At 39.6% G+C, this 65,431-nt stretch overlaps 2 protein-coding genes across 7 annotated transcripts; one reads left to right on the forward strand and one right to left on the reverse strand.

Moving 5' to 3' along the window:
* Positions 1 to 4,287: 4,287 nt before the first annotated feature.
* LOC110626734 (SNF1-related protein kinase regulatory subunit beta-3) lies at positions 4,288 to 8,011 on the reverse strand. 6 transcript variants are annotated; one of them, XM_043961972.1, is made up of 4 exons: positions 7,601 to 8,011; positions 6,118 to 6,185; positions 4,902 to 4,989; positions 4,288 to 4,827 (listed from the first exon to the last, which is right to left on the reverse strand). In XM_043961972.1, exons 3-4 carry the CDS (start codon positions 4,926 to 4,928, stop codon positions 4,501 to 4,503), a joined length of 354 nt encoding a protein of 117 aa, XP_043817907.1. In that variant the 5' UTR covers positions 4,929 to 4,989; positions 6,118 to 6,185; positions 7,601 to 8,011; the 3' UTR covers positions 4,288 to 4,500. The 6 variants fall into 6 exon arrangements, with proteins under 6 accessions (XP_043817907.1, XP_043817906.1, XP_043817908.1 ...); XM_043961971.1 differs by having other exon boundaries at positions 7,575 to 8,011; XM_043961973.1 differs by having other exon boundaries at positions 6,118 to 6,318; positions 7,575 to 8,011.
* A 48,463-nt stretch (positions 8,012 to 56,474) lies between these two features.
* LOC110625657 (protein ACCELERATED CELL DEATH 6-like) lies at positions 56,475 to 59,723 on the forward strand. Its single transcript, XM_043961449.1, has 4 exons — positions 56,475 to 56,934; positions 57,061 to 57,240; positions 57,325 to 57,902; positions 58,552 to 59,723. The coding sequence occupies exons 1-4, from the start codon at positions 56,484 to 56,486 to the stop codon at positions 59,275 to 59,277; spliced, it is 1,935 nt and encodes a 644-aa protein (XP_043817384.1). The 5' UTR covers positions 56,475 to 56,483; the 3' UTR covers positions 59,278 to 59,723.
* The last annotated feature ends 5,708 nt before the right edge of the window (positions 59,724 to 65,431 follow it).

Genomic DNA, 65,431 nt, shown 5'->3' on the forward strand with positions numbered 1-65,431 from the left:
TAATAATATGAAATTATATATATATATATATATATATATATATACTTACAAAAACACAAAATTGAACTTATAAAAAATTTTCACCTCATTATTTATAATTCTGACACCAAAATTTAAAATTCAATGAAAAATAATAAATATATTTAGAAAATTATGAAATTTCATAGAAATCGCTTAAAAATATAGAATGCATGAGAGAACAAAAAAGATACAAAAAGATTTGTATTCTTTGATGTATTTTCATCATAATAGTTCTATTACAATATACGTTAAAAATCTGCACACCAAATTTATAATAAGGCATTGATCTAGAGGGTGAAAATCTGCCACTAATTAAAAATTTCAAACTACTTTTTAAAATTTAAAAATTCATAATTAATTCATTAAAAATTAGAAAAATAAAAATAATATACGCAAATTGAATAAAATTTCATGAAGAATGCATGAAAAATATTTAGAGAGATATAATATTTTATGATCGGTATGGGTAATCCAAACAATTTGATTGTTTACCTAATTCATACATAGAATTTGTGTGGCCCATAAATTTCACATCAAAATTGATGTAGAAGTGTCCAAAACATCTAAATCAATTCAAAAATATAAAAAGAAAATATTTGGATAATTTACATGCAAGTCTTTATGATACAATAAAACTCATAATTTAGTCCTTTTTTTATAACAAATTAGTCCTTAAATTTAAGTTTTGTCTAATAAATTAGTCCTTCTATTAAGAAAATGAACAAATTGTCGTTAATCTTTGTTTTATAGGAGGTTTAAATTGTTTGAATGACAATAGTGCCCCTTAAAGGTGAGAATTTGTTGGTGGTTTCTCTTTGAAGAAATTGAAAAGCTTCTTTTCTCCCATCAATGGTGGATGTTCAAACTGTATGTTGCACGTGTGGCGATGTCAGTTTCCTTGACAAGCTCTTTTAATGCAGCAAATGCCACTATAATTTCAGCACTTGTACACTTTTCTCCCCCATCATCTTGCAGAGGAAGACTTTAGTAAAGAAAAGCTCATATTGGGCTGGAGATCTACCATAGTGAAAGAAGAAGAAACTTTGGCAATTATGAGTTAAGAGATAAAAAGAGAGTAAAATAAATTAAACACCTATATGTAAAGACCACTAAACATCATGTTGCAATTCTTATCAAAATTTTAATCAGGGACTAAACTGTAAGTTTTATTATATCTTAGGGACTTGCATGTAAATTATGTAAAATATTTTTATGTAATAGAATAATTTATTTTAATAGATTGCCTTTAGAAAAATCAAAGAAAAGAAAAGAAGAAGAGATATTAAGGGAGAGATAGCAAGCTCTTGGTGAATGAGAGACTTTCTTGAATTTTTCATGAATAATAAGAGAATTTTGGAGCAAAAGGAGTGTTTGGCCAGCTGCTATATGAGAATTGAGAGAAAAATATACTAGTAAGGGTTTTAAGTGAAAATAATGATTAAATAGGTAAGTCGAAAGAGGAAATAAATCTATCCCTATTTTTATTTTAACTACATTTATTATTTTTAAATTTTTAAATCTTTAAATCTTCATTTAATTTTTAATTATGTAATTTAATATTATTTTATTATTTATTATTTTATTATTTTCTATGGCATTAAAACTACCGTCTTTGAAATTTTAAAAATTAATTTTAAGCGTGCTCAAACTGAAATGTAATTCTCATCATTGAACCCTTTATTACTTTAGCTGTATATGTATATACAGTACAAAATTAGAAGTATGTAATTTGCCTCTTTGATGAAGGTTGGATAACGTTCAAGATTTGTTAAAGTGTCCTAACATAATATGAGGTTTAAGCTCGTCACTTTTTATGACTCACTTAATTTGCCTGAAATAAATCAAGACTTGTGCAACTCGACTCAATTTATGATTGTGATTGTATTTTCGAGGTTTGCACCTAAGTTTTCCTAGGCTTTCTATGTATCTTTTATTATGGAAGATTCAAACCCTTGTGTAATTTGAAAAAAAACTAAGTCACCTATCTTGAGTCTAATAGAGAGCTCTAAGGCAAAATCTGTGACTTAGAACTCTCTAGAAAATACAAAGTGATTTGTGATTTTGAGGATTCACACCTAGATGCTCCTAGGTTTCTTATGTATCTCCCATGAAGGAGAATCAGACTCTTACTTAGTTTGTTAAAATTTAGACAAGCTATCATGAGTCTATTGGAAAAACTCTAAGGCGTCCTTTGTATGTTATCAACCTCAAGAAAATGCAATATAATTGTGTAATTTGTAATCTTAAGGATTCACACTTTGGTTCTCATAGGTTTCCTATATATCTCTTGTGAAGGAGAATTAGACCTTCCTGTAGTTCGACAACAAACTAGACTATCTATTCTGAGCCTAATGCATGTCTTTATGTTGTATAGGAGTAGCTAAAGTCCTATAGTCATGCGTGCATTCTATGCCTTAGACATCTATATGCTATATGTTGATACATGTATGAGACACCTTACACAATATATCATGTGCCCTAGGACATATGTACTGAAACCGAGATGTGATTCTCATCATTGAGTCCTCATTGCTTCAACTATCTATGTCTATACGGTAGAAAATCAAGGGTCTGTAATCTGCTTCTTACTTTGGTGAAGGTTGAATAATGTTCTAGATTCATTAAAGTGCCCTAACACTATATTTTAGGTTTGAGCTCGCTAGAATTTATGACTTGCTTGACTTACTTGAAACAAGTTAAGACTTGTGCTACTCCACTCAATTCTAACTATGATTGTATTTTTGAGGTTTGCAGCTAGGTTTCCCTAAACTTCCTATGTATCTTTCATTATGGAATACTCAAATCCTCGCGTAATTTGAAAAAAAACTAAGTCACCTATCTTGAGTCTAATAGAGAGCTCAAAGGTAGACTCTGTAACTTAGAACACTTTAGAAAATGCAATGTGATTTGAGATTCTGAGGATTCACACTTAGATTCTCCTAAGTTTCTTATGTATCTCCGATGAAGGACAATTAGACTTACTTAGTTTGGCAAAATCTAAACAACCTATCATAATTCTATTGAAAAAACTTTAAGACGTGCTTTGTAACTTAAAACCCTCAAGAACATGCAATATAACTGTGTAATTTGTGATCTTAATGATTCGCACTTAGGTTCTCCTAGGTTTCCTATGTCTCTTAGGAAGAACTATTAGGCCTTCATGTGGTTTGACAACAAACTAGACTATCTATCCCGAGCCTAATGCATGTCATTTATGTTGTATAGGAGTAGCTAAAGTACTATAGTCATGTGTGCATTCTACGCCTTAGACATCTATAGGATGTATGTTGATATATGTATGTGACGCCTTATAGAACATATCGTGTACCCTAAGATGTATTGAAATTGAGATATGACTCTCATCCTTAAGTCCTCATTGCTTTAGCTATGTATGTACAGAGAAAATTAGGGGTCTATAATTGTCCACTTTGGTGAAGGACTAATAAATTTTAAGATTCATTAAAGTGTTCTAACACGATATATGAGATTTGAGCTCAACATTTTTTATGACTCGCTCGATTTATGTGAAACAAGTTAAGACTTGTGCAATTCGACTCGATTATAGAACTCGCCCCTTTTTATGACTCGCTCGACTTATGTGAAACAAGTTAAGACTTGTGCGACTCGATTATGACTGTGATCGTATTTTTTAGATTTTCACCTAGATTTTCTTGCTTGAAAATATAAGCACATATATTTCAATGAGAGTAGATATAATTAAAATTAAAAAAATTAAAAATCTAAAATCAAAAGGAGAAAAAAGTCTTCTTGTTTCATCAGACTAAATTAAATTAAATAATAGCAAAAAATTCTGAATTTATTTAGTCAATAAGTATAATAAAATTATCTATTACCATATCAGTACAACATCCTTATAAAATTTAATAGAGTGATTACAATATTTGTTGTACCACTAAAATTTAATAGTGAAAATAAAATTTACAATTTAAGATAATTTTTTTATAAACTTTTAAAAATTTCAATTAAATTATAAAATACTGAAAAGTTTTAGATTTTTTATAGCCTTTTACATAATCATCCTTTGTTTCCATTCACGTAACGAGACTTGCGGCTTGATAATTCTTAGTAGAACATAGCAGCAGGTACATGATGATTGATGATAACGCTACTTGCAAAAGAGCTACTCCCATCAAGGGCAGGCCATTCAAATTTCAATCCCACAAGGGTCTTCAACGCTTTGCATGCAAGTCAGAATAAGCAATCAAAGCTACACGCAAAACCATCCCAAAGTTTACCATACACCAGTTGAAAAGAATGTGGATTGAGAACTTTATGCGTATAGCGAATCTAACCTCATGACAGAATTGATCATTCAAGTGACGAGAACTTGAACAACATAAAACTTAATTCCACGAGCTACTGTGGGACTAATATTTTTCTCTGGGTAATTCCGTAGTAATTCCATCACAATCAGAGCAACGAGACCAACTCTAATTAGCATTTATACTATATGCATATTTAAGTGCTGGTACTCCCCCTCCTCTGAACAGGTTTGTATAGCACAACTGTGACATATTTTGAATGAAAGCGATGAGTAAAACCAAGAGCCACCACAGAACGTGGGGCCTCTCGATTCTCAATGTAAAGATGGTTGAGAATTACATTCTGCGGAGCAGGAATAGTTTCAGAAGTGTCCACACTAGCTGGGTAGCTAAGCAAGGTGTGTTGCAGATGTGGAGGGACTATAGGTGGATCTCGTGCCTCATCTTCATTTCCAGGGCAGGCATTGTTGTAACTTGAATCAGGAGATTTTGGCACTTCAAATCCCATCACTGTTGTGCCTTCCTGCATAAGAACTCAACCATCAAGCCACCATTTGATTTTAATTAAAAAAAAGAAAATGACACGGCTATACTTACATGATTATCAACATATTGATTGCTCATCTTCAAAAGATAAGAAACTGGCTAACAGCACAAAATCATCAATGTTTGCAACACCAAAAACCTAAAAAAGAACATTCTTGAATGAGCATTTTACAGTCTATGATAAAAGCATGAAAAAGAAGTACCCATATGTTGTTTAACAGATTGAAATTGGCTACACACAGCAGCCATGTCTACTCACAGCAATCATACTTATAAAAGGTTCATTCTGAGTTTTATGCTGGTTGAAACCACATAATATCTTCCTCTCTTAAATTGGAACTTCTCCAGCAAGAGAGGTTCCACATTCCACCCACAAAAAATAAATGGAGCCTATTTGCATCCATTAGCAGGGCCACCATGTGAAATGCCAAAGCAGTAGTTTAAGGTTCAATTGAAAAAGAGTAAGATTCATAATAATTGGACCTATCCCGGTAAATTCACTTGCTAAGGGAATTTTTTGTTGGTTTTAATCTCAGCCCGAGCTATAAAATATTAGACATCACATTTCCTCTTTTTCTTTTTGTCACTTCCTTTTATTAAGTGTAATATATCTTTCAAGTTTAAACGAAAACAAGGAGAGCAAGACCCAATAAAACAAATTGCAAGTCACACATAATACATTCAAATTTTCTCCTGGCTTCATAAAATAATCTAAACAACGTATTTCAACATGTCTACAGGGAAGGAAATTTTTTGGCTGACTGGATGTCGGGTAGGGTGGCTTACCTGAGGGATTGTGCTGCTTGAGTTTTTTTTTTATTTTTCCCTTAAAAAAATCGAAACAATGTAAAACATTCCATGCAAGTCTATAGATTCATCTACCGTTTAGGCCCCATTTGATCAAAGTTAGACAAAATGTTGAACTTCCTTAAAAAGGTGTTTGAAGGAAGCATAAAGTCAAACCAAAGTTGGGTTTATACGGGAAGAATAGCCTATTGTAAGAAAAAGAGGGGGCTACGGGGTCCGTCATGAATAGTTAGCATCTAGACTTGAACCAAAAACAAACTGATTAAACTGATCTTCAAGCAAACAAAGTATTCCTAAAAGTTTGTATGTGAGGCTGTGAGCTAAACATGAATACACGATTGCAATTTGCCTAAGAAATTAGTGCACTTCGCAGAAAAAAGGTACATAAGCCAAATACATGGTTGCGCAAGTTACTTCAAAGTACCTACAAGTGCAATAATAATTTGAGAAGAATGCATACGTGAATCAATTGAAGCCTTAGTATCAAAAACTTCGATCCTCAATAAATGATACAATGATCAGTTTATTCTGCAGAAAAACAGAACTTGGCTGGTTGAGAATTAGAAGACCTAAATAATGTATTTCAAGGTAAATGAAACACTGACACCTGATTTTACCGCATGGAGAAACCAAAAGGAATTCAATTTGAAGCAGCAACACCCTATAAAATTGAGGAGCAAAGACAAATGCTCCAAGTGACTTTCATGTTTACTTGAGATCAAATTTTTTGTTTTTGAAATAAACATGCAAAGTCAAGATGAAATCAAATCCTTAATATTTTATTTTACTTTTATTTAAAAAAAAAAAAAAAAAAACAAATTAGGTGTTCTAGATAATTCAGAGCCAGAGATGTGAGGCCTGCATCATATAACATATCTAAGCATTTGCACTGTCAAAAATTAACCTGACAACCGTATCTAACCCAGTATGAACAGTATTGACTTCATTGCTGGCAATGCATTGCTCCGTTGGTGTACTGAGGTTCCTTAATTCCAGAAACTTATGATATATGTAAACTGAGATTAAAAAGATGGACTTGCTTCTCCACTCATATCTATAGCTGAAAAAGAATTCTAACTTGCTGGAAGATACCCATTTTGACTTCTGACCTAATCTAAAGCTAATCACAGAAAGAGAAAACTTATGTTGCACAGCATTAATAAAGTGAAGAGCTCACTGCTTTGCCATTGACGCCATACTGCAGATACAACACCAATTAAAGACCGCCAGCAAAATAAAGAAGATATACAAAACTTTTGCAAGTAAAGCAGGAGTCATTGTGACATTTTCAAATAGCAACACTTATTTGAAGAAAGTAATAAATCTTATAGAATGATTTTGTAGTTTGAAGCAAATCAATCTGATTCAGCTTACTGGATAACCTAATTATGCTCCACCATTTTTCTCCACTAGCCGTTCAGTATCAAGTAGGGATGAGGATCGGTTTGGTTTTGACAAAGTGACAAACCGAGCCGAACCAATTTCGTAACGAGAAACAGTTCAACTGGTCGGTTTTGGGGCACTTGGAATTCCTAAATTCAATGGGTTTTGCTGCTGAAATTGGTAAAAGAACTAGAAACATCAAAGAAAATCAAAGAAAAGAATCAAGTAGGGCTTAGGATCTCTTTGGTTTCGACAAAGCCGAATTACTTGCATCTTAGAAAATCAGGAACGAACTGAACCGATTTGTAACGAGAACCGATCGGTTTGTCGGTTTTAGGCATTCCGAATTCCTAAATTCAATGGGTTTTGCTGCTGAAATTGCTACAGAAACCAGAAACATCAAACAAATCAAAGGGATCATTTTAAACAAAACTTTAAGAAATCATTTGCAGATTATTTAAGAAATCATTTGCAGATTATGTTACATAAAACAAAATAAATAGTGAAAATACAAACATCACAAAAAAAAATTACCCAAAAAATTAATTTTGGACTGGAACCTGCTTAGATCTTCAAGATTCCAAATCCGAACTGCCTTGCAACTGTAACTCAACAAGAGCTCAAGTTCTACAACCGCCAGCTTCGATTTTTACCAACCAAAATTAATAAGGAAATCAAACAAAGTAAGACCAGGGAGAAGTATTTAGCGACCAGTGAATGAACAGACAAGATCTACGAGATTGCCAGGAACGGTAAGACGTTGGCATGACCACGTGGAGCTCTAGAGGAAGGAAGAGAGCCGAGGAATGAAGGGAGAAAAGTTGAAAGAGCCGATGAGAGGCGAGAGGTCAGCAAGATGTGAGGCGAAAGGCTACTTTTCTAGGAGAATCCGTCCATCGAATCTGAAATGGAGCTTTGTCATAAGGTAAATTTAGTGTCCCGCTGAGAACTGCAATGTAAGCTGGTAAATTTAAAAATTAGGGTAAATAAGAAGAATGCCGACGCTCTTTTATATTAGTGTATTTATTAATGAATTTTACGTTAGTTATTTTTGCTTCTTAAATAATTATTATTATTATACCCTTCAATTAATAAAATAAAGAATATTGATCATTTAAAAAAGTGATTATTAACATTTCTTGATAAAAAAATATTTATTACTGAGTTTATTATTAGTAACTAATCATTACGACTCATTTTATATCTCCTCTCACTAAGGTGTGGAGGTTTCTTTCAACGCTCGTCAGTTACGTGTTCCTCTTCTTTTTGCAATTTGTCAAAGATCTTCCGCTTCCATAAAGTTTTGTGTAATTATTCTTATAGGAAGATATTCCTTTGTTCAAGGTAGATTCCTTTATATAGATCCACCTAGGTTTTGGCATAATCAAACTCTAAACCGTTTAGATCAATGTTGATCCTCCTCTGAAGGAAGGACTAAAGTCCACACTCTAGATTGTTGATTGTTGATAAGTGGTAATGTAACAACTCCAAATTCTATAAGCTTTGCATAGTTATAAAGAATACTTGGAGACCTAGAAATGGCTAATAGATAGAGCAAAAAATATATGAACATGATTTTTTTTTTTTTTTACAATTGATCCTAAGCTCTGAGTATGAAAAAAATAATTAAGCTCCCTAAACGAAGGACCAACTAATTAATAATAATATCTAGAATAGAAAAAAAAAATAAAAATAAATAATATATATATATATATATATATATATATATATATATATATATATATATATATATATATATATATATATATATATATACACATTGTAACTACCTTAATTGAAAAACCACTATCTATCATAGGTTTTATATAGATTTAAGGTTGTCAAAATCTATAGCAAATTTACTATACATCGTGTATATCTAATAAAATTTCATTGTAATTTCACACAAACATGAAAACATTATCACAAAATCAAAGTTAACAGTGCATAAATATATTTATAAAACATAAACATATACTAGGAACACACATCAAATGCTCGTGTACAATCATTTGTTATATGTCATAGAATTTGATTACAAACATAACGTAAGAATTTAAAATTTTACAAAGGGGATAACACACTAGAGGACTGGGCAAAACATATTTACAAAACTAAATATTAAGTTTACATGTCCAACAAATTAAATAGAAATATAATCGTACTATGAAGCCTTGAAGCTTTCAACTAATTCTGATTCTGCAAACTTAGAATTAAAGGAGGGGGATAAGTTATGATAGCCTAGTGAGTAGAATTATATATATAAATAACCAATATATTTAAACATATACCGTTATGTATATAACATATCATAAACATTTCATATCATGATAAACTTGTCACCAGTAGCCCTACAAGTATGTCAAATAGTGTCCGACCTACAACAGGTGTTCCTCAGGACTTTCTCTTAAATACAATATAATCCATATTGTAATACCTAGCTAAATTTCAGTGTTGAAAATTTAATTTCGAAGGAATCTTCATTTAAATCCAAAATCTTAGAACTGAAAATTTAGAAGGGTAAAATGAGATTTTATAAAAGAATTTTAAGTATTTTAAAAATGTGTTTAAAAGAGAAACAATTTTAATTTAAAATTGCACCTTCAACCGCCGAAAGTGGCTTTTCTAGAACACCTATAAATGCATTTCAATTTGAGATGGAGAGAAACTTTTCTCCATTTCGGCATAAGTGAGTTCCAACCTTTTTTCCTAAAACCTTCTCATTTTTTTTTCCAATTTCAAATGACCAAATTTTAAGACATTTAACTTGTCTTGCTTTGGAATTCATGATTTAACGATCCAAAAGTTTATCAAGAACTAAAAGTCCCTCTCTTGCTTTCGGTTTCTATTTCGAGGATCTTCCTTAATCTTGCTTTTCTATTATTCGTGTATGTTTAGGATGGAATGTGTAGATGGTTTCTAAGTTTTTAGTTTGCATGTTAAGGTTTGGAGGTTTTAGATTTACAATCTTACTTTTATAGATGAATTCTCCTTTTGGTGATGCATATTGTCATTAATGGGTCTTTTGGGTTGTTTAGGACTCTGTGGTGTCATTGTAATATGGTTTTTGAAGTTAAAGTTGTGCTTTGATCTTGTTTTGAGCCTACTGTTTAAGTGCAGAATCGGGTTTGGCATGATGCCAAAATCCAGGTTTGGCCACCGAATTTACATTTAAGGTAGCCATCTTTTGGCCACCACAAGTGCCTTCCAAAGTTGGACTTTCGGATTTGTAAGGGGACTTTAGGCTGCCGAACTTATCGCTGAAAGTCCTATGTCCAGTTGTTTCTAGTTTGTTATCTACGTGTTTTCTTGTATGCTTTTAGGGGTGCCTTGAGGTAATTTTAAGAGTTATAAATATTATATTTTATCTCTTATTTTAGTCCGTTGTATAGGACTGGACTTAGAAGAGTGCAGATGCTAATAGTGAGGTGTTTGCTAGAAAGCGAGGCTCACATCTGCAAGAGATGAGTATAACTAAATTAAACTCTTATTTTAATCAAATCAAATGTCATTAATGGGTCTTTTGGGTTGTTTAGGACTCTGTGGTGTCATTGTAATATGGTTTTTGAAGTTAAAGTTGTGCTTTGATCTTGTTTTGAGCCTACTGTTTAAGTGCAGAATCGGGTTTGGCATGATGCCAAAATTCAGGTTTGGCCACCGAACTTACATTTAAGGTAGCCATCTTTTGGCCACCACAAGTGCCTTTCAAAGTTGGACTTTCAGATTTGTAAGGGGACTTTAGACTACCGAACTTATCGCCGAAAGTCCTATGTCCAGTTGTTTCTAGTTTGTTATCTATGTGTTTTCTTGTATGCTTTTAGGGGTGCCTTGAGGTAATTTTAAGAGTTGTAAATATTATATTTTATCTCTTATTTTAGTCCGCTGTATAGGACTGGACTTAGAAGAGTGCAGATGCCAATAGTGAGGCGTTTGCTAGAAAGCGAGGCTCACATCTGCAAGAGATGAGTATAACTAAATTAAACTCTTATTTTAATCAAATCAAATGTCATGCATCACGAATGCCATGCATAGCTGAATAGGTTGTACTGTATTACATTTACGAATATAATGCATTACATATTTAATTATTGTTATTGATGGATATTGGATAACCTATTAATTCTCGAGTATGATATGATATGTTTATGTATGACAGATATGAAAGTCCAAGTCAAGGCCCATCCTATACCTCTGGCACTATGGGTATGCTATGTTTAATAGAAAGCGATGAGAAGCACCCATTATGGGTCAAGCACTATTAGATGTCCTATGGAGAGTTACTCGTGAAAAGTCCATCTTGTTGTGATTTGTCTATGTTATGATCCATAAATACGAGCATATATTTTATTAAATTGTTTTATGCCATATTTTTACTCACTAGATTATAGTAACTTATCCCTTTCTCCTAACTCCAAGTTTGCAGGATCAGAGTTAGCTTGGGAGTTCAGTAGATCCCTTGGTTATAGTTCTTCATGTAATAGTTTAGTTATTGACATGTAATATTACTATGGTTTAGTATTATACTTTGTTCGATTTTTCTTTTATGATCCTCTTGTCAATAATCTTAGTATATAAAAGTTTAAATTTCATGTTATGTTTGAATCGGATTGTGGTATGTAATGATGCCTATACTAAAGCATTTGACAAGAGCTCTAGTATAGGTTTATGTTTTCAGTTATGTATATATGTGCATACCTATTTTGTTTCATGTTATAGTAATACTTATATATGTTTTTAAGATCATTTTGGGATTATAATGTATAGTAGGTTTGCTACGAGCTCCGGTAACCTTAAGTTTATCTGAACCCTAGCATCGGTAGTGGTCTAATTACCAATCATTATATATTGGTATCAGAGCCCTAGGTTTTTATAGTTGGACCTAGAGTGTTGGGCTCATAGATGTTCAAGAGCAAACATAACTAGGAAAAATACATATCCACTAGGGATAGGATATAGAGTCTTATCTTGATATATGTGTGCTTATGTGTAATGCCAATAATATGTACATGTGCATTAATGATATGATATGTATGTTGTGGATTCATGTATATCTACATGAACTATATGATGATAACATTTATATATTTAATGTTGTTTTTTAGAAGACATGATACATGGCTCACATCGATTTGCATGATTGAGCGATGCTCCATCTAAAAATGAGAGTATGCATGTCCTTTCCCCCTTGTTGCTTGATCAAGCCAAAATTAGTCCTATTTTTCATGATGTTATTAATGTTAAATTACACATTTTCTACCTAATTTTGTGATCTTTATCTTATTTTGCAGAAAATAGTGTAAAAGGATGATTTGATGAAAAATAGCCTTAAAACTGTCCAAAGAGAGTAGAAGAGTTCAAGCCTGGTTTGCCCAAACCAAGCTGCAGCTGAAATAGGAGAAGGAAGAAGAACAACACAGACTTGCTGTTTGACCAGATTGTTTGCCCAAGCAAACTGGGCAAACAGACGACATAGAACAGAAGCAGAGTGACAGACAGCACCAACACAGACTGTTTGACCGGTTGTTTGCCCAAACAAGTCAGGCAAACAGAACTTGCGACAACAAACAACAGAAATGCGAGAAACTCAAAATTCAAACCTTCAAGAAGTTTATCATTCCCCAAACACGTGAAGACATCTCAGCAACTCTTCAAGACAGCTTAGCACCCTATCTGTAATACCCGGCTAGATTCCGGCATCGAAATCCCTACCTTCCGGCAAAATTTCCGTTGGAATCTAGAATTTTGAAGATGCCAGAGGCTTCTAGAGGGGTAAAATGTGTGTTCTAAAATGTTTTTACCGATTTTATGGTTTTAAATGGAAAAGAATTGAGTTTTGAAAAGAAAAGACCAAGGAGGCATTTGCCAGGTTCGGCCGCTGAAAGTGAAGTTCGGCCGCCGAACATGGGAAGTGTAATACCCGGCTAGACTCCGGTATCGGAATTCCTACCGTCCGGTGGAATCTCGGATGTCGGAAATCTCTAGAAGGGTAAAACCATGTTTTCATAAAATATTTTAATGTGTTTTATGGTTTTAAGCAAGATGGAAATGAGTTTTTGCATGAAAATAACATTGGAGGAAAACCCAGGTTCGGCCGCCGAACCTCAAGTTCGGCTGCCGAACATGCAGGCATTTCGGGTGTGCTTTAAGCCCCCGAAGGCATAAGTGAGGGAAGTCCAGGTTCGGCCGTCGAACCTCAAGTTCGGCCGCCGAACATGGCATGCATGCGGAGGCACGTTCGGCCCCCGAACGTGGCCTGGCCAGCCACTATAAAAGGGTCCCTTAGCCGAAAACGGGCGAGCTTTTCTCCCCATTTTCGGCCAAGGTGAGCTCTCCGCCGTCCCTCACCAATCTTTGAGTTCTTCCTTCAAATCTTTCACGATTTTCATAAGTTTTCATCTTGTTTTGAAGATTTTCAAGTTTTGAGCAAGTTTTGAGCTTGGAGACCCAAGGAAGTTGAAAATCTCCCATCTCCAAGATTAGGTCGTCTCTCTCTCGATCTTCAAGAGGTAAGAGCCGATCTTAAGCTCATTGCATGTTTTAAGTAAGTTTCATGAAGATCTATGGGGTAGAACGCATGTTTAGCTTATGGTTAGGTTTATGAGTTTATGTTGTGTTTTTGAACAATGTGGCTTGCAAATGCATGTTTGATGTGTTGTAGATGGGGTTTTAGATAGTTTGAAGCCCCTAGGAGCTTGTGTGCTTGTGTATGTGTGTTGTAGAATAGGTTTATGCATGTTTGGATGAAATGGGAGGCATATATGTATAGAAGAGCTGAGTTTCTGCCACTAAGGGAGAAACCAGGTTCGGCAGCCGAAGGAACTTCAGGTCGCCGAACATGCTTGTGGAAGCAGCCTTCGGCTGCCGAAGCTTGCCCCCGAAAGGAGACTTTCGTCTCTGTCTGGGAGTTTCGGCCGCCGAACATGCATGAGTTTCGCCTCTGTCTGGGAGTTTCGGCCGCCAAAGGTGCCGCCGAACCTGCCTGACTTTCGGCTCTGGAGGGACTTTCGACCGCCGAACCTGCCGCTGAAAGTGCCCTGTTCAGCCTTCCTTTACATGTTTTTGCATGATTGTTTTGAGGTGTTTTTGGGGGTTTTTGGGGGATGTTTTTAGAGTTATGTTCTAGTTGTTTGGTCCCTCATTTGAGTCCACCTGTGTAGGTTCGGACCCGAGGAACCGAGGACCCCAGCAGTGAGTTAGCTGCATCAGTCTTTGTCAGAGCTAGCCAAAAGGTGAGTAGAATAAATTTTTACGATTTAAAGCAAATAAATTATAAAGTTTTTTGCATGTTCATGCATCATGAATGCCATGTGATGAAATAGGTTATTTGCATTAGAATTCACGAATATGTTGCATTGCATTTATGATGTTGATGTGGATTGGTTATTGGATGACCCTTTAGTCCTCATATGATATGATGATGTTACGGCATGATATGGTATGGAAGTCCAGGTTGTACCCATTCTACGTCCCTGGCACTATGTAAGAGAAAGTCCAGGTTGTACCCATTCTACGTCCCTGGTGAAGGAAATAAGCTTGTTGCCAGCTGTTACGCCAGCTGTCATTTGGTTGATGAGCATGTACCCATTACACGTTGTTTCTGCATGTTGCACGTTGTTCCTGGATGTGTGGCTTGAACTGTTCAACGCCCATTTTTTCCTTTAACCCATTCAGCGTCTGTTTCTCTTTTAAATCCGAGATTTGCGACTTCAAGCTCGGATTGTTTTGTTTTTCAGTTGTAAATTCTACTATAAATAACAACACTATGCTGATCAAAGGTATTGGCAGGTGAGCTAAGTTCTAAAGGAATCCGTGTCAATTTCTTTTCCTCTGTTCCAAAAATCCTTTCCTCTGTTTTTCATAAATCTGCAGAAAATTTCCAGAAATTGCAGAGGCTCCTAAACAGTGCAGAATCTTCAAAGCCTAAGATCCACAGCTTCGCTTGCAACTTTGGGTGATCATATTCACAGTTTACACTTGGTATCAAAGCCCAGGACCTAGTTTATGCCCAAATACATGCCACGACACGAAGCTTCATCTTCCAGTGCTGTCCGTAGTGGTAACGGCGGCAATGGTGGTCAGACGACAAAAACTGGACAGACGTCAGAAACGATAGTGAGAGCACCCGTAAGAAAAGGGGTGTCTCTCTGTAGTATCCGCTCCTAACAAAGACAAATTATGCAGCTTGGGCAATCAAGATGCAAGTATATATGCAAGCTCAAGGTGTTTGGGATGTCGTTGAGTCAGAAGATCCAGTTGATCCTCGTGCAGACCGGATTGCATTGGCGGCAATCTTTCAAGGGATCACCGAAGATACCCTGTTACAGTTGGGGGTAAAGAAATCAGCTAAAAAGGCATGGGACACTCTCAAGGTTATGAACCTCGGTGCAGAGAGGGTCAAAGAAGTACAGGCACAAGCTCTCAGATGGGAGCTCGAAAGCATGAAAATGGAGGTTGGTGAATCCGTCGATGAATTCACCGGAAAGATTTCAACAGTTGTTAACAAGCTCCGAGCTCTTGGTGAAAGGGTCGATGAAACGTATGTAGTGAAGAAAATGCTACGTTCAGTATCCCCTAAGTACCTTCAAATTGCCTCAACCATAGAAGAATTTGGGAACTTGTCTGTTAAGACAATTGAAGATATAACTGGTTCTCTCAAAGCTCACGAAGAGAGGTTGCGGAGCTACGACTCCAGAGGAGACGAATATGTGCTACTCACTAAGGGAGAGTGGAAAGCACGTGCTGAGTCCTTAAGATCCAACGAGAAGCGTCCACAGGACGGGAGCAGAGGCCGGGGACGCGGACGTGGACGTGGTAGAGGACGTAGAGGAGGTGGACGCGGTAGAGGTCGTGGCCCTCCTGGAACAGACCGAGGTCAGGATGATGAAGGACAACACCGTCAGAAGTTCGACATTAAAAAGGTCAGGTGTTACAATTGCAACGAATATGGCCATTTTCAATTTGATTGCAAAGCTGAAAGAAAAGGAAAAAATGAAGCACATTTAGTGGAGCAATTCGAAGAGGAGTCAACGTTGTTGATGCTAGAAACCAGTGAGCTGATTCACATTGGTGAAGAGAAAGAAAAAGAGCTACTGCTGAATGAAGAACAATTGCATGACTTTGAAAGTGGAGAAACAAAAGGAACCATGTGGTACTATGATACGGGGGCAAGCAACCATATGACTGGTAACAAGCTAGCCTTAACCAATCTCGATGAATCAATCAAAGGGAATGTCAGGTTCGGTGATGGCTCAGTCGTCAAGGTAGAAGGCCGAGGCACCTCAGTGTTTCAGTGCAAGAATGGAGATCATTTTAAACTAACGAATGTATATTACATTCCTCGATTAAGATCCAATATTATAAGTCTTGGTCAACTCGACAAATCAGGAGCAAAAGTGGTGGTGAAAGCAGGGATTCTGAGCGTATATGATGCACAGGACAGGTTGATAGCCAAGGTGCAGAGAGCGGAAAATCGCCTTTACATGATGAGAATGACACAAGCAAAATCAGAGTGCCACCTGACAAAGCTGTCTGAAAAGTCTTGCTTATGGCATGCTCGCTACGGGCACCTCAACTATCAAGCATTACGCAAGCTTGCACAAGAAAGCATGGTGAAAGGTTTACCGGAGATAGAAACAGCGAAGTACGTTTGTGAACCCTGTGTGATCAGCAAGCAGCATCGCACAAGTTTCCCGAAAGCAGGTGAGTATCAAGCAACTAGACCTCTGGAGCTCATGCATGGTGATCTGTGTGGGCCGATATCACCTACCACATGCGATGGAAACAAGTATTTTCTCTTGCTCGTGGATGATTACAGTCGTTATATGTGGATTGAGATGCTCAAAAGCAAAGATGAGGTTGTTAGTATTTTCAAGAAAGTAAAAGCTCAAATTGAAGTCCAGTCCGAATTTAAACTCAAAATGTTTAGAACAGACAGAGGAGGCGAGTTTACATCAAATGAGTTCAGCAAGTTTTGCGAGTTACACGGCATCAAACGCCAGCTCACTGCTCCTTATTCCCCACAGCAAAACGGAGTAGTAGAGCGAAGAAACCAAACTGTAGTGGAGATGATAAGGTGTCTCTTGAATAGCTCTGGAGTGCCAGCTACATATTGGGGAGAAGCTGCACGTACTGCAGTATACATATTGAACAGATCATCCACAAGAAGTGTCCAAGGCATGACTCCGTATCAAGCATGGCATGGAAGACTTCCGAGTGTTCATCATATGCGTGTTTTTGGCTGCATTGCATATGCCAAGAACACAGCTCCACACTTGAGAAAATTGGATGACAGAAGCATGAAGCTGGTTTTATTGGGATATGAACCAGGGTCCAAAGCATACCGGTTATTGAATCCAAATTCTAACCGAATTGTGGTAAGTCGAGATGTTGTGTTTCAGGAAGAAGAGAAGTGGAAATGGCAAGGCCAGACGACATCAAACTCCACAACAGAAGGACCACTTGTCATCACATACAAGGAAGCACAAATGCAAGAAGACAAAAACCTCCGAAGTCAGGAACTGACGCCAGCTTCCTTATCACCTATAGCTGAGTCAAATCCAGAACATTCAGAGACAGGAGAAAGCAGCTCGGAGGGACCAAGGAGGTTCAGGACTCTTCAAGAAATTTATGACAACACAGTGGAGGTCGACCAAGACTACGGTCTTTACCTGATGTCAATTGAAGAACCAGCATCTTACCATGAAGCTGCCTGCAGTGAACATTGGCGACAAGCAATGATAGAAGAAATGGAGGCTATCCGGAGAAACGGAACATGGGAACTAGCAGAACTCCCAAAGGACCAGAGAGCTATTGGTCTTAAATGGATCTTCAAAGTAAAGAAGAATCCAGAAGGGGAGATCGTTAAATATAAAGCAAGACTTGTTGCAAAGGGGTATGTGCAGAAACAAGGCATAGACTTTGAAGAAGTCTTTGCTCCCGTAGCCAGGCTGGAGACTGTGAGAGTATTACTTGCTGTAGCCGCTCAAGAAGGCTGGATAGTGCATCATATGGATGTCAAATCTGCATTCTTGAATGGTGAGATAAAAGAAGAGGTTTATGTGACACAACCAGACGGATTCATTGAACAAGGAGAGGAAGGAAAGGTTCTGAAACTACGAAAGGCCCTGTATGGTCTTAAACAGGCGCCTCGGGCATGGAATATAAAGCTAGACAAATGTTTCCGAGAGCTGGGGTTTCAAAGATGTATGATCGAACATGCAGTCTACAAAAAACATAATGGAGATGAGGTGCAGATTGTGGGAGTGTACGTAGATGATCTGATAATCATGGGCTCAAAACCGAGAGATGTGGAGAATTTCAAAGCCAAGATGAGAAAGATCTTCGAGATGAGTGATCTTGGGATGCTAAGCTACTACCTGGGTATAGAAGTCAAGCAAAAGTCGTATAGTATCACCCTTAACCAGTCAGGGTATGCTGAGAAGATGCTCGAGAAGCTCGGCCTGGCTGAGTGCAAGCCATGTCGGGTTCCAATGGATACACGGGTGAAGCTGAGCAAGTCAGATGGAAGTCCTCCGGTAGATGCAACACTATACAGGAGTGCAATCGGAAGTTTGAGGTATTTGGTGAACACTCGACCCGATCTTGCATATTCAGTTGGAATTGTAAGTCGTTTCATGGAAGCCCCAACAACGAAACATCTAGCAGCCGTAAAACAGATATTGCGTTATGTGAAAGGCACCTTACATCATGGGTGCATATACAACAAGGTGGAAGAGGAGGAGTTCAAGCTAATAGGCTATAGCGACAGTGACTTAGCCGGAGACGTGGATGATCGGAAAAGCACGACAGGAGTAATCTACTTCCTCGGCCAAAGCCCTGTCACCTGGATTTCTCAGAAGCAGAAAGTCGTAGCCTTATCCTCTTGTGAAGCCGAATATATTGCTGCAACAGCAGGAGCTTGTCAAGGCATATGGATTAGTAGGCTGTTACATGAGTTGATCGGTTGGAAGACAAACAAGTTCATCTTAAGAGTTGACAACAAATCTGCAATTGCTCTCACAAAGAATCCTGTCCATCATAACAGAAGCAAGCACATTGATATTAAGTTTCATTTCATTCGGGAGTGTGTCCAAAGAGGAGAAGTCGAAATCGAGTATGTAAAAACTGAATCACAACTCGCTGATATTCTGACAAAGCCACTATCCCGAGACAAGATCGATGACTTGAGCATGATGATTGGGATCAAAGATGTGAAGAACAAGCTTACGGGGGATAAATGAAGGAAATAAGCTTGTTGCCAGCTGTTACGCCAGCTGTCATTTGGTTGATGAGCATGTACCCATTACACGTTGTTTCTGCATGTTGCACGTTGTTCCTGCATGTGTGGCTTGAACTGTTCAACGCCCGTTTTTTCCTTTAACCCATTCAGCGTCTGTTTCTCTTTTAAATCCGAGATTTGCGACTTCAAGCTCGGATTGTTTTGTTTTTCAGTTGTAAATTCTACTATAAATAACAACACTATGCTGATCAAAGGTATTGGCAGGTGAGCTAAGTTCTAAAGGAATCCGTGTCAATTTCTTTTCCTCTGTTCCAAAAATCCTTTCCTCTATTTTTCATAAATCTGCAGAAAATTTCCAGAAATTGCAGAGGCTCCTAAACAGTGCAGAATCTTCAAAGCCTAAGATCCACAGCTTCGCTTGCAACTTTGGGTGATCATATTCACAGTTTACACCTGGCACATTGGAATGTTATGATATGTTATGTTAAGAGAAAGACTGGTTGTACCCATTCTACGTCCCGGCACTTTGGAATGTAGAGGACTATTGGTGACAATACCATCCGAGATGTGATTTGTTGTGATGTGTTGCATTACATGATGGCATGAGATTTTAAATGTTGTTTTCCATTATTCTGCTCACTGGGCTCTAGTAGCTCACCCCCTTTTTCCTTAATCCCCCAGGATTGCAAGTACGGGCTAGACAGAGAAGTCAAGAAGAGTAAAGTCATGTGTTTGTAATAGATAGGAAGTGGACATGATAAATTGTAAGATGATGTAAAGTTTGAATAGTCATGTTATGTATAATGATATTGAGGATTAGAAGTTGTGCTTGACCCTATGGATGTTGTTATCCCTTTTAATACATGATCTTAGATGTTTTGTGACGTAGATGTAAACCAACTCAACACATGTTATGCCACCCATTGGGGGCATTGATGAGATCCCACAGAGGGGTCAAGGTTATGATTATGTCTATGTTCAGTGCATGCACATGTTGAGTTTGGTGTATGAGAGAATATATGAAAGAAAAGTTTTAATTTTTATGTATGATTGTTGATCATGTATTGGATTAAACAAGTTTACAGGTTACATGTCAGGCTTGCTACGGGTCCCGGCGGCCTTAAGTCGATCTGGATCCTAGCGCCGGTAGCGGTCCGATTTTCGGGTCGTTACAGAATGGTATCAGAGCCCTAGGTTCATATGGTCGGACCTAGAGTGTCGGGCTCATAGATATTGTAGAAGGTCAAGCACAATAGGAAGATCATGTCCACTAGGATAGGATGTGGAGTCCTGTCTTGCATGATGATGTGAAATGCCATGATTATATGCATGTGCATTAATGATATGTGATGTATGTGATGAGGGTTCATGTGTGCCCACATGAACTATATGATGCTAATGTTTGCTTGTTATGTGCTGCCTTTCAGAAAACAGGATGAGGGGAACTCGTCGATCTGCACGATTGACTGGAGTACCACCTGAGGATGAGGGCACGAGCGCCCGTCCTCTTGCATTGCCTAGGGCAATGTCATGTAGATCAAACAGAGAAAGAACGTCAAGGGACCCTAGAAGGTCTTTTGATGCTAGTAGAAGAGGGACAGATAGAGGAGGAAGTTCTTCAGATGTGAGGGAGGTTATGGAAGAGGACTAGAGGAGGGATGGGAATCTGGATGTCAACATGTCGGAAGAAGGGACAGGGGAGTCACAGGGAGGCGTTCAGGCCTCGGGGTATGGTTTTCCACCCCATTATCCACCCTTTCCACAGGGTTCAGGGTATCCGATGGGAGGCACATCAGATTACTCCAAGTTTAACCCCTACCCTACCTACATGCCTTATCCACCTTTCTATCCACCTCACCCCCAGTACCCAGCTTATCCACCCTCACCCTTTTATCCTCACCCTACAAACCCCACCTCGGGGAATGCTGCACCCCCACCTCCACCACCTACAGAACCAGCAGCCCCAGTTACTCAACCTTCTAGACCTAGCTCAGCCAGTGGAAGCAAGGTCAAGATGACTGACTACATGAAATTGGGTGCTCCTCAGTATGAAAAAGGGGATGACCCATTTGTGTATCTTGAAAGGGTTAAGCTGATCACAGATGAGATTGGGGTTGATGACAGTAGAGCCATTCGGATGGCTGGGTTCACGCTTAAGTGCAAAAAGGCACGAGAGTGGTTCAAGAATTATGTGAACCCGAGAGTAGACAGCATGTCTTGGGAGGAGTTTGCAAATGAGTTTGCAGGATGGGCTTTCACAGATAGTTCAAGGGAGCTGAAGATGATAGAGTTTGAGCAGTTGAGGCAGACTGATGAGATGGGTGTAGAGGAGTTCACAGACAGATTCTTGGAGCTGTTGCCATTTGCAGGGCAAAACCTTGACACTGACCAGAAAAGGTCAAGGAGGTATATCATGAAACTCCACTCCAGATATTCCTCCTTGATCCAGTCAGCAGATAGGGAGAGCTTCCATGCCATAGTGGATATGGCCCGAAAAATGGAGGCCAGTGCCATCGTTCAGGGAACAGTCAGACAGTCAGTGGCACAGTCTTCTGGTTCCAAGACCCCAGGCTCTTCTTCTCTGAGTGCAGCAGCTTCAGGTAGCAAAAAGTGGAGTAATACCACTAGGAAGACCAAGAAGAACAAGTTTTGGAACAAGGTCAAATCCAGTCTGGGACTAGGGAGTGGCTCGAGCTCTGGTGCAGATAATGCAGTTTGTGCAAAGTGTAGTAGGCCACACAGGGGAGTTTGCCGAGCTGGGACAGCAGCCTGCTTTAGATGCGGGCAAGAGGGACACATGGCTCGGGAGTGTCCTAGGGCATCTCTTGGAGCACAGTCTCAGCAGACAGCTTCTGGTAGTGTGGCTCAGCCAGCAGCTCCAGCCGTGACTCAGGCCAGTGGCAGAGGCAGAGGGAGAGGGGCAGCCTCTTCTTTAGCGGGTTTCAGAGGTGAAGGTCCATCAGCTCCAGCACGGATCTTCACGATGACTCAGCAGGAGGCAGATGCATCTAACACCGTGGTGGCAGGTAACTTAGTCATTGGTTGTTCAGATGTGTATGCCTTGATGGACCCTGGTGCATCTCATTCTTTTATTGCTCCGAGAGCTATCCAGAGGTTAGGGTTGATGATCTCTGAGTTAGAGTGTCCTCTCTGGGTCAGTGGACCCAAGTGTGATCCATCAGTGGCAAAGTCAGTCTGCCAGTGCAGTCCAGTCTTTGTTGAGGGAAGATGCCTTTCCGCCGACCTTGTGGTTCTAGACTTGACAGATTTTGATGTCATTCTAGGGATGGACTGGTTATCTACCCATGGTGCTACCTTGGACTGCAGGGACAAGGTAGTCAGGTTCAGAGGTCAGGATGGGTCAGAGGTTGTCTTCAGGGGAGATAGGAGAGGTACACCTAGAGGTCTGATATCAGCTCTTCAGGCTTGTAGGTTGCTTAGGAAGGGATGTCAGGGGTATTTGGCTCATGTGAGAGAGCTTAGCAGTCAGGTTAGAGAGCCCGCCTCGGTGCCAGTGGTTAGAGAGTTTCTAGACGTCTTCCCAGACGAGCTGCCAGGTTTACCACCTGCTAGGGAGATAGAGTTCGAGATAGAACTGATGCCTGGAACCCGACCGATCTCTATCCCTCCCTACAGGATGGCTCCAGCCGAGTTGAAAGAATTGAAGGAACAGTTGCAAGAACTGGTAGAAAAGGGCTTCATCCTACCGAGCACCTCACCTTGGGGTGCACCAGTCTTGTTTGTGAGAAAGAAAGATGGATCCCTTAGACTTTGTATCGACTACAGGCAGTTGAACAAAGTCACTAACAAGAATAAATACCCATTGCCAAGGATCGACGATCTATTCGACCAACTAGCAGGAGCGGGTTGTTTCTCCAAAATAGATCTGAGATCTGGGTATCATTAGCTGAGGATCAGAGAAGAAGATGTGCCAAAGACAGCTTTTAGGACCAGATATGGGCATTTTGAGTTCCTTGTAATGTCGTTCGGGTTAACCAACGCCCCTGCAGCATTCATGGATCTCATGAACAGAGTGTTTAGCCAATATCTGGATCACTTTGTTATTGTCTTCATAGATGATATCTTAGTGTATTCCAGGAATGCAGAGGAGCATGCCCATCATCTGAGGTTGGTTCTACAGACCTTGAGGGAACATGGCTTGTATGCCAAGTTCTCCAAATGTGAGTTCTGGCTGAGGAGCATTTCGTTCTTGGGGCATGTAGTGTCAGAGAATGGGATAGAGGTGGACCCCAAGAAGGTAGAAGCTGTGGCTAACTGGCCTAGACCCACTATAGTGACGGAAATCAGGAGTTTCTTGGGTTTGGCAGGTTAGTACAGGAGGTTCGTTCAGGACTTTTCAAAGATTGCAGCTCCTCTGACCAGGTTAACCAGGAAGAATCAAAAGTTTGTGTGGACCGACCAGTGCGAAGAGAGTTTTGAAGAGCTTAAGAAGAGGTTGACTTCAGCACCAGTGTTAGCTCTGCCATCTAGTGATGAAGACTTTACAGTCTTTTGTGATGCGTCCCGTGTGGGACTGGGTTGTGTACTAATGCAGAATGAGAGGGTGATTGCTTATGCTTCTAGACAGCTGAAGAAGCACGAGTTAAATTACCCCACGCATGACCTAGAGATGGCAGCAGTAATCTTTGCACTCAAGATGTGGAGGCACTACCTCTATGGGGTAAAATGTGAGATCTTTATAGATCATAAGAGCCTGCAGTACATCCTAAGTCAAAGAGATTTGAACTTGAGACAGAGAAGGTGGGTAGAGCTGCTGAGTGACTATGATTGCAAGATTCAGTATCATCCGGGTAAGGCGAATGTCGTGGCAGACGCTCTAAGCCGGAAGTCACTAGGCAGTCTATCCCACATTACGGCAGAGAGGAGACCAGTGGTGAAGGAGTTTTACAAGCTCATTGATGAAGGTCTACAGTTGGAGTTGTCTGGTACAGGTGCTTTAGTAGCCCAGATGAGAGTGACACCTGTGTTTCTGGAGCAAGTGGCTCAGAAACAGCATGAGGACCCAGAGTTAGTGAAGATTGCCAGGACTGTTCAGTCAGGCAAGGACAGTGAGTTCAGATTTGACAGTAAGGGGATCCTCCGCTATGGGAGCAGACTTTGTGTACCAGATGACATAGGGCTAAAAGGAGACATTATGAGGGAGGCTCATAATGCAAGATACAGCGTTCACCCTGGAGCCACCAAAATGTATCAAGATCTGAAGAAAGTCTATTGGTGGCCAGCGATGAAGAAAGAAGTGGCACAGTTTGTGTCAGCCTGCGAAGTGTGTCAGAGGGTGAAGCTGGAACATCAGAAGCCGGCTGGAATGCTTAACCCGCTACCTATTCCAGAGTGGAAATGGGAGAATATAGCTATGGACTTCGTAGTGGGGTTACCGGCGACGTCCAACAGATTGGACTCCATATGGGTGATTGTGGACAGACTCACCAAATCTGCTCACTTCATCCCTGTCAGGAGTGGCTATTCTGTGGACAAGTTGGAGCAGGTGTATGTTGATGAGATCGTCATGCTGCATGGGGTTCCTGTTTCTATAGTGTCCGATAGAGGACCCCAGTTCACCTCCGAGTTTTGGCGGAGTCTGCAGAATGCCATGGGTACCAGGTTGGATTTTAGCACTGCTTTCCATCCACAGACGGACGGACAATCAGAGAGGACCATCCAGACAATAGAGGATATGTGTAATACCCGGCTCGAGTCCCGCATCGGAATTCCTGTAGTCCGGTGGAATCTCGGGTGTCGGAACCCTCGAGAAGGGTAAGACATATGTTTTCCAAGGTAGTTTCGCTTGTTTTCATGTTTTGACGTGTTAAAAGCATTGAGTTTTGAAAGAAAAGCAACAAGGGAGAAATGCAAAGGTTCGGCCGCCGAAGGTCACTTTCGGCCGCCGAACATTGCATGGTTGCGGCTTCACATTCGGCTGCCGAAGGTGGTCTGGCCAGCCACCTATAAAAGGGCCAAGGGTCGGTGGAAGGAGGTTATTTCTCCTCCACTTGCAGCCAGAGGTGAGTTTCAGCCTCTCCCACGTTGACTTTCATATTTTCCATGATTTTCATCAACTCTTTCAAGAGTTTTAAGAGTTTTGGTGACTTATGAAGGTTTTGAGCAAAAGAACCAAGTTTTGAAGCTTGGAGCTTTGGAAGAGCTTTTCTTCATATCTCCACGTTAGGATCCTTCATCCTCAAGTTGTGTAAGAGGTAAGTGAAGATCCTGAGCTTCTTTGATGATTTTGAAAGGTTTTAGGAAGTTTGTATGGGTAGTATGCATGTTTCGGTTTAGGTGAGGTTTTTGGTGATTTGTGGTGTTCACACATGTCTAAGTGTTATGTGCTATGTTTGTTTGGGGTTTTAGGGTAGGTTTAGACCCCTTTGTGCATATATATGTGTCTATGCTAGTTGGGAGTTGTTGATATGCATGTTTGTAGGTTTTTGGGCAAAGTTTGCATGAAACAGAGCAGGGTTCTGCCCTTCGGGCAAACCCAGATTCGGCCGCCGAAGGAAGGTTCGGCCGCCGAACCCCTTGTGGAGGCAGTTCGGCTGCCAAAGGTTGCCCCCGAAAGCTAGGCTTTCGGTTTAGAAAGAGACTTTCGGCCGCCGAAAGAGGGCGTTCGGCCGCCGAAAATGTGTGAGTTTCGTCTCTGGACGAGACCTTCGGCCGCCGAAGGTGCCGCCGAACATGCATGAGTTTCGTCTCTGGAGTGGGGTTTCGGCCGCCGAACTTGCCGCCGAAAGTGCCCTGTCCAGCTTTCTTTTGCATGTTTTCTGTGATGGTTTTAGGATTGTTTAGAGGGGTTTTGGGGAGTTTCTTAGAGATGTTCTTGAGTGAGTTTAGTCCCTCATTTGAGTCCACCTGTGTAGGTACGGACCAGAGGAATCAGGGAGGTCAGCAGTGAGTCCAGTGTCAGAACCTGCAGAGTCAGTTCAGAGATAACTACAGGTGAGTGGAACTTAACTTAATGTTTTAATATGAGAACTGCATATTTTCTCATGCTTCATGCATCATGACTATGCAATAGGGTGAGTGCATTAGAATACACGAATATGACGCATTGCATGTATCCTTGTACTTGGCATGGCTCCTTGTACATTGCTTATGTGAGACGGCACGGACTTCGTGAGGATTCATTAGCCCTCAGAGGAAAGACCTGGAACAGCCCTACGGGGACCAGGCACATGGTACTCCGGTACCCCAGATGAGATAGAGGGAGTTTTGATCCGTCCGGCCGAGGTGATGTGATTATGTGTTGCATTCCATGAGAGCATGTTTTATCACCTGTTATTTTATTACTATTCTACTCACTGGGCTATAGTAGCTCATCCCTCTCCCCTAACTCCAGGTGTGCAGGTTCAGAGGTCAGAGAGAACTCAGCAGGGTACAGGAAGAGTACAGAGTGGTGTAATAGCTAGTGTGGACATGTAAATGTATAGAGATAGTGTATATGTACAGTGTATAGAATAGTGCTTGACTTATACGAGTTGTAATCCCTTTGTGGAGTCACATGATCAGTTTATGTATGTTTCTTTATTGTATGTTTATGAGCAAAACCAGGCTTAACATTATGAGTTTGATCCGCCTAGAGCCATGAGGAGCTCTAGTAGGGATTAGTAGAGAACAGAGAGAGTGCATGCACAGGTTAAGCCTTGGAATGAAGAAAAGTTTTATATTTTTACAGCAAATGTATGATCATGTATGGGATTTCACAGGTATACAGACAGGATAGCAGGCTTACTACGGGTCCCGGCGACCTTAAGTCGATCTGGATCCTAGTGCCGGTGGCAGTTCAGTTTCCGGGCTGTTACAATATGCTTAGAATGTGTGTGCTGGACTTTGGCGGTTCTTGGAGGCAGCATCTACCTTTGGTGGAGTTTGCCTACAATAACAGCCATCATGCTAGCATCGGGATGGCTCCATATGAAGCTTTGTATGGGAGGAAGTGCAGATCACCTGTTTGCTGGGAAGAGGTTGGAGAAAAGGCCTTGGCAGGGCCTGAGCTAGTAGAGATTACCAGCAGGGTGGTACCCATAATCAGAGAAAGAATCAAGACTGCTGCAAGCAGACAGAAGAGTTATGCAGACATCCGCAGACGGCAAGTAGAGTTTCAGGAGGGGGATTTGGTATTGCTCAAAGTGTCTCCAATGAAAGGAGTGGTTCGCTTTGGGAAGAAAGGTAAACTAGCCCCACGATACATCGGACCCTTTGAAATCTTGCAAAAGGTTGGGAATGTGTCGTACAAGCTGGATTTACCTGCTTCAATGGAAAGAATCCATCCGGTTTTCCATGTTTCAATGTTGAGGAAGTTTGTGTCAGATCCGGGCAAGGTTCTTAGTGAGCCTGATGTAGAGGTCCAAGAGGATCTCACCTATGCTGAACAGCCAGTACGGATCCTAGACACCCAGATCAGGAAGCTGAGAAACAAGGAAATCCCGATGGTGAAAGTCCTGTGGAACCACCACAATATGGAAGAATGCACTTGGGAGACACGGGAGTCCATGCTCCAGCAATACCCTTATCTTTTCTGAGGTTAGTTCCTTATGAGTTTTATATGCTTTGTATGTATGATATGTGTATGCCATGCTATGTGTTAGTTGAGGAACATTCGGGGACGAATGTTCTTAAGGGGGGGAGAATGTAATACCCGGCTAGACTCCGGTATCGGAATTCCTACCGTCCGGTGGAATCTCGGATGTCGAAAATCTCTAGAAGGGTAAAACCATGTTTTCATAAAATGTCTTAATGTGTTTTATGGTTTTAAGCAAGATGGAAATGAGTTTTTGCACGAAAATAACCTTGGACGAAAACCCAGGTTCGGCCGCCGAACCTCAAGTTCGGCCGCCGAACATGGCATGCATGCGGAGGCACGTTCGGCTCCCGAACGTGGCCTGGCCAGCCACTATAAAAGGGTCCCTTAGCCTAAAACGCGCGAGCTTTTCTCCCCATTTTCGGCCAAGGTGAGCTCTCCGCCGTCCCTCACCAATCTTTGAGTTCTTCCTTCAAATCTTTCACGATTTTCACAAGTTTTCATCTTGTTTTGAAGATTTTCAAGTTTTGAGCTTGGAGACCCAAGGAAGTTGAAAATCTCCCATCTCCAAGATTAGGTCGTCTCTCTCTCGATCTTCAAGAGGTAAGAGCCGATCTTAAGCTCATTACATGTTTTAAGTAAGTTTCATGAAGATCTATGGGGTAGAACGCATGTTTAGCTTATGGTTAGGTTTATGAGTTTATGTTGTGTTTTTGAACAATGTGGATTGCAAATGCATGTTTGATGTGTTGTAGATGGGGTTTTAGATAGTTTGAAGCCCCTAGGAGCTTGTATGCTTGTGTATGTGTGTTGTAGAATAGGTTTATGCATGTTTGGATGAAATGGGAGGCATATATGCATAGAAGAGCTGAGTTTCTGCCACTAAGGGAGAAACCAGGTTCGGCAGCCGAAGGAACTTCCGGCCGCCGAACATGCTTGTGGAAGCAACCTTCGGCTGCCGAAGCTTGCCCCCGAAAGGAGACTTTCGTCTCTGTCTGGGAGTTTCGGCCGCCGAAAGTGCCGCCGAACATGCATAAGTTTCGCCTCTGTCTGGGAGTTTCGGCAGCCGAAGGTGCCGCCAAACCTGCCTGACTTTCGGCTCTGGAGGAACTTTCGGCCGCCGAACCTGCCGCCGAAAGTGCCCTGTTCAGCCTTCCTTTACATGTTTTTACATGATTGTTTTGAGGTGTTTTAGGGGGTTTTTGGGGGATGTTTTTAGAGTTATGTTCTAGTTGTTTGGTCCCTCATTTGAGTCCACCTGTGTAAGTTCGGACCCGAGGAACCGAGGACCCCAGCAGTGAGTTAGCTGCATCAGTCTTTGTCAGAGCTAGCCAAGAGGTGAGTAGAATAAACCTTTACGATTTAAAGCAAATAAATTATAAAGTTTTTAGCATGTTCATGCATCATGAATGACATGTGATGAAATAGGTTGTTTGCATTAGAATTCACGAATATGTTGCATTGCATTTATGATGTTGATATGGATTGGTTATTGGATGACCCTTTTGTAACGACCCGAAAATCGGACCGCTACCGGCGCTAGGATCCGGGTCGACTTAAGGCCGCCGGGACCCGTAGCAAGCCTGACATGTAACCTGTAAACCTGTTCAATCCCATACATGATCAACAATCATACATAAAAATTAAAACTTTTCCTCATACATACTGTCATCAACTAACTCAACCTGTGCATACCCTGAACATATACATAACATAGTCCCTCTGTGGGATCTCATCAAGCCTTAAAGGCAAACAGCCTGTGTTGAGTTAGTTTACATAAACATCATAACATAAGATCATGTATAGACAAAAAGGGATTAACAATACATTATGGTCAAGCACAACTCTATCCTCAATAACCTCATTACATAACATTCTGAATATTTTTACATTTCATCAATTGTCATGTCCACATACTATCTATTACATACATAAGACATACTTCAAACTCTGGCTAACCTTTTGATCTACCCTGTACCTGCACATCTGGGGTTAGGGGAGAGGGGTGAGCTACAAAGCCCAGTGAGCAGAATAGTATAAAACAATATATTAAAATTTCATGCTTTCATGGAATGCAACACATCACAACAAATCACATCTCGGATGGTATTGTCACCTATAGTCCTCTACATAGGTCCAACTGTGCCGGGACGTAGAATGGGTCAACCGGTCTTTCCCTTATCATAACATATCATATGGACCAACTGTGCCAGGGACGTAGAATGGGTACAACCTGGACTTCCATACCATAACATGCCATAACATCAATCATATCATATGAGGACTAAAGGATCATCCAATAACCAATCCACATCAACATAAACATCATAAATGCAATGCAACATATTCGTGAATACTAATGCAAGCAACCTATTATATCTCATGGCATTCATGATGCATGGATCATGCTCAAAATTCATATTTCATTTATTTAAAACTTAAGGTTTATTCCACTCACCTCTGGCTAGCTCTGACAAACTCTGTAGCAGCTGGCTCACTGCTGGGGTCCTCGGTTCCTCGGGTCCGAACCTACACAGGTGGACTCCAATGAGGGACCAAACATACATAAACATGACTCTAATATACTCCCCAAAAACCCCCTAAAACATCATGAAACAATCACATAACAACATGCAAGAAATGGCTGGACAGGGCACTTTCGGCGGCAGGTTCGGCGGCCGAAAGTCCCTCCAGAGCCGAAAGTCAGGCAGGTTCGGCGGCACCTTCGGCGGCCGAAACTCCCAGACAGAGACGAAAGTCTCCTTTTGGGGGCAACTTCGGCAGCCGAAAGGCCTGCCTCACCAGCCATGTTCGGCGGCCGAAAGCTCCTTCGGCTGCCGAACCTGGTTTCTGCCAAAGAGCAGAAACTTGGCTCCTAAATGCACATTTCGCCTCCCAAGCTCAAATCATGCATACCATTCAACCAAAACATGCATACAAGCTCCTAGGGGCCTCAAACAAGCATATACCCCATCTACAACACCTCAAACACACAAAAACAACATACATTGTCCAAGACATCAAGGTTAACTCATAACTCCACATATAACCTAACATGCATTTCTACCCATCGATCTAGCATAAAACTTATTGAAAACACATAAGGAGCTTAAGATCGGCTCTTACCTCTTGAAGATCGAGAGGGAGACGACCTAAACTTGGAGATCCACGAAAATGAGCTCCTGAGTTCCCAAAGCTCCAAAACTTGGTTTAAACGTTCAAAACTTGCAATGTGAGTTTAAAACTCAAGAAAAATGGTGGGGATTTGGAGGAAGAACACTAGGTTTGCAAGGGGAAAGTCGGAAACTTGCTGTGGCCGAAAATGGGAGAAAGCTCGCCCATTTCGGCTAAGTGCCCCTTATATAGTGGCTGGCCAGGCCACGTTCGGGGGCCGAATGTGCCTCCGCATCCATGCAAATGTTCGGCGGCCGAACTTGACTTTCGGCGGCCGAACCTGAACTTCCCTAACTCATGCTTTCGGGGGCCTAACGTGCCTCCAAAACGCATGCATGTTCGGCGGCCGAACTTGACTTTCGGCGGCCGAACCTGGGTTTTCCTCCAATGCTATTTTCATGCAAAAACTCATTTAGTTTCATACTTTAAAACATTAAAATACATGAAAACATTTTATAAAACATGTTCTTACCCTTCTAGAGATTTTCGACGTTCGAGATCCCACCGGACGGTAGGGATTCCGATACCGGAGTCTAGCCGGGTATTACATTCTCCCCCCCTTAAGAACATTCGTCCCCGAATGTTCCTCAACTAGCACATGCATAGCAAACAACACAACATATATAAGCACATAAACACATAGGGATCTAACCTTAAAAGAGATGAGGGTATTGCTGGAGCATGGACTCCCGTGTCTCCCAAGTGCATTCTTCCAAGTTGTGGTGGTTCCATAGGACTTTCACCATCGGGATTTCTTTGTTTCTTAACTTTCTGATCTGGGTGTCTATGATCCGCACTGGCTGTTCAACATAGGTGAGATCCTCTTGGACCTCCACATCAGGCTCACTAAGAACCTTGCTCGGATCTGACACAAACTTCCTCAACATTGAAACATGGAAAACCGGATGGATTCTCGCCATTGAAGCAGGTAAATCCAGCTTGTACGACACATTCCCAATCTTTTGCAAGATTTCAAAGGGTCCGATGTATCGTGGGGCTAGTTTACCTTTCTTCCCGAAGCGAACCACTCCCTTCATTGGAGACACCTTGAGCAATACCAACTCCCCCTCCTGAAACTCTAACTGTCTTCTGCGGACGTCTGCATAGCTCTTCTGTCTGCTTGCAGCAGTCTTGATCCTTTCTCTAATTATGGGTACCACCCTGCTGGTAATCTCTACTAGCTCAGGCCCTGCCAAGGCCTTTTCTCCAACTTCCTCCCAGCAAACAGGTGACCTGCACTTCCTCCCATATAAAGCTTCATATGGAGCCATCCCGATGCTAGCATGATGGCTGTTGTTGTAGGCAAACTCCACCAAAGGTAGATGCTGCCTCCAAGAACCGCCAAAGTCCAGCACACACATTCTGAGCATATCCTCGATAGTCTGGATGGTCCTTTCTGACTGTCCGTCGGTCTGGGGGTGGAAGGCAGTACTGAAATCCAACCTAGTACCCATGGCATTCTGCAGACTCCGCCAAAATCTGGAGGTGAACTGGGGCCCTCTATCTGACACTATCGAAACAGGAACCCCATGCAACCTGACGATCTCATCCACATATACCTGCGCCAACTTGTCCATAGAGTAGCCACTCCTGACAGGGATGAAGTGAGCAGATTTGGTGAGTCTGTCCACAATCACCCATATGGAGTCCAATCTGTTGGACGTCGCCGGTAACCCCACTACGAAGTCCATAGCTATATTCTCCCATTTCCACTCTGGAATAGGTAGCGGGTTAAGCATTCCAGCCGGCTTCTGATGTTCCAGCTTCACCCTCTGACACACTTCGCAGGCGGACACAAACTGTGCCACTTCTTTCTTCATCGCTGGCCACCAATAAACTTTCTTCAAATCTTGATACATCTTGGTGGCTCCGGGGTGAATGCTGTATCTCGCATTATGAGCTTCTCTCATAATGTCTCCTTTTAGCCCAATGTCATCTGGTACACATAGTCTGCTCCCATAGCGGAGGATCCCCTTACTGTCGAATCTGAACTCACTATCATTGCCTGACTGAACAGTCCTGGCAATCTTCACTAACTCCGGGTCCTCATGCTGTTTCTGAGCCACCTGCTCTAGAAACACGAGTGCCACTCTCATCTGGGCCACCAAGGCACCTGTACCAGATAACTCCATCTGTAGACCTTCCTCAATAAGCTTATAGAACTCCTTCACCACTGGCCTCCTCTCTGCCGATATATGGGATAAACTACCGAGTGATTTCCGGCTTAAGGCGTCTGCCACAACATTCGCCTTACCCGGATGGTACTGAATCTTGCAATCATAGTCACTCAGCAGCTCTACCCATCTCCTCTGTCTCAAATTCAAATCCCTCTGACTCAAGATGTACTGCAGGCTCTTATGATCTGTAAAGATCTCACATTTCACTCCATAGAGGTAATGCCTCCACATCTTGAGTGCAAAGATTACTGCTGCCATCTCAAGGTCGTGTGTGGGGTAATTCAACTCATGCTTCTTCAGCTGCCTAGAAGCATAAGCAATCACCTTCTCATTCTGCATCAGTACACAACCCAGTCCCACACGGGACGCATCACAAAAGACTGTAAAGTCCTCTCCACTAGATGGCAGAGCTAACACTGGTGCTGAAGTCAACTTCTTCTTAAGCTCTTCGAAACTCTCCTCGCACTGGTCGGTCCACAGAAACTTCTGACCCTTCCTGGTTAGTCTGGTTAGAGGAGCTGCTATTTTTGAGAAGTCCTGAACGAACCTCCTGTAGTAACCTGCCAAACCCAAGAAACTTCTAATCTCTGTCACTGAAGTGGGTCTAGGCCAGTTAGCCACAGTTTCTGTCTTCTTGGGATCTACCTCAATACCATTCTCTGACACTACATGCCCCAAGAACGAAATGCTCCTCAGCCAGAACTCACATTTAGAGAACTTGGCATACAAGCCATGTTCCCTCAAAGTCTGCAAGACCAACCGCAGATGATGGGCATGCTCCTCTGCATTCCTGGAATACACTAAGATATCATCTATAAAGACAATAACAAAGTGATCCAGGTATTGACTAAATACTCTGTTCATGAGATCCATGAATGCTGCAGGGGCGTTGGTTAACCCGAACGGCATTACAAGGAACTCAAAATGCCCATATCTGGTCCTGAAGGCTGTCTTCGGCACATCCTCATCCCTTATCCTTAGCTGATGGTACCCCGATCTTAGATCTATTTTGGAGAAACAACCTGCTCCGGCTAGCTGGTCGAATAGATCATCGATCCTTGGCAATGGGTACCTATTCTTGGTAGTGACTTTGTTCAACTGCCTGTAGTCGATACAAAGTCTAAGGGATCCATCCTTCTTCCTCACAAACAAGACCGGAGCACCCCAAGGTGAGGTACTCTGTCGGATGAAACCCTTTTCTACCAGCTCCTGCAATTGCTCTTTTAACTCCTTTAACTCTGCTGGGGCCATCCTGTAGGGAGGGATAGAGATCGGTCTAGCTCCAGGTACCAACTCTATCTCGAACTCTATCTCCCTAGCAGGTGGTAAACCTGGAAGTTCATCAGGAAAGACATCCTGAAACTCTCTGACAACTGGCACCGAGGCTGGCTCCCTGACCTGACTGTCTAGCTCTCTCACATGAGCTAAGTACCCCTGACATCCCTTCCTAAGCAACCTACGAGCCTGAAGAGCTGATATCAGACCTCTAGGTGTACCCCTCTTGTCTCCTCTGAAGACGACCTCTGACCCGTCCTGATCTCTGAACTTGACTACCTTGTCCCTGCAATCCAAGGTAGCACCATGGGTAGATAGCCAATCCATCCCTAGAATGACGTCAAAGTCTGTCAAATCTAGAACCACAAGGTCGGCGGAGAGGCATCTTCCCTCTACAAAAACTGGACTGTACTGGCAGACTGACACTGCCACTGACGGGTCACACTTGGGTCCACTGACCCATAGGGGACACTCTAACCCAGAGACTATCAGACCCAACCTCTCAACGGCTCTCGGAGCAATAAATGAATGAGATGCACCCGGGTCCATTAATGCATACACATCAGAACACCCAATGACGAGATTACCTGACACCACGGTGTTGGATGTGTTAGCCTCCTGCTGTGTCATGGTGAAGATCCTGGCTGGAGCTGATGGACCTTCACCTCGGGAACCAGAAGAAGAGGCTGCCCCTCTCCCTCTACCTCTGCCACTGCCCTGAGTTGTGGCTGGAACTGCTGGCTGTGCCACACTACCAGAAGCTGTCTGCTGGGGCTGGCCCATAAAAGGTGCTCTAGGACAATCCCGAGCCATGTGTCCCTCCTGTCCACATCTGAAACATGTGTTAGTCCCAGCTCGACACACTCCCCTGTGCGGTCTTCCACATCTCTGACATTCTGTACCATCTGAGCCTGAGCTCGAGCCACCGCCGAATCCCAAACCGGATTTCAACTTGTTCCAAAACTTATTCTTCTTCGACTTCCTGGTGGTGTTATCCCACCTCTTCTTGCTTGAACTCTGAGAAGAGAACCCTGGTCCTCCTCTGCCTGGGGTCTTAACCCTTGAAGACTGGGTCACTGACTGCTTCACTGACCCCTCAACTATAGCACTTGCCTCCATTCTTCGAGCCATATCCACCACAGTGTGGAAACTTTCTCTCTCAGCTGACTGAACCAACGAGGAGTACCTGGAATGCAGCTTCATAACATATTTCTTGGCTTTCTTCGTATCTGAATCTAGAGCTTGCCCTGAAAAAGGCAATAGCTCCAAGAATTTATCCGTGAACTCCTCTACACTCATGTGCTCTGACTGCCTCAGTTGCTCAAACTCAATCATTTTCAGTTCTCTAGAACTGTCCGGAAAAGCCCATCCAGCGAACTCATTCGCAAATTCTTCCCACGTCATACCGTCTAGTCTCGGGTCCACATAACATTTGAACCATTCCCGTGCCTTCTTGCACTTTAAAGTGAACCCTGCCATCTGAATGGCCCTACTGTCACTTGCCCCTAGCTCATCAGTTATCGTCTTCACCACTCTCAGATACTCAAAGGGGTCATCCCCTGACTTGTATTTGGGAGCATCTAACTTGAGGTAGTCTGTCATCTTTACCTTGCTCCCATCAACTGAGCTAGGTCTAGGAGGTTGAGTAACTGGGGCTGCTGGTTCTGAAGGTGGTGGAGGTGGAGGTGCAGCATTCCCCGAGGTGGGGTTTGCCGGGTTTGGATAGAAGGGTGAGGGTGGATAAGCTGGGTACTGTGTGTAGGGTGGATAGAAAGGTGGATAAGGCATGTAGGTAGGGTAGGGGTGAAAGCTGGAGTAATCCGATGTACCTCCCATCGGATACCCTGAACCCTGTGGGAAGGGTGGATAATGGGGTGGAAAACCATACCCCGAGGCCTGAACGCCTCCCTGTGACTCCCCTGTCCCTTCTTCCTGCATGCTCACATCCAGGTTCCCATCCCTCCTCTGATCCTCTTCCATAACCTCCCTCACATCTGAAGAACTTCCTCCTCTATCAGTCCCCCTTCTGCTAGCATCAAAAGACCTTCTAGGGTCCCTTGACACTCTTTCTCTGTTGGCTCTACAAGACATTGCCCTAGGCAATGTAGGAGGACGGGCGCTCGTGCCCTCATCCTCAGGTGGCACTCCAGTCAATCGTGCAGATCGACGAGTTCCTCTCATCCTGTTTTCTGAAAACAGTACACAACATACAAACATTAGCATCATATGGTTCATGTGAGCACACATGAACCCTCATCACATACATCACATGGTATATCATATCATTAATGCACATGCATAAAGTCATGGCATTTCACATCATCATGCAAGATAGGACTCAACATCCTATCCTAGTGGACATGACCTTCCTATTGTGCTTGACCTCCTATAACATCTATGAGCCCGACACTCTAGGTCCGACCATATGAACCTAGGGCTCTGATACCATTCTGTAACGACCCGAAAATCGGACCGCTACCGGCGCTAGGATCCGGGTCGACTTAAGGCCGCCGGGACCCGTAGCAAGCCTGACATGTAACCTGTAAACCTGTTCAATCCCATACATGATCAACAATCATACATAAAAATTAAAACTTTTCCTCATACATACTGTCATCAACTAACTCAACCTGTGCATACCCTGAACATATACATAACATAGTCCCTCTGTGGGATCTCATCAAGCCTTAAAGGCAAACAGCCTGTGTTGAGTTAGTTTACATAAACATCATAACATAAGATCATGTATAGACAAAAAGGGATTAACAATACATTATGGTCAAGCACAACTCTATCCTCAATAACCTCATTACATAACATTCTGAATATTTTTACATTTCATCAATTGTCATGTCCACATACTATCTATTACATACATAAGACATACTTCAAACTCTGGCTAACCTTTTGATCTACCCTGTACCTGCACATCTGGGGTTAGGGGAGAGGGGTGAGCTACAAAGCCCAGTGAGCAGAATAGTATAAAACAATATATTAAAATTTCATGCTTTCATGGAATGCAACACATCACAACAAATCACATCTCGGATGGTATTGTCACCTATAGTCCTCTACATAGGTCCAACTGTGCCGGGACGTAGAATGGGTCAACCGGTCTTTCCCTTATCATAACATATCATATGGACCAACTGTGCCAGGGACGTAGAATGGGTACAACCTGGACTTCCATACCATAACATGCCATAACATCAATCATATCATATGAGGACTAAAGGATCATCCAATAACCAATCCACATCAACATAAACATCATAAATGCAATGCAACATATTCGTGAATACTAATGCAAGCAACCTATTATATCTCATGGCATTCATGATGCATGGATCATGCTCAAAATTCATATTTCATTTATTTAAAACTTAAGGTTTATTCCACTCACCTCTGGCTAGCTCTGACAAACTCTGTAGCAGCTGGCTCACTGCTGGGGTCCTCGGTTCCTCGGGTCCGAACCTACACAGGTGGACTCCAATGAGGGACCAAACATACATAAACATGACTCTAATATACTCCCCAAAACCCCCTAAAACATCATGAAACAATCACATAACAACATGCAAGAAATGGCTGGACAGGGCACTTTCGGCGGCAGGTTCGGCGGCCGAAAGTCCCTCCAGAGCCGAAAGTCAGGCAGGTTCGGCGGCACCTTCGGCGGCCGAAACTCCCAGACAGAGACGAAAGTCTCCTTTTGGGGGCAACTTCGGCAGCCGAAAGGCCTGCCTCACCAGCCATGTTCGGCGGCCGAAAGCTCCTTCGGCTGCCGAACCTGGTTTCTGCCAAAGAGCAGAAACTTGGCTCCTAAATGCACATTTCGCCTCCCAAGCTCAAATCATGCATACCATTCAACCAAAACATGCATACAAGCTCCTAGGGGCCTCAAACAAGCATATACCCCATCTACAACACCTCAAACACACAAAAACAACATACATTGTCCAAGACATCAAGGTTAACTCATAACTCCACATATAACCTAACATGCATTTCTACCCATCGATCTAGCATAAAACTTATTGAAAACACATAAGGAGCTTAAGATCGGCTCTTACCTCTTGAAGATCGAGAGGGAGACGACCTAAACTTGGAGATCCACGAAAATGAGCTCCTGAGTTCCCAAAGCTCCAAAACTTGGTTTAAACGTTCAAAACTTGCAATGTGAGTTTAAAACTCAAGAAAAATGGTGGGGATTTGGAGGAAGAACACTAGGTTTGCAAGGGGAAAGTCGGAAACTTGCTGTGGCCGAAAATGGGAGAAAGCTCGCCCATTTCGGCTAAGTGCCCCTTATATAGTGGCTGGCCAGGCCACGTTCGGGGGCCGAATGTGCCTCCGCATCCATGCAAATGTTCGGCGGCCGAACTTGACTTTCGGCGGCCGAACCTGAACTTCCCTAACTCATGCTTTCGGGGGCCTAACGTGCCTCCAAAACGCATGCATGTTCGGCGGCCGAACTTGACTTTCGGCGGCCGAACCTGGGTTTTCCTCCAATGCTATTTTCATGCAAAAACTCATTTAGTTTCATACTTTAAAACATTAAAATACATGAAACATTTTATAAAACATGTTCTTACCCTTCTAGAGATTTTCGACGTTCGAGATCCCACCGGACGGTAGGGATTCCGATACCGGAGTCTAGCCGGGTATTACACCTTTAGTCCTCATATGATATGATGATGTTACGGCATGATATGGTATGGAAGTCCAGGTTGTACCTATTCTACGTCCCTGACACTATGTAAGAGAAAGTCCAGGTTGTACCCATTCTACGTCCCTGGCACATTGGAATGTTATGATATGTTATGTTAAGAGAAAGACCGGTTGTACCCATTCTACGTCCCGGCACTTTGAAATGTAGAGGACTATTGGTGACAATACCATCCGAGATGTGATTTGTTGTGATGTGTTGCATTACATGATGGCATGAGATTTTAAATGTTGTTTTCCATTATTCTGCTCACTGGGCTCTAGTAGCTCACCCCCTTTTTCCTTAATCCCCCAGGATTGCAGGTACAGGCTAGATAGAGAAGTCAAGAAGAGTAAAGTCATGTGTTTGTAATAGATAGGAAGTGGACATGATAAATTGTAAGATGATGTAAAGTTTGAATAGTCATGTTATGTATAATGATATTGAGGATTAGAAGTTGTGCTTGACCCTATGGATGTTGTTATCCCTTTTAATACATGATCTTAGATGTTTTGTGACGTAGATGTAAACCAACTCAACACATGTTATGCCACCCATTGGGGGGCATTGATGAGATCCCACAGAGGGGTCAAGGTTATGATTATGTCTATGTTCAGTGCATGCACAGGTTGAGTTTGGTGTATGAGAGAATATATGAAAGAAAAGTTTTAATTTTTATGTATGATTGTTGATCATGTATGGGATTAAACAGGTTTACAGGTTACATGTCAGGCTTGCTACGGGTCCCGGCGGCCTTAAGCCGATCTGGATCCTAGCGCCGGTAGCGGTCCGATTTTCGGGTCGTTACAGGAAGGCTTCGGGAGTGCTTTTGGCCTCCGAAAGCTTTGTTTAAACGAGCCAAGGTTCAACCGCCGAACCTCAAGTTCGGCCGCCGAACATGCATGAGTTTAGGGGGCACGTTAGGCTGCCGAAGGTCTTTGACCAGGCCACCTATAAAGAGCCCCCAGATCGAAAATGGACGAGTTTTCTCCCCATTCTCGAGCTCAGGTGAGTTTTTGTCCTCCCTTGGCCGTTTTCATGTTTTTCTTCATTTTCTTCATGTCTTTATGAGTTTCTTGGTTGTTTTAAAGAGTTTTCAAGCTTAGATCTAAGTTTTGGGAGCTTGGAGACCCAAGGAGTAGTTTCCTCCCATCTCTAAGTTAGGGATCACACCAACCCTCGATCTCCAAGAGGTAAGTGTAGATCTTTGCTTTCCTTTATGTTTTAATGAAGTTTTAATAGGTTTTAATGGTTGAGTATGGGTAGGTATGCATGTTAAGGTTTATGTGCATTTTTATGTAAATGTATGTTGATGGGTGTTTATATGATGATAGGTTGGAAGTTTAAACTAGTCTATGCATGATGGGGAGAGAGTATGTGAGGATTTGGATTGTTTTAGAACAAATGCATAAGGTTGAAGGTTTATGTTACCCTTTATGCAAATGTGTTTTTATGAATAATGAATGTATTGTTGTTGGGGTTTAGGATAGTTTGAGGCCCCTATGTGCTTGGTTGCGTGTTGTAGAATAATTAATGCATGTTTTTGAGAGGTTGGGTGCTTATTTTGGGGTGTTTGGAAGGTTTGGGAGGCTTGTGTGCATGAGAGGCTGAGTTCTGGATGAACTTAGGTTCGGCCGCCGAAGGTAGTTTTGGCCGCCGAACCTGCCTGTGGATGCATGGATTAGCCGCCTAACCTTGCCCCCGAAAGTTGAGTTTTGGCTTGAAAGCAGACTTTCGGCCGCCGAAGGAAGGTTCGGCCGCTGAAAGTGCCTGACTTTCGTCTCTGGAGTGGGACTTTCGGCCGCCGAAGGTGCCGCCGAAAGAGCCCGAGTTTCGTCTCTGGAGAGAGGGTTCGGCCGCCGAAGGTGCCGTCGAAAGTGCCCTGTCCAGCCTTTTCATGGTTGTTTTCTATGCATGTTTAGGTGATGTTTTAAGGGGGTTTTTGGGTAGTTGTTTATGAGTTGTTTAGAGTGTGTTTGGCACCTCATTCGAGTCCACCTGTGTAGGATCGGACCCGAGGAGGCCACCAGTGTTAGCAGTTGCAGAGTCTGTTCAGCGTCTGCCAGAGGTGAGTAGAACTAAACTTAATCTTTTATTTTACAGAATTCAAAGGCCTAAAGCATGTTCATGCATCATGTTTATATGTAACAGGTTGATTGCACTAGTTACGCGAATATGACGCATTGCATTATTTACTGTTGATGTGGATGGACCAAGGCGACCCCAATAGCCCTAGCTATGTTATGTTAATGAAGTCCTGAGGAGCCCCTTGAGGGCCGGGCATAATGAAGTCCTGAGGAGCCCGAAGGGCCGGTCATAATGAAGTCCTGAGGAGCCCGAAGGGCCGAGCATAATGAAGTCCTGAGGAGCCCGAAGGGCCTAGCACCATGTTATGTTACAGACAGAGGGAGTTTGGTGGTAATGTCCAATCCGTTATGTGAAATGTTTGTGCTGTGACGCATTTCATAAAAGCATGTAATTAATGAACTGTTTTCTTTGTTTCTGGGCTTTTTAGCTCACCCCTCTCCCATAACCCCAGTGTTGCAGGTATGAGGTCGAGCGGGAAGCCTCAAGAGTTAAGGTTGTGCTGGTAATAGCTTAGTATGTTAGTGTGGACATGTAATGTAAACTGAGATAATGTATTGTAAGATAATGAATTGTAATGTAAGTAAAGTAGAGATTTGTTTATGGATTAGTACTGTGCTTGGCCCTAAGACTTGGTTAGTCCCTGTTTAGTACATGATGTATGTAATGTTTTAATGTTGAGTTGTGTTTGAACTGAACTTGTGGCATGTGTTGTTTACCACGCTAGAGTATTTGATGAGGACCCTAGTAGAGGTCTTATGTTTGTGGTTTGATGCATGCACAGGTTAGGTTCTAGTTCTTTGGATGTGATCCCAGCTTGATGTATATTATGTTGACCCAGCTAGAGTTTTGATGAGGGCTCTAGTAGGGGGTTCTTTTATATTTCCAGTTATGTTGCATACAGGTCAAGCTTGGTATTTACATCAGATGTTTAAGCTTTTATGTTACTGTTTTGATCATGTATGGGATTTGACCAGGTGATAGGAGGTATGTTTGGCTTGCTACTGGTCCCGACGGCCTTAAGCCGATCTGGATCCTAGCGCCGGTAGCGGTTCGGGCCGTTACAGTGGAGTATCGATTTTCCGGGCTGTAACACTATCTCGCCTATCAAGGAAGCCAAATCTCAAGAAGATTCAATTGTATTTAAAGAATCCAACTCCAAATATGAAAAGAACTCCATCAAATCAAGAAAACTTAGGGCATCATATTCAGCTATAAATAAAGGGCCAAACCAGCAACAAAGAGGAACATCTTTTTTGGGAGATCAATACAGCAGCCGCGCGCACACCCCTAGCAGGTTGATTGGCCATTCTAGCTTTCTTTCTTTTATTTTTATGTTAGTTTCAACGATTAGTGGCTGAAACCCCTTTTTCTAGTTGAAGATTAAGTGAAATTTCAGTTTGTTTATGGACTGTGAGATCTGAACATATGATGTTTATCTTTTATTTATCAATATTTATGCAATTTCATGCTTAATTCTATTGTTACTTTATTGTTTAGATCAATAGGGCCCATTCATTATTGATTGCAAAGTGATAATTTGTTAGTTTGAGTAGTTTGAAGTCCATAATTGCTTAGATTACTCAAACACAAGTAACTCTTGGTGTAAAAACCAATAAGATTGTATAATCCAGCAAGATCACCATACGTTTGAGTATCTAGAATTAGGTCTCTCTATTACTTAATGCAATTGACAGTTGAATGAATCTAAAGTCCCAAGGACGTTCTTTGACAACTTATTGATTAGTGATTAATTAGAGAACGTTTCCTAGTTAATCTATGCTTAAGGAGGGATATGGTGGTGAGAAATGTCTTCCACCCTCATAATTAATTTATTGAGTCAAATAAAAGAACCTAAATGTCAATGATTAATCCCAACAACTGAAGTAGATCCAATTATTCAACTAGGCTTTTCTCATTATTGAATTCTCTTTACTTTATTATTTGCTTTTATGTTATAGTTTTTAATTCTAGTTTAGTCCCACAATCTCAAAACTCCCATTTTTATTTTATTTTCAGTTTATTACTTGGTCTTTGATAAAAAAAATAGATGAGTATCAATTTCCTGTGGATTCGATTCTTTTACCATTATCTACAATTGTAAAATTGTGGATAACCAAAAAGGTTATTTTTAACCGGCTTCGACAACCGCACAGTAAAAAATTGGCGCCATTGCTGAGGAATTGATTTAACTAATTTATTTTTCTTTCATGACCTGGGCTGGACACAAAGATACTATACTCTACGATCCAAAAATTGAGCGTACAACCAAACAACTTAGAAAGCAAGCCAATCCAAGGAGCTAAGCCTCAAAACCATCCTCATCAACAGCTGCTGTCTGAGAAACAGCACCTGCTGAAGCTGCTACTGTCCAAAAGATAGCCCATACTGAAACTGCCACAACTAAAACAGAAATTGCTGATTCAACTGAACCAACAACACATATTGCTGAAATAGAACAACACCCTGCTGAAACAGAGCAAAACTCTACTGAGTTTGCCTAAACTGCCGCTGAGATGGCTAAATTCAATGTACAACCTGCTGCACCTGTCCGAAGACCAGCTGAACATGCTGTCTTTGTTGAAATTGAACCAGAAAATCAAGCAATAGGGCACCAATTCCAAGAGAAAGAACACTAAGAGAGTTGGCAGCCCTTATAAGCGACCAAACACCTCTTTGCATCACCTATCCACCCTTAACAGCTCCTTTTGAGTTGAAAATATGTTTGATACACCTCCTACCTAAATTCAGAGGTTTGGAGAATGAAGATACCCATAAACACTTGAAGATATTTCACATAGTGTGTTCTACCATGAGGCCGCAAGGCATATCTAAAGCTATAAGTATAAGAAGAAAGATAAGAGGCATCAAGCAAAAAGATACTGAAGATCTGTATGAGTATTGAGAAAGATTCAAGAGATTGTGCACAAGCTGCTCTCAACATGACGTCTCAGATAAATTACTCATAGAATACTTCTATGGAGGTTTACTACCATCCGAAAGAAAATTCATTGATATAGCATGTGGAGGTTCAATTGAAGACAAAACGCCTCAAGAGATTAGAGAGTTGATTTCAACAATGGCAGCCGCATCCAAGCAATATGGAGATGAAAGGCAGCTGGCAAGGAGAGTCGACGAGGTAAGTACATCTGCTCTCACTTCTCAAATTTTTGAAGTAATCTCTACAGTGAGAAGTCTTGTTATAGGTCAAGCCCAACAAGCTCAACAACTTCAGCAAATTAGGCCATGTGGGATATGTGCACATGTGGGACACCCAACTGATCAATGTCCTACACTTCAAGAGGATGACCAGCAAGTAAATGCAATAGGAGGATTCAATGGCCAACCAAGACACGATCCATAATCTAACACCTACAATTCAGGTTGGAGAGACCACCCGAACTTCAGCTATGCTAGGGCTAACAACTATCAAAATTATCAAAGAAATCCAGCCTAAGAAGCACCTCAGAAGTCCAACTTGCACCTTGAAGAGATGATGAAGTCATTGGTAAATACTGTGTAAAGTCTCCAACAGCAAATGGGTCAAATAGCTACCTCCGTAAGCAAGCTTGAATCTTAAGGGAAGTTACCTTTCCAAATCGAGGCTAATCCCAAGCAAAATGCAGTGCAATCATGTTGAGAAGTGGGAGAGAGCTTCATAATGATAGGGCTGATGATAAAGGTTCACAATTGCAAAGACACATTGCTGAAGAAAAACTACCAGAAAGTGAGCCAAGAGATTTGTTTGCCCAAACAGCCGAGCAAACAAGTAGACAGCATACACAGCAAGACAAAAACTGTTTGCCTAAGCAGACTGGACAAACGAAACTAGTGCACCAGCAGGATGCAGACCAGCAAGCCACATTCAAGATCCCACCTCCCTTTTCAAAAAGGTTTGAAAAATCACAAAAAGAAAAAGAAGAAAAAGAGATCCTTGAAACCTTTAGGAAAGTGGAGATTAACATACATTTGCTAGATGCTGTGAAGCAAATACCGAGGTATGCAAAGTTCTTGAAAGAATTATGCACGAACCGAAGAAGGCTTGCTGAAAAAGAAAATATAAGTGTAGGGAAAGTTGTTACAGCTGTTATAAAAAGAAAACTTCCAGCCAAGTGCAAAGATAGAGGGATGTTTGTTGTCTCTTGCAAAATTGTAAATGTAGGCATCAAAAAGGCCATGTGTGATCTAGGTGCATCAATTAACATTATGCCTCTTTTTATTTATAATTCTTTGAATGCAGATGCACTTAAAGACACTAGAGTGGTCATTCAATTAGCTGACAGATCCGTGGTATACCCAAAAGACGTTCTAAAAGATGTTCTAGTCCAAGTTGACCAACTTGTCTTTCCAGCAGATTTCTATGTGATTGATATGGAGGAGGACAATAGCAACACCACCTCAGACATCTTACTTGGACGACCCTTCTTAAGCACGGCCAGGACTAAGATAGATGTGCATGATGGCACACTGACCATAGAATTTGAAGGGAAAGTAATAAAGTTTAATATTTATGATGCCATAAAATACTCCAATGACATGTTCCTTGTTTATGGTTTAGATATCATTGATTGTTTGAGCCAAGAAATTTTTGAAATGAATCAAAATGATATGCTAAACGATGAATTTTGCAGAGAGGCTAGCCAAGAAGATAAAGGAGACCGAAGGGAGCCGAAGAGGAAAGAAACAGTCTACTGCATACAGTAGGCAGACTGTTATTTGCCCAAACAGACAAAAGAGAAAAAACAGGCAAACAACTGTTTGCTAGACAGGCCCAGCACCAAACACAGACAGACCATGGACTGTCCATACCACTTCAGCAAGCAAAATTTAGATTGCCCAAACCAGTTGAGCAGGTAGCCTCGACAGAATGCCATTCACCCAAACAGCCAGCAGAGGAGCATGAGAAAAATTGTTGTTTGCCCAAACGGTAGGAAAGAGCAGAATCCAGTTCGTCCAGACTGCTAGCACAAGCAGAAAGTTGTTTGCCCAAACAAGAGGAGAAGACAGAATCTAGTTTGCCCAAACAAAGGATCTCCATACAACAACTTCTAAAATATGCAGAAAATGAAGGTGACTTCCATGAACATTCATTCTATGCCCAAACTGATGAACCATGTTTCTGAACTACCTAGCCACAGGTAACCTACCTTCTGATATGTCCAAGCACTCGAAGGACAAAATAAAAAAGAGTGCATGCATCCCAGATCAAGAGATAGCCTCAGTCCTTACATTCTGTCATTCATACAGTTGCGATGGACATTTTGGACCATGAAAAATAGCCCACAAAATCCTTGAAAGTGGACTATTTTGGCCTAACATTTTTCGAAATGCCTATTTGTTTTGTAGATCATGTGCACGATGCTAGCAGTCTGGGAATCTAAGCAACAGAAATCAAATGCCGCAAAATCCTATCATGATTTGTGAGATATTCGATGTATAGAGTATAGACTTCATAGGGCCATTCCCGCCATCCTTTGGATATACTTATATAATCCTCGTAGTGGATTATATATCCAAATGGATAGAAGCCAGAGCAATAAGAACCGATGATACAAAGGCGATAGGGGATTTTGTGAAGACTAACATTTTCTCTAGGCATGGATTACTCAAGGCGATCATAAGCGATAGAGGGACTCACATAATAAGATAGTGGAAAACCTTCTCAAAAGATACCATGTAGTGCACAGAACATCTACTGCCTACCACCCTCAAACGAATGGGCAAGCTGAAGTGTCTAATAGAGAAATCAATGCCGTTTTAGAAAAGATAGTATGCCCCAGTAGAAAAGATTGGAGTGTATGATTGGAAGATGCCTTGTGGGCATACAGGACAGCCTACAAGACACCAATAGGGATGTCCCCTTACAGATTGATCTACAGAAAAGCCTATCGTCTCCTAGTTGAACTTGAACATAAGGCTTACTGGGCTGTCAAGAATTGCAACATGGATCTTAAGGAGGCTGGAGCCCATCGGAAGTTACAACTACAAGAACTGGAAGAAATAAGATGAGATGTATACGAGACTTCTTGGGACTATAAAGTCAAAACCAAAGCCTTCCATGACAATCATATTTCAAGAAAACAATTCAAGGTTGGCGATAAAGTCCTACTCTTCGATTCTCGTTTAAAATTATTTCCAGAAAAGTTACGGTCTAGGTGGATTGGGCCATTCATTGTGGAGCATACTTATCTCCATGGAGCCGTAGATATTCGCAGTATAGAAAGGTTTGGTTCCACTAACTGTAGGAATTTCGCAGTGTAAAATTGGGATGTTCTTTATGTTGTACAACTAACTGTAGGAATTTCTCGGAAGCTTCAAATTGACCTTCTCTAATAGTTGACTTGATTACCATGTCATCCACATACACCTTCATCAACTTATGGATCACGTCATAAAAGAGCATGGCTGTTATTCTTTGGTAAGTCGCCTCAACATTCTTCTTACCAAAAGGCATTACCTTATAATAATAAATCCTCTATTCTCTAACAAAATATATCTTTATCTTGTCTTCAAGATCCATCATTATTTGGTTATACCTAGAAACCCCATATATGAAGGAATACATAGCTTGACTGTAACACTATCTATCAGTACAACAATGTGAGGTAGAGAAAAATCAATCTTGAGAGTTACGTTATTTGCATCCCTATAATTAACACATATTCTAATCTGCCCATCCTTTTTTGGGATCAGACAATGTTGGCTAACTATTTTGGATATTCTACCACTTCTATTAAGTGAGTATCTATTAGCTTCTTAATCTTTTGTGCTACCTTTTCTTCCTATTCTGCTCTGAGACGATTCTTCTTCTACTTTACAAGCTTTATCTTGAGTAGGAAGAATCTGATGTTGAATTATGTCTCTTTCGATCCTAAGCATATCTTCTAGGAACAAGCAAAGGCTCCTTGATACTTTGTTAACAATATCGTGAACCTCTCTTTTTTGCATAGGGAGATCATTTGCCAATTTTATTTCTTTTGGATCATTGGATGTACCCAGATTAATATTAATTGCATCTAATGTGTTAATAGAATGTGTTTTAAAATGATCATGAATGCTATGCACATGCCCATTAGAATCAACATCAAAAAGTACATCAGAAATCGACATCAAGTGCATCAGAAATAGAAATGAAAACATAAAAAGTAGAATTAAAAATAGAAATAAAACTAGGAGTGAAGCTCCAAGTGCTCAGCTTTTAGGCAGTCTTGTTCAGGTCCATAGTGCAGATCCCCTCTTGAACTTGTTACTCCAGCTTAAGTAGCTCAGCATTATCAGTCCAAGTCAATGTCTTCTCCTTGATGAACTTGATCTCCTTCTTTTCAGTCTTCAGCATTTCATGCTCACCACTAGGATCATATCCTACCCCATACCTTGTGATCTACCCCTTAAAATCAGGAAAGGTTATAGCTCCATTCACATGGCTCCCTAAGCCCATGTTAGAAAAGAATTTCATGGTTTTCATCATGCTTAAGACCTTAGGGTCCATTCAATCATTACAGATCCCAACAACTTGAAATCCAACCAAAGAAGGTAAAAGTCTCTCAACACTAAGTGCAAACCACTTCCTCATCCATCTCGGCATTGATAGTTACCATTCTATTCTTGTGGGGAACTTTAATTTTCTGGTAGAGGGCAGAAGGGACTAGTCTTAGTGTGTGGAATCAAACTCCACATAACAATAGAGGGAATACCATAGGAATGTCCAGGACAATGAACTCAACTTTAGTCTTAATTGGTCCAACTTTGACTATAGTCTTGAAATCCCTAGCTACTTTCTTCTTCGAGTCATCATAAGCACTAAGAACCATATCAGAACCAGCTAACTTTGATTGCTCCATCTCTAGCTTGGCCAGGACTTTCAGCGGGCATAAATTGATGGCAAAGCCATCATCAATCATAACTTGCTGCACTTTCCATCCCATAATTTTAGTAGGTGATGAAAAAGTACGATTATGATTCTTACCATCAGCAGGCAGGTTAGAGTTGTGAAAGACAATCTAGTCTTATTCTTAGACCAATAGAATCTTAGCCATTTCTTCTGAGGTGGCATCAGTAAAGACTTTTAGAACATTAAAGGCTTTAATAAGTCATTTTTATGCTTTTTAGAGGCCTCGAGTAACTCCAAAAAAAAAAACGTACTGGCCCCTATCATTCTTTTCATCTTCCTTCTCAACAACTTTATCCTTTTTATTTGTCTTAGTTGGTGTTTGGTTGTACATATTGATATGGTTTCCTACTTTGAGTAACATTATGAACAAACTTATCCCCTTCATCGCTTGAGTCCGACAAAATGTCAATAAGTACTTGCTCCTCATCACTCGAGGTACCCCATATGTTAAAGGCTACGACAAGGTTGGATGGCTTTGGGCAGAGAGGTAAACCACATAAGATTGATGCTGATATAGATTTTATCCTAATTTAATATTATTATTTTATTAAATAATTGAAAATTATTATTTTAAATTTATGCCTCTCTCCACGTTTCTTCTTCTTGCTTGTCTTCCATTTGCATCCAAGATTCAAGACTTCTCAAAAGCACAGATAAGGTGGTAGTCCATTTGCATTTTGAGAGGGTTAGAGATTTTGCAGGAAATTTGGCCATTTTGAGAATTTCTGCAAGGCCATGCATAATCGTAGGAAACCTTTTGGGTATAGTGCTCATTTGCCAAACAGACCCTTTCCTTAAAAGAGGTGACAAATTTTTTAGTTGCAGCTTTTTTACATGAGCCTTAAAGAGTTTCGACCTCTCTTCCTTCTCTTCAATAATATATCCCTGCTATACAAACACATTATTTCATTTAATCGAAGCACAACGTCTTAATTTTTTTGCCACCTTTCTTTCATAGGCTGAGCAAAATTATTATCAGAAGGAAATTGATATTGAGGGGTTATGACTAAGGGATGATTTGAGTTAAAGTAGCTTGCATTACTTCTGATGAATCGAAGCCCCATTACTGGATATACTTGCTTTTCTCTTTCCATGACTGATTTAAAACTGAATTTCTCTTAACTAAAAAGCCTTAATTAACCATCTGCATTTTGTTTAACAAAATGTTCACATTTAGTTATTTGGCACATGAGTTACTCTTATACCAAGCATTTGTTTAATTAAAAGAGAAAACAACTTTCTTAGAAGAACTTACTAATATAGAGCATTAACGATATCGGTACTCTCCATTAAGATGGATTAGCGCTAGAAAGTCGAGAATGACATTAAACCCAAAAATAGTTTTGCAGTGGAAACAACAATTGTAACAGTAATGGTTAAAAGGAGGAGAAAAATGGAGTTAGATATAGGAGAGTCAAGAAACCAATAAGTTGGGAGCATGAGCTTGTAATTTACATAGAAAGGTAGAGCCATTGATTTTGTCCATGGCTGTTGAAGCTCACTGAGTAATAATAAGAGCTTTTTTTTTTTTTAATTCATGCATAATTAAAAAAAAAATTATTAATTCATGCAAAATCCGAAAATATTTTCGAATTCTTTAGGGAACGTGTTCGACAGTCATACTGCCGAACACGCTTGTTCGACACTATAGGTGTCGAACAGTCTATGGGAGTAACTTATTCGACACCCATAATGTCGAACAAGGTGCTTCATGACACAAGAAACAATGCTCCCGTGGCGGCGGAGGTCGCATGTTCGACACCCAACACTCAAAATACTGGACAAACTCTTCATGACCTTTATTAATTATTAAAAAGTATTTAAAAAAACTTAAACATTAAATAAAATTAATACTAACCCTTTTATATATTATTATAATAAAAAAAATAAAATAATTACTAATTTAAAAAATATAAAAAGAAATTTAAGACAAACAAAATATTTTAAAATTTTAAAATTTTAAATTATTATATTTTTAAAAAAAATATTAAATTTTATTAACTTTTTAATTATATTTATCTTAAAAAATTAGATTTTACTAAATCTTAAAAATATTTAAAAAAACTTAAACATAAAATAAAATTAATGCTGATCATTTTATATATTATTATAATATTAAAATTTAAAATATTATATTTTATAAAAAATAATTATTTTTAAAATTATCGTTTTAAAAGTTTCTGCACAAATTTATTTATAAAAATATTATTTAATCTGAAATACTTTATATTTTTATTTATTAACATTTAATATTTAGATAATTAAATTTTAAAATAAGAATTAATCTGTTAAAATTTTCAATACATATAAAAATAATTTTATATGTTAAGAAAAATTATATACACATGTAAAAATAAAAATCAGTTTATAGAAAAACCTGATAACTGAGATATTCAGAAAAATAGAAAGAGATTGAAAATGGAAATCACATTATGCTGGAGGTGGAATGCCGGAGGAAAAAGTGTAGAGTAAGTGTGGAGATGCTGGAGGATTGAGGTCGCATGCTTCAGAAGGAAGTGCAGAGCAAGTGTGGAGAGGGAGAAGAAAAGAAACAATACAGAGATGAAAAATGAGAAAAATGAAGATGCATGCATGAAAAGCCAAAAGGATAAAAGTCAAGGCTGTGCATGCAAGTCCACCTAGCGCGCATGCAGATGATGCATGAAAAGTGTCCGGCACTTATAGTGCCAGACACTTTTTTTCATCACGCTTTCAACACTTTAGATGCCGAACACGCCACGCTGCATTCACGGTGTGCCGAACACGCCATGCTGCATCCATGGGAGCAACTTATTCGACACTCATAGTGTCGAACAAGTTACTACACCGTGAACACGCCACGCTGCTAGAGGTGAGTATTCGGTTCGGTTCGATTTTGAACCGAACCGAACCAAATAAACCGAAAATCAAATTTTTAGTGTTTATGAAAACCGAACCGAACTGATTTTGGTCAGAAACCGAATCGAACCGAACCAGTCTGATTCGGTTCGATTCGGTTCGATTCAGTTCGGTTTAATCGGTTTCGATTTTTAATAATTTTTTTATTTTTTACACTTTATTTTTAATATTTTAAAATTTAATTAAAATATTTTAATCTTAATATGATTTAATTTCTCTATATTATTGAAAAAACATTTTTTTTTGAAAAAACATATTATTATCACTAATCGGTTCGGTTTGGTTTTTTCAATTTTTTTCTGATGAAAACCGAACCGAACCGAAATAACCGAAATTTCTAAAATTAAAAACCGAACCGAACCGAAATGTATAAAAAACCGAACCAAATTTTCAAATCGGTTCGGTTCGATCGGTTTTTTCGGTTTGAACCGAATACTGCTCACCCCTACACGCTGCATCCACGGGAGCAACTTATTCGACACTCATAGTGTCGAACAAGTTACTTCCATAGCTTATCGACACCATGGGTGTCGAACTGTCCACTGTTCGACACTCACAGTGTCGAACAAGTGTGTTCGACAGTGTGATTGCCGAACACGCTCCCTTGACCCACAGAATCCGAAAATATTTTCGGATTCTGCATGAATTGATAAATTTTTTTCTAATTACGCATGAATCGAAAAAAAGCTCGTAATACCACCAGTCATGAGAGTAAGCTTTAAAAGAGAGAGAGACGTAGAATGAATGCATAGGCTTCGTAAAAGAGAGAAAAAGGGGGAAATTTAATGCCACATCAGATTTTTTTTTGACATTTGATATAAAAAATACACGTCAGAATGCCTGTATTTCACATTGAAATGTTGCAGTTTTGCATTTAAAAGAAATGATTTTAATAACTTAAATATTTATTAGGTCACAAAATTTATTCAGATATTCAATAAGAAAAACTAAATAGTTTAGATGTCTAGGGTGTCTTCCATAATAGGATGGGAACCCATACATGATCTTAAAATATGGTTTTCTAATCTTATTATGACAGGTACACATACCCAGAAAGAAGAATTATTTATGTTGTCTTGGAGTCTATGGCACAGCAGGAATCAATTATTATGGCAGCAGAAGCATGAAGATTCTTTGGTGGTTCTTCATAGAGCCCGGTCAACTTTACAACAATGGCAGAATGCTCAACTAAAGCCGAAGGAGAATGTAGTAGCATTGGCGCGTAATAGACAATGGATAGCACCAGAAATTGGAAAGTTCAAATGCAATATTGACATAGCTATTTTGACAAACAGCAGGTTCGGGTTGGGTTTTATTCTGCGTAATCATCAGGGGTTATGTGAGGCTGGAAAGATTGAAGCTATTTATGGGAATGCTGACCCAACGATAGGAGAGGCGTTATGTTTCAGAGAAGCACTAAGTTGGTTGAAAACATTGCCATATCATCATGTTACTGTGGAGACGGATTGCCAGGTAGTAACGAAAGCCTTGATATCTCAAGATAATGAGGTTTTATCTTATTTTCAGAGTATTATTGTTGATTGTAAAGCTCTATTAAATGAGCTACCGAATGTGAGTTTTCGTTTTGTGTATAGATCAGCGAATCATGTTGCCCATTGTTGTGCAAGAGCGGCTGGTTCCATGTCTGGTCTTTCTTGGGGGGTATGCCCTCCTAATTTTCTGTATGAGGCTTTGATGATGGATTTTAATAATATGCGCTAATAGCGCGAAGCCAAAAATTTTCAAAAAAAAAAAAATATGTCAAAAAAAAATTTTTTTTTGAAAACAAAGCTATAGATTGTATTAATAAAATTTCAGAGATATCATTTCAAACAGAAAGACGATTATACCTAATAGATTATCTAGCCAAAGTATGAGCAGTTAGAGTAGTATTATGACGAACCCATCTAACAGAAATATCAGTTCTAGGGTCTAACAAAGATTTATAATCATTCAAAATTAAACCCCTGTATAAGATAATTTGACAAAGATGCTCCTCAAGTGCCTGTCTAAACCCCTGTATAAGATAATTTGGCAAAGATGCTCCTCATTCTTTCTCATCTCTCGAGCATAAATTATTGAAATCTCCTGAACAAAACCGCTGAAGAGAGCTTCTACGAGATAAAACTCGAATAAAATTTCAAGACTGATGTCGTCGTTGCGATTTCGGAAATCCATAATAATTAATAAACTTTCATTGGACATTATCTTCCGAAACAACCGAATCAATCAAATTTGAAAAAAAGCCAACCACAGAAACAAACACATGACTCTTCCACATTAACGAAAGGCCTCTTCCCAATCCTTGTCTATTGATTGTGAAGCAACCATCAAAATATAAAAAACTACGAAAAAATTTCATACAAGAACTAAGAGCTTTTGTTTCCATAAAAAATAAAATGTTCGACTTGTAATTAGTAACCAAATCTTTCAATGCATTAACTGTTCGAGGATTGTTGAGTCCTCGGCAGTTCTAACACAGAACGATCATTGCTTTCGGCTTTCCTGACCTTTAACGGGATGAACCGCTTCACTGTTGCTTGTCAAATTAACATTCCCTATATTTTCAAAATCAACATTATTAAAAATCCGAAACAGATATCTTTTTGCCTCTAATTCCATAATAGATACATTCTCTAAAGGATGCCATAAATCTGTCAAAAAGGTCTGCATATTCTGAAAATTGATTGGATTGTATGTGAGAAACATCCCCACCATACAGAAATCATAAGTGACGATCGGAATATCCCTGAATCTCTTAATAGGAACAACAACATTTTCTTCTTCATCGATAGTCAATAGACGCAGATCGTCTTTGTAACAGTTCACCTACCTGCTTGATTTCCGTTTCACATCGAGAAATTATGGCAATTCCGAATTGTATATAATAGCTAGCACGAAACTACTAAATAATTTGGATTAACCATTTTGGGCCAAGTGGAAAATGAGTCCAAAAGTTATTTGGGCCAGTTTGAGTCAGGCTATTTCAATTGGTATCAGAGCCACCCTAGGTCAGACAAATTGTGCAGAGTTAGTGGGCCTGCGAGGAAAGGGTTACCCGTGAGAGACGAGGTGGAGCCGCCCGAGATACTAGCGAACCACAATACCCAAGGGTCCGGTCCTGGTTAGCAATTGTATTGGATTCAGTTGCGACGAGGACGTTGCAAATTTAGCAGGAAAAATGTAACAGTTCACCTGCCTACTTGATTTCTGTTCCACATCGGAAAATTACGGCAATTTCAAATTGTATATAATAGCTAACGCGAAACTACTAAATAACTTGGGTTAACCATTTTGGGCCAAGTGGAAAGTGGGTCCAAAAGTTATTTGAACTAGTTTGGGTCGGACCGTTTCAATTGGTATCAGAGCTACCCTGGGTCAAACAAATTGTGCGAAGTTAGGGGGTCTGCGAGGAAAGGGCTACCCGTGAGAGACGAGGTGGAGCCCCCCGAGGTACTAATGAACCACAATACCCAAGGGTCCGATCCTGGTTAGCAATTGTATTGGATTCAGTTGCGATGATGACGTCGCAAATTTAGCAGGGAAGAATGTAACTCCCTTGCCTGCTTGATTTCCGTTCCACATCGGGAAATTACGACAATTCTGAATTGTATATAATAGTTAGCACGAAACTACTAAATAACTTGAGTTAATTATTTTGAGCCAAATGGAAAGTGAGTCCAAAAGTTATTTGGACCAGTTTGAGCCAGGCAGTTTCAGTCTTCTATGGGAAGGGAAAAGAAGAAGTTAGGTTTAAGGAAGAGGAAAAGGCGAGAGTATCCAGTCATAAAAAGACCACATAGAAAAACTTGCATTGAAAGTAGGATGCCAAATTTTTATTAAAATTATTATTTTTTATAGTTGATTTACAAATTACCGCAATTTTAAAAAAAAAAATCTTTTTGGCTCACATATTTTTATACAGTATCATTAATTCTCTTTCTCCCTTTAAAAAAATTTCTGCTTTAATAAATTAACAAAAAATTAGAAATATTTTAAAAATTAGAAATATTTTGAAATCCTATAGATCTATTTCATTATTTTATTATATAGTATCTTTTAAAAATCAATATTAAAAAATATTTAATTGGTCGCACTATATATCATAGCTCGCATTATATTCAACACCACGTGATTCCCATGACTCATTTACTAAAATATAACGTGAAAAAATTATAAATAAAAAGTAAAAGAATAAAGAGAAAGCATGGAATAATCCTAATTAACTATGGAAAATTACGAACTTAGAGGGTAAATTATCAAATTAGATTAAGAAAAAGAAGATTAGTGCATGTGTAGGCACATTCTTTTAGATATAATATTTTCAAGCTCTCTTTATCTTTGCGTATAGGTGACTCCATCTTTGGTTCCAATTTGATTCTCTCTCTTCCTGTTCAATAATAAAAGAAGCCTTCATTGTTTCTTAAGTTAAGTTGATTATAAGGCAGAGGTTTCACAGCCATAATAATGGATTTGAATATACGTGTAAATGAGGAAGGAAGCTGGGAGTTGAGAAGCAAGCGGCTAGAAATATTGAAGGCCAAAGAAACACCAGAATTCTTGGAACATTCCATACAATTACCCAATCATCGCTATATTGATCCAGAGTTGGATAAAGCTTTAAAGGAAGGAAATGCAGACAATTTCATTGATGCGTTAGAACAAGTTTCAGAAAAACTATCCCTATCAGCTATATTAAATCAAGCAGGACCAGCAGGGGATACTTTACTGCATATAGCTGCAAGATTCCACAAAGAAGAGATTGTTCAACTCATTGCCTACCATTTTTCTTCTATTATTTCGAGGAGGAACGTCATTGGCAATACTGTTCTTCACGTTGCTGCTAAAGCCGGAATGCTTAATACAGTTGAAGTTCTTGTGTGCTGTGCAAAAGATTTCCCTGGAGCAGATATTTCAGGCTCATCTTCTTAAAAGAAAGATTCTGACGGGTTTCTGTGGATGAAAAATGTGCATGGAAACACGGCTTTGCATGAAGCTGTAATGCATCATCGCCATGATGTGGTTCTTTTCCTGATTTCTGCAGATCCAGCGGTGTGGTATTGTCAGAATACGGTAGGTTGGTCTCCACTTTATATGGCTGTCAGAGTGAACGATATGCAAATGCTTCGGTTATTGTTGCGAGCTCCAATAGAGGATCGTGATGCGCTAACTAGACTTGAAGGAAACTCGCCGGCTCATGCTGCCGTTCTGGTTGAGAATATAGGTACTTTAGCAGCCAATCTTCTTTTACATTTTTATTTTTTATTTTTTTAAAGAAAACTTATGTTACCATGTATGTTCTTTTTAGATATGTTAAAGGAGATGGCAACGATGAATCCTGAACTTATACGATTAAAGGATGGAAGAGGACGTAACGTGCTTCATTTGGCAGCGTATGGAGGTGACGGTGAAGCAGTTAGGTTCATTTCAAGCCAGTTTAGATGGAGCATGTTTGAAATGGATAATAAGGGCTTCCTTCCCATTCACATTGCAAGCAAGAAAGGGTATGTTGAGATAGTCAAGGAGCTATTCAACAAGTGGCCATATCCAAAAGAGTTACTCAACAGAGAAGGTCAAAGCATTCTTCATGTTGCTGCTAAGAGTGGAAGAAACAACGTAGTGAAATACATACTGAAAACTCCTATACTAAAGAAAAAGCTTTTGAATACGACAGACATAAATGGAAATACTCCATTGCATTTGGCTGCAATGCACTCTCATCCTGCAGTTGTGCTTACTCTAACATGGCAAAATGAAATAGAGATAAACCTTCTCAACAATGAAAGCTTGACGCCTTTTGATGTCAGTCCAAAATTCTTCAGCAAAGCGCCAAGAGGACAATATGTATGTTTTACTGTTACTTTCTCCCTATTTCTCTGTGTTTTTGTAGAAAATCAAACTTTTGTTCCTGAAATTTCAAACATTAGGCTAAATTTGAAGAAATATTTTTTTTTTAAATTTTCTGGCATTTAGGATATTTATGGCTCCATTTGTTCCAAGTTTTCTTTTTTCAGAATTTGCATTTTCTGGCATTTGAGTAACTAATTAGAAAATCTTATGAAAAAAATTCCTCATCAAAATAGATAAAGTAATTTAAAGAAAATAATTTCTCTTTTTTAAAATATATATAGTAATTATTTTCTAGATTTTGAGAATTTTAATGGTACTACCGGATTTTTTTATACATGAATCTCATTAACATTTTTTTAAAAATTATAATAAAAAATAAAAATAAATTATTTGTTAAAAAATTTTCCTAGAAAATATTCTTTATCTACAAAACATTTTCTATATGCATTTTTTTTCTTGAAAAAAAATTCACGTACAACTTATATTTTACGAAACAAAGAGAGACAAAATCACATTATATATTTCTGATTTTATTTCTTTTTAATAGGCTCTAAACTAGCTTTGGAGACAGTTCATTATTTCATTGGCTATCCTTATCTAAAATAACATCTCTTGTAATTTTATTTTGTACAAAGTTATTACATCTCAAATAACTAGGATATGATCCTCCAATTAATCTTTGCAGAATTTAACAAATTCTGCTTTGTGGTCTGCTGGTGCTCTCCCAAGTTTCGATGCAAAGATTCAAAAGCAAAAGGAAAAGACTTCCAAAAGTAGAAAGGCACCTGAAATTGAATGGGTTAAAGAAAGGGTTGGCATGCTCCTAATGAAAGAAACACTTGTTGCCACAGCCACCTTTGCTGCTACTTTTACTGTTCCGGGTGGATTTAACAGCTCTGAAAATCCAGAGAAAGGAATTGCAACCATGTTAAATAATCGTATGTTTCTTCTATTTGTGGTGTGCAACACTATAGCTTTTTATAGCTCCATCATCAGCATTTTCTCCATGCTATGGACGACGACAAGTGATTATTTTGTGGTGTGTAGAGCTTACTCCTTCTCGCAAAATCTTTTCGTGTTTGCTCTTGGGATGATGTCCCTGGCATTCATGGCTGCAATACATGTAGCAGTAAGCAAAGTTTCTTGGCTCGCCTACTATACTGTGATCTTAGGAATAATCTCTCTTGCCATTTTGGTGTTGATGTTCACAGCATTTGAATTTCCACTCGGACACAGCCCACGATTTATGCGTTGTATTTCCTATTACATTTCTTATGCAATCATTCCTCTATTAGGAGACTATGATGAACTTCCTATTGACAAGGCAGAAGAATCTGAGCATAACGAGCAAGAAAAGTTGAGAAAAGATGAGCAACAAGAATCTCTATCAGAAGAGAAAATGAGAAACTAGATATGCAAATGCAACGCAGAAGGTATGCAAGCTAGCTGATAACAAGCATCCTGTTGTTTTCGTTAATGAGATTTGTAGAAAATCAAGGGCTCAGTCATCCAACATGACCATTCTTAAGAAGCATGTTCTTGGTGCTTTGAAATCTGTTTCTTTCCATGGAATACCATGCTTTGTTCTTGAGGATGCTTCTTTCTCCGAAGTTTTTTGTGCTCTCTGGAGATGCATCAGCGTGCTGTTTGACTTTCCTTGCAATCTTTCGTTTTTAGGTAGTTGTGGTTTTTAGTAAGCTTTGATCTTTATTGTTTTGGTACCTAGTCTTTTAGAGTTTTTGCTCTTTTGCCTCACTGGATTTCTTCATCCCGGTCTGGTCCAGGCCCACAAGTCTCCCGCGTGAACCAGGTCCAGTCCGTTCTGCCTTGAGACTGAGCTCCATCTAAATTTCTCAATCAGGCCAGCCTAGCCCATACGGCTCATCAAACAGATCCTCTTTGGGTTCGATTCTAATCTTCTCTTCCGGCCCAGCTCGGAACCAAGAAGGAAACCGACCAATCCGTCTTGTGGGTCCCTCAGCATGCGCGCCCGGGGAGAATTAGAGGCCGTTACGCCTGTAGCAGGAATCTGATCTTTTCGTACGTCCATATCCGTATAGCAGAGACACGTGGCCCAATGGTGAAAATTTCGTTATACGTCACTAGCGGACAAAAGGAAAGGGATAAAAGGAGAAACACTCTCCTCACGGGGAGGGAGGGCTAAGTTTACAAAACCATTGTAAAAACCTTATTTTTTAGATTTCAGACCATCACCTTGGATGTATTGATTATTTTTACTGGGTTAGGTTGTTTTCGAGCTATTGCTTCCTGTTTTCGTCTTTTTTCTGGCAATTGATAAATCATTTTTCTTAATTATACATATATAAAAACTTAAACTCTAATAGAGAAATAAGGATTTTCTTAATTAAGTAGCACTAGGCTTTTATGTTAATAAATGAATTTATTGTGGGGTTTCCAAAAATAAATGCTTGTAATGCCTTAGTTCTGAGACAGGGTGCGCTAGGTTTAATTACTTTAGGAAATTAAATATTACAGGGTTAATGACTTTTGCAAATAAGACCTAAACGGAGCGGTTTAAACTGAAAATTCACTCAACCGAATTAATTTAAAAATTCAGTTTGAATTTTTATTTATTTCGGTTTGATTTGATTTTTTATTTTAAAAATCTCTGTTATTTCGATTCAGTTTAATTTTGATCAGAAAAAATCGAGAAAATCAAACTGAACCGATTAATGATAATAGTATATTATTTTTAATAGTACTGAGAGATTAGATTATATTAAGGTTAAAATATTTCAATTAAATTTTAAAATATATTAAAAATAAAGTATAAAGAATAAAAAATTTATTAAAAATTCAAACCGATCAAACCAAATTAAATCAAATCAAATCAGATCGATTCAGTTCAATTCGTTTCTGATCAAAGTTGATTCGATTTAATTTTTATAAATATCAAATTTTCATTTTCGATTTATTCAGTTTAGTTCAATTTTGAACCGAACCGATTGAATCATTACCTACTTTTATTTAATTTATAATAAAAAAAACTCATATAATTTCACATTAGTTAAAAAAAAAAATTCTTTTTCTACTGACACGATGGTAAACTATAAATTAATCTTTAAGTTTCAATAAAATCTACGGTGTAATTTTTTATAGTTTTATATTTAGTTTCTATAAGTTTATTTTACGAAAAAAAACCTTTTAATTAATTTTTATTTTTTATAAATTAAACTTTAAATATTATAATTATTTAAAAAAAACTCTTATATTAAATTAATTGATCCTCATATTTATTAAAATTTTCAATATATCTTATATTAAACAAAGAAAATAATAAATAAAATTAAATCAAGAATTTGAAGCATTTTTCTTCTGGATACAAGCTCAAAGGACCTCTTCATTATTCTATGTTTTCATCCCATTGATTTAATTTTCTAATTTAATCAAGCAACAAGAATCAAAGCGTCAGTCTCTTAACTTAATTTCAATTTTATTATTTTCCTTTCTAAATATAAGATACTGATTTAATAAACAGATGATTAATTTTAATAAAATAAATATTTTTTTAAACGATTAATTATTGGTAAAACACAACAATCATTCAAAGTAAGATATGAGTTGTCACCATAAGACATGCCACGTTGTAAGAGTCTGATAAGCTAATACACGGCTCCATTCGGAAGAAAAGATCCGTACACCATAACGCTCAGTTCTTCATTAAAACTCGCCCTCTTCTAAATAGGTTGAGTCTTCACATAAAAATGCTATCAGCAGATATTATCTAGTAGATCCCTTTACGCCTATAATTGCGGAATCCCCTATCAATCAACCGGTACTAATTGAATTCTCAGAAGATACTATAATTAATTTTATCTTCTTACAGTATAAAAACTAATAATCGCAGGGACAAAAGTACACAATTTTTATACAATAATCTTGAACTTTAAGCAATTCCTTATACTCGCCCTTTTATTCAGTTTACTGACTTGAGCGTCGGAGCGACCGCCGTAAGCACCAACCACCTCACATTTTTTTTCTTATAGATTGATCGATCGCAATACAGCTCTGTTTTGGCCATATCATTTGGGTCCGTTGCCAGGAAATCTATTGAATTCTCTTTATTCAATTGGATTAAAATCGGTCTCTTATCTTTTAAGAAGAAGTATTTCTTTTCTCTCTCTCAAAATGCCCAGCAATTCACAAGTTGCTACAAAGGTTGCTACCAATAAGGGTTTTGTCATTTCTTCCGCTCTTAGTAGTGGACAAAATATGTCGACAAAGTATATCTCAACAATCTGAACAATGAGTAAATGCTCCAATACATCAAAAGGTTGCAGGCTATTCTCAAGCAATACAAAGCTCAGGGGAAGGCATCATTCATGGCTCCTAGGGGAAGGGAGGAACCCTCCTTTGATACTCCAAAGACTCAGAAAAAGCGATCCAAACATGGTCCAAAGAGAAGACCAAGACCAAGGAAGAAGAGTCATTAGATGATGGTTCGAAGGACGTTGAGTGGAAGCTAGTACGGACTGTCCAAAGGTACCAGAAGGAGCAAGAAGAGAAATATGGACTGGATGATGCCTCGCCCCTATTAGAAGAGATCTTAGCAGAAACTTTTCCAACTAAGTTCAAGCTGCTGATCTTGGACAAATAAAACAGAATACCAGATCCCATAAGTCACCTAGCGATCTTTAGGATGACCATGTAGCTTCAGGATGTCAACGACTTCATGTTGTGCCAAGTGTTTCCATCAATACTCAAAATTTTGGTTCAGAAATGGACCAACATCTCAGCTCAGATTTAATTCAAAACTTTACGCAATTCGCTATGTTATTCAAATCCAGATTTATTACTTGTATACCTCTTAAAAAGTTCTCCTCTGACTTGTGGAAGATCCGCCAAGGAGAGGGCAAGTCTTTAAGGAGCTTTATCTCACGGTTTAATGCAGAAGCAATACAGGTGGAGGAATTAAATTATGAGATAGCATATGAAGTATTGAATAAAGGGACACGCAACGTCAAGTTCATGGATTCCCTAATCAAGAATACAGCCGCTACGTACCAACAACTAATGGAAAAAACTCAAAAGTACATCAGGTTGGATGACGAAGTCTAAGCATTGAGAGAGGACAAAAGGACAAGCCAAAAGTAAAACCAAAAGCCAGAGAGACGAGGATATGAAGGAGAACACAGAAGCTACCCAATCTCCTGAAGGAGTGATGACCAAAGTAAGTATAAGAATTATACTCCATTAAATGACTCATGAACACATATTCTAATGTGGATAAAGAAAAATGATAAGGAGGTCAGGTGGCCTCCTAAGCTTAACCCTGAGAGGGCCGAAAGGCAAGACAGGACCAGGTACTATCATTTTCATGAAGACCACGGACATACAACAGAAGATTGCCAGTAGCTGAAATACGAGATCGAAAGGTTAATAAGAGATGGCACCCTTTGAAACTTTGCTAGAAAGAATAGAGAAGAGAGGAGGCCCAAACCCGAGATAACAACTCCTGAAATTACCCCTGACAGTGAACCCATAGGGGTTATACATGTAATTGTAGGAGGACCTAATGATGACAAAAGAAAAATAAACGTGCATCGCAGAAGACGTCCTGTCAATTGAACAGGAACCCTGGGCCAAACAAGAAGTAAAGTTCGAACCTATGGATAAGGCAATAGGATTTTTTCAAAATGACCCTCTGATTGTCAACATCTATCTAAACAAGTATGAGGTCAGGCGAGTCTTAGTAGATACACGTAGTTCCATTAGTCTCCACATCTTAAATGTTTTTAATAAATTAGGCTTGGATAAAACTAATCTTGTTAAACTCTTGACGGGTGCCGAATCCTTCAATTTAAGATTTACTTCCCTTCTCTTGATTGTTAAGAACTTGAAGATAGGGTGAGTGAGTATCGATCCCACAGAGACCTTAAATCTGTTTAATTTAAATGACCAAATTGAAATAGAGAAATAGTTTAATGAAAAAGTGAGAAGAAGAGATTTTTCTTTTCTATGAAAATGGTTGTACCTTGGGCAAGCCAATAAAAATAAACTTAAGAGAAAAATAAATAAATGAATAATGTAATTGAAAATTTAGAAACAACTAATTAATAAAAACTTTCAGCTGAAGGCAATCAAATTGAGGTATTTTGCAGTTGATCATTGGTTAGAAATAAAATATTTCATATTATTATCTATTGTTTGGTTATAGTGGTCAAACACGCGAATCCCACCAATTCTTCCTTATGAATATATTAATCCGCTTCGCGCTTAAATTAATTCCTAGTTAACTAACAATTCCAACACGCGTGTAGATTTAATTAGTCAACTGCATTAGGAGAGAAGAACCCAAACTTGATCAATAAAAACACGCGTTTTATTTAAATCAAATCCACTAATTTCTTAATATAAACTAATATATTAATTGCTACTTATTATTAACCCAATTAAACAATTACGGATTTAATTAGATTAATTAGCAATATGTTGTCTTCCCAAGAGATTCAATGGGCCCCTTGAATTCTCAAGCAAATAACAATGGAGGTGGTGTTCCTCGAATTCAGAAATTAATAGAAAATAGAAAATAAGATGAAGAGAATTAGAGCACATAACCTCACAACTTAAACAAATCTCAAATTAAATTAACCTTCAACTGAAAAATAATTGTCTAGCCACTCATGGCCATAATAAAATTATAACAATTAAGTAAAAGAAAAGAAAAAGGAAATGGAGAAGAAGGTGGAGGACAGCAAGAGAGGAAATGAGAGTGAGAGGTAGAATCTGTCCCCTAGATTGAATATTAGGGGCCTTTATATAGGCACAAAAAGATAAAACTTAATAATTAAAATATATTATTCTTATCTTATCTCTATCCTAATCTTATCTCTATCATCATCTTATCTCTATCCTCATCTGATTGAGTTTGTTTCAACTTGACCCATTTGAATCTGATCTTATCATTGCTTAGGTGGTAAAATCTATCTTTATCTTCCCATCGATTGTAGCTTCCCAGTATAAAAATCCTTTAATTTTCAGCCTTTTTTTCTTCATTTTCTCAACTTCTGCTCACTAACCTGTTCAAAATCAAATTCAAATTAAAATTTAAATATTTATATCAAAATTACAGTAAAATCAAGAAATTAAATGAGGAAAAAAAATGTGAATTTTGCAACTCATCAGATTCCCCCACACTTGCACCTTTGCTTGTCCTCAAGCACAGAAATTAAAATGAAACAATGAAATACAGCCTTGTCCTTAACCAATCTGAAATTTAATTTATCCAAAACAAAGAACCAAATTGTCATGCAATAGGATGATAGCAGAAATAGCTTAATTTCACCAAAGTTCACTTCAACAAGTTTCATATTTAAAATATATTTCTCAAGTCATAAAGTTGGTCCTCAATTCAATTTCAAACACATAAAATATTAGAATGCCATATAATATTAAACTGCCCTTTTGAAAGAATAGAATCTTAGAACTCTTGACTAGACCAATAAAATTTAAAGATTTGGGGGTTTATTATTTATTATTTACACTTCCCACTATATCTTGCCTGAAACCGATAAAGTGAACGTGAAACAAATGGTTACTGAGCC

The sequence above is a fragment of the Manihot esculenta genome, chromosome 11 (assembly GCF_001659605.2).
Source record: "Manihot esculenta cultivar AM560-2 chromosome 11, M.esculenta_v8, whole genome shotgun sequence".
In the NCBI taxonomy this organism is placed as follows: Eukaryota; Viridiplantae; Streptophyta; class Magnoliopsida; order Malpighiales; family Euphorbiaceae; genus Manihot; species Manihot esculenta.

Excerpts from the sequence above, each read along its gene's own strand:
- LOC110626734 (XM_021772797.2), bottom strand. The coding sequence starts at position 4,928 with ATGAGCAATCAATATGTTGATAATCAT. Across the intron at positions 4,828-4,901 it reads ATCAATATGTTGATAATCAT|GAAGGCACAACAGTGATGGG; the intron begins GTAAGTATAGCC and ends GTTCTTATGCAG.
- LOC110625657 (XM_043961449.1), top strand. The coding sequence starts at position 56,484 with ATGGATTTGAATATACGTGTAAATGAGGAAGGAAGCTGGGAGTTGAGA. Across the intron at positions 56,935-57,060 it reads CCCTGGAGCAGATATTTCAG|ATCCAGCGGTGTGGTATTGT; the intron begins GCTCATCTTCTT and ends TGATTTCTGCAG. Across the intron at positions 57,241-57,324 it reads CGTTCTGGTTGAGAATATAG|ATATGTTAAAGGAGATGGCA; the intron begins GTACTTTAGCAG and ends TGTTCTTTTTAG.